The 71,675-nt window shown below is 44.6% G+C and overlaps 5 protein-coding genes across 5 annotated transcripts in view; 3 read left to right on the top strand and 2 right to left on the bottom strand.

Moving 5' to 3' along the window:
• Positions 1 to 1,099, top strand: part of LOC123170747 (cysteine-rich receptor-like protein kinase 25) — a 3,333-nt gene extending 2,234 nt beyond the window's left edge. Inside the window, exons 4-7 of the mRNA XM_044588525.1 lie at positions 1 to 191; positions 274 to 424; positions 508 to 593; positions 1,072 to 1,099. The exon at positions 1 to 191 is cut by the window's left edge and continues 47 nt beyond it. Of these exons, the coding sequence (XP_044444460.1) occupies positions 1 to 191; positions 274 to 424; positions 508 to 593; positions 1,072 to 1,099 (456 nt within the window). The remainder of the gene's footprint in view (positions 192 to 273; positions 425 to 507; positions 594 to 1,071) is intronic.
• A 10,995-nt stretch (positions 1,100 to 12,094) lies between these two features.
• Positions 12,095 to 16,964, bottom strand: LOC123169181 (uncharacterized). Its single transcript, XM_044587029.1, has 6 exons — positions 16,830 to 16,964; positions 14,962 to 16,718; positions 13,170 to 13,331; positions 12,872 to 13,058; positions 12,536 to 12,629; positions 12,095 to 12,454 (listed from the first exon to the last, which is right to left on the bottom strand). Exons 2-5 carry the CDS (start codon positions 16,699 to 16,701, stop codon positions 12,568 to 12,570), a joined length of 2,151 nt encoding a protein of 716 aa, XP_044442964.1. The 5' UTR covers positions 16,702 to 16,718; positions 16,830 to 16,964; the 3' UTR covers positions 12,095 to 12,454; positions 12,536 to 12,567.
• Positions 16,965 to 24,825: 7,861 nt separating this feature from the next.
• LOC123169180 (uncharacterized) lies at positions 24,826 to 27,759 on the top strand. Its single transcript, XM_044587028.1, has one exon. The coding sequence runs from the start codon at positions 24,973 to 24,975 to the stop codon at positions 27,283 to 27,285; it is 2,313 nt and encodes a 770-aa protein (XP_044442963.1). The 5' UTR covers positions 24,826 to 24,972; the 3' UTR covers positions 27,286 to 27,759.
• A 5,531-nt stretch (positions 27,760 to 33,290) lies between these two features.
• Positions 33,291 to 37,041, top strand: LOC123170746 (cysteine-rich receptor-like protein kinase 6). The gene is made up of 4 exons (XM_044588524.1): positions 33,291 to 34,131; positions 36,415 to 36,484; positions 36,573 to 36,723; positions 36,805 to 37,041. The coding sequence occupies exons 1-4, from the start codon at positions 33,291 to 33,293 to the stop codon at positions 37,039 to 37,041; spliced, it is 1,299 nt and encodes a 432-aa protein (XP_044444459.1).
• Positions 37,042 to 52,322: 15,281 nt separating this feature from the next.
• On the bottom strand, positions 52,323 to 62,117 carry LOC123170745 (circumsporozoite protein-like). Its single transcript, XM_044588523.1, has 3 exons — positions 61,985 to 62,117; positions 61,337 to 61,895; positions 52,323 to 52,414 (listed from the first exon to the last, which is right to left on the bottom strand). Exons 1-3 carry the CDS (start codon positions 62,057 to 62,059, stop codon positions 52,323 to 52,325), a joined length of 726 nt encoding a protein of 241 aa, XP_044444458.1. The 5' UTR covers positions 62,060 to 62,117.
• Between the last annotated feature and the right edge of the window lie 9,558 nt (positions 62,118 to 71,675).

Below are 71,675 nucleotides of genomic sequence, written 5' to 3'. Positions count from 1 at the left end.
ATCGAAGGAATAGCGCAAGGACTTCTATATTTGCATAAACACTCCCGGTTACGTGTCATACATAGAGATCTTAAAGCAAGCAACATTCTTTTGGACAGTGAGATGAATCCTAAAATATCAGATTTTGGGCTTGCAAAAATATTCAGTTCAAATGATATTGAAGGGAACACAAAAAGGGTTGCTGGGACATAGTAAGCTCTTCCTTATGTACATCCTACTGCAAGTTAACCAAATACCAGACAGAAGTTTACTTTTTTCTGTATATTTTTACAGTGGGTATATGGCTCCAGAGTATGCATCAGAGGGCCTCTTCTCGATCAAGTCTGATGTATTCAGCTTTGGTGTTCTGATTCTCGAGACCATCCATGGAAAAAGGAACTCGTCTTTCCATAAAAATGGGGACTTCTTCAACCTTCTTGGATATGTAAGTATTTTCTGTATCCTATTTGTAAAACTACTCTGCTTATCTGATGACCTTTATCTAATATGTGTCTAAACTCCTTCAAGGCATGGAAGTTGTGGAAAGAAGAAAGATGGCTTGAGTTCGTTGACGAATCAATAGTTTCAGAGTCACATGCATCAGAGACAATGAGGTGTATCAACATCGCATTGCTGTGTGTGCAAGAGAATGCAGGTGATAGACCCACCACAACAAGCGTGGTTACGATGCTAAGCAGCGAAAGTATAGCCCTGCCTGAACCTAAGCATCCAGCGTATTTCCACGTAAGAGTAATGGACGAAGAGCCGCCTAGCGCTAACGATGTGACAATGTCTGCTCTACAGGGCAGATAATATCATCCTGCATGATGTCGTTGCTTTGCTGAGGGGGACTCCTCCTGTTTTATTAACACTAAAGTTCAGACAGAAACAGAGACGTGCGTTTGGTTAAGAGCGTGTAATGAAAGGGAAGACAATCTACTCATGTTCAGACAGAAAAAAGGATGACTACATAATGTGCATAGTGTAATGTTGAATCATAACCGGGCGCCTCGGTTGCTAATTAGTCGTCGACTTCATGTTCGTGAACGGTGAATTGTGAAGTACAGTGGTTCCTGTTTGCTTTTTGTGTAGAAATGGTAATGCTTGCCTACAGAAGTAGAGATAAAGGGGTGATGCACGGTAGGTTAAGATTATGGAAAACGATGGAAATCAACCGACTGATTTCCACGCCACGCAAACCGCCTGGAACGCACGACACGTGTCCAGCCCCACGCGTGGCTCGCAACCGCCCCAGCCTTATCTTCTTCGTGTCCACACGTTCGCCCCCACTCCTTCCCAGTTCCCACCCCTTTTTGTTGTCACGCATGGGAGAGGAGGCATGGCGCTGCAGCATGAAGGAGGAGGCCGGAGCCTGGCGCCGCTCGTCGCCGGCTATGCAGCGCAACACGGGAAGGCCGGAAGCGGGCGCCGCCCATCGTCGGAGGAAGTCGTGTCCCCATGGATCTCGCCACAGCGGCGGAGCTACAATACAGCACAAGCAGCGCCCCGACCCCGTGGAGCTCGCCGGCGGCGGTACTGCTCGGCTGCAAGGGAGCTCTCGCCGGCGGCTACTAGTGTTGCGTTGCAGTGCTCGCCCCGGTTGTCGAAGCTGCAGTGCATCAACGCAGCATCTGTGGTGCTGCTCGCCGGCGATGAAGCTTCAACGCAGCATCCATGGCGCTGCTCGCCGGCGACAGAGCTGCAACGCAGCAGCGATGGTGCTTCAACGCAGCATCTATAGCGTTACTCGCCGGCGGCAGAGCTGCAACTCAACAGCGATGGTGCTTCAATGCAGCATCCATGGCGCTGCTCGCCGGCGACGAAGCTTCAACGCAGCATCCATGGCGCTCGGCCGGAGTTACAATCGAGCTTCGACGGAGCGTCAGTGTTGCGTTGGAGCTCGGCCAGAGTTGCAATGAAGCTTAGCCGGAGCCGTTGGAGCTTTATCGGGGCTGCAATGGAGCTCGGCTGGAGTTGCAATGGAGTTCGCCGGAGCGTCGTTGCTGCGCTGGAGCTCCGTCGGGTTTCAATGGAGCTCACCGGAGGCCGTCAGTGCTGGCATTGAAGCTTCGCCGGGGTTGCATCGAAGCGCCGCCGAGGCTGCAATGGAGCGCCGCGGGGCGCCGTCGGTGATGCGCGGTGCTGCCGTGGGCTAGCGTTGTGTGTGTGCTGGCATGGGAGCTGCCGGATCCTGCGGCTGGGTGCGACTGAATCGGACGGTTCTAGGGGCGGTTTAAGTTTGCCTAAAATAAATCGGCTGACGCCTAGGCCTAAGATTATTCATCCAACTACAGAAGCTTTTGTAGTACTGAATGAAACCATAAGCATAAGCATCCACAGAGCAGAGCAAACGGCTATCAGTACTGAATCCTTTTTTGAATCGATTCAACGCGGTAGTTCCAGTCCCCCAAGAACAAAAAATTCCCCGGAGCTAACCTCGCTTGATGGATCGATTCGAGTAAGGGGAATCGCGGGCACCTTCGGACGAGTAGGCGGGGAAGACGCGAGATGCCTCGCCGCCGCATCGGCCTCCCACGGCCGTCGCCGACCACCGTCGCCGACCACCGCCGGATCCATAGCGGGGCAGCCGCCGGAGGTTGCGGCGGCGGCGCGACGCTGGTCGCAGCGCTCGCACCCGCTGGGGCGTACTGGAACGAGCGAGGGACAGAGAGAGAGAGCGCCCGCTGGGCTGGGAATGGGATGGACGGCGGACGGGCGGGTGCCGCGCGCCGGCCTGCCTATGAAAAACCAAAGTCTTTTTTTTAAGGGAAAAACGAAAGTCTTAATTGCACTTGGCCCCATATACATCATTAATTATTGGGCGCTTATAGGCGCCGGCGCACCGGCCGAGCATTTCGGCCGGTCTAGCCCAGGCCATCGGATGTGAGCCACGCAGCCGTTGGATCCAGGCAAAAAAAAAAACAGATCGCCCCCAACTTCTTCCTTGGGCAGTCGGCCTGGATCCGCATCTCCCGCTCGGGGAGCACGGCACCGCGCCTCCTGTCCCCTCCGGTGGTCGTCCCCGTCGTCAGTCCCCACCCTCGTCGGTCTTCCTTGTCGCTGGCCGGACCCCGCCCTCACTGGCCGTCCTCGTCGCCGGCCCGCCACCCTCCTGGCTCGTTGTCGCCTCGACCCATGCAACAGCTCCACATGCGGTTGCAGCTCTTGACGACGACGGTTGTAGCTCCGCCGCCCTCGCCATTGATGCTCGCTGCAGGAAAATACGTCGACGCCGGCCGCGAGTCAATCAACGCCATTTGAGTGGATGTAGCAAAAAAATTCACCGGTAGTAGCAAAATCAAACTACGGGTGCAGCAAAAACGCCTTCGCGAGGTCGCAGGTCCGCCTTACATGGATGTATCAAAAAACTCTAACGGTAGTAGCAAAATCCTGCTGCGGTTGCAGCAAAAACATCATTGTCGTCCTCACGAGATCGCAGCTCTGCCTGATGGATGTAGCAAAAAGCTTTGCCGGTGGTAGCAAAAATCGGCTACGGTTGAAGCTTTTTGCGACACCTTGAAGCTTTTTCCCTGTTGGCAGTAGCCAGCCCGTAGCATTGGCATTCAGTGTTTGAAGCTTTTTCCAACACCGGTTGAAGCTTTGTGCGATACCGGATGTAGCATTTTGTCGTGGTAGTGGTTGGTTCCAGCATCTGTCCCCGCTGGTTGAAGCTTTTCACCGCATCGGTTGTAGCTTTCCATAACGCCGGCTGTAGCGAAAATGCGATGCAGTTGTAGCAAAAACCAGCTGTGGTTCCAACTCGCTTGTTGGTTGAAGCAAAAACCAACTGCGGTTCCAGCTTTTGCTTTGGTCGATTGTATAAAAAAAGTGGCTGGTTCCAGCTTCGGCGTCTGCTCCTCGGGGATGCAACCATAGGACTAGGAGGAGGGCAGTTCCAGCATAGGGGGAGGGTGGCGCTCGCCGGAGTAGGGCCGACGGAGCCAGCCTGGGGCATCTTGGGGTGGTTGCTAGCCATGGCGATGACGACGGAAGCAGCCTCGCCAGTCTAGCTTGGTTGCAGCGGCTGCGGAGGTCGCCGTCGTCGGAGTGGAGCCAGATGGGATGGACGGAACGGATGCCACGGCGGTGCTGCGGGGACGCGCGGCCGGCTTGCCGGCGTCGAGCTGAAAATTGGATGAAGGGAGCGGACTCGCCGGCGTGGAAGAGAGAGAACAGATAAGAAAGGAACGAGCGGTTGAGAAGATGAAAGAGAAGATAAGGCAACGATTGGGATGTGGGCCCTATACATACGTGTCGCTCGGAGGTAGGAGGACCGCTTGCTCGCGTGGCCGCGACCGGCTGAGCGTTCGGCCGGTGCGCCGTCCCCAAACAGTTCCCTTAATTATTTCACCCGTATACATGAGAAAAGGGGATATTTGGCAAGCGCTCGAAGTGACCAAACATCACTTTCGTTAGACTAGCCACAATGGGTAGTAACTTAGAGCATCTCTAACAGCCGCCCAACGCGCCGCGCGCGCTTCGCCTGGTTTTGCGCGGCCTGCAGCGCTGGCTCCAACAGCCGCGCAAAAATGCAGCGCACGCGCGACTCGCCGGGCATTGCATATATTGCATTTTGGACATAAATGGATTTCAAACATTCAAAACGCAATGAACATGACATATAAATTTCACACAAACAAGTTGATAAATAAAAGTTCATGCCCACAAGTTCATCCAACCAAGTTCAAAATGCAAATCAAGATCATGACACAAACGAAAGACACATCAAGCCTCGTCCTCGTCTTCGTCCTCATCTTCGGAAGACGATTCTTCCTCCTCCGAAGATGATTCTTCCTCCTCCTCATCGCGCACCGCATCACGTGAAGCTCCGACGGTGTTGGCAAGATCTTCAACGGCATCTTCATGAGAATGTGTGTGAGGAGGCACACCGGAAGACATTCCGCCCATGGCGGCCGGAGGTGGACCCATGCCTCCCATGAGAGAAGCAAAACTCATGCCTCCCATGGCAGCCATTGCGCCGGGGGGTGCTCCAAAAGCACTCATGCCACCCATGCCTTCAATGGTAGCTCCAAAGCCACCCATGGCATCTAAGCCGCCCACGGTACCTCCGAAGCCACCCATGCCTCCCATGGCGCCAAGGCCACCGCCACCCATGCCGCCAAGGCCACCGCCACCCATTGCGCGAATCATGGCTCGTTTTTGGATCAAGACTTCTTCACGGGAAAGATTGACAAACTCCTTTTGCGCCTCATTGAGGTTAGATGTGTCCAAGAAGAACAAGTGCTTCTCCCATTCCAACAATCTTGTTCGCTCCTCATTGCTCACCTTCCTCTCCTCCAAAGCCACCTTCCTCTCCTCGGCCGCCACCCTCCTCTCCTCGGCCGCCAACCTCCTCTCCTCGGCCGCGGCATCTTGGTTCCTTGCCATTTTCCTCACCTCGTTGGCTTCTTTTCTTGCCTTCACAATAGCTTCCATAGCATTTTTAGCTCATCATCTCCTTTCCTCTTCTTCTTTTCTGTTTTGTCTTTCTTGCACCCATCCGGTCGTTTTGGCTTCGAGTATGAAACCGAGTTGTGTGTGGGGCTTCTCTTGCCGTCATCACTTGATGCATCCTCCTCCTCCTCATCATCATCATTCAACTCAATTGTGCGCTTGCGTTTGTTGCTCAAATGCAAATCATCCAAATCTTCACGCTTCTTCCATTTCTCATCATCCTTCAACACGTTATAGCAATGAGGCAAGGTAAAGACCCTTCCTTTCTTGATCTTCCCCTTCTAAGTTTTCCTCTCCTCTTCTTTGAACAAGTTTTGTGCAATTTGGTACTACATGAAAACAAAGCAAGTTAGCACTTCGAACACCAACAACAAGTATGATGAACATGTATGAAATGCCACTTGCTCTATCGTCCAAAACAAGTATGAGACAAAAAACGCAGTCCAACACGCCGACGCAAACGGATGATGTCCGTTTGGACTCATTTTCGGCCCAAATTTTGGTCGGGTTTGTGTCCTTGTGGACACAGAGTGGATGCCCGTGGCGTCCTTCCCTTGTCCCCCTGGCCTGCTCGTCTGTGGCACACAGACCATTCTCCCCCACCCCCAACCAGCACCACACCACCCCCCTACCCCCCCGCCGCCGCCCACTTCTGGCATGTGTGCCACGGCCCCACCCTCGTTGTCACATCCACCAATGGAACCACCTTTTGCCACATCCATCACCACCCACTTTTGTCGTCGTTGTGCACGCCGCATCTACGGCCTGCCTCCTCCTCGGCCACCTCCGGCAGCCCACTGCTACCCCCAAGGTCATCGCCGGAGGAAGCAGGGGTTGACAGTCCTGTTGCCTCCGTCTTTGTGGACAGGCCAAGGAGGGATCCATTCACCGGTCGCTCGCAAGGTGTTCGGCTGTTTGTCCGACTCAACCGAGGTACGGTTTCATCATAGTGGACAGCTCGGATGAGTTTTTTTTACAACAACTTCATATGTTAATCGTCCGACGATGATGATGATTCTGTGATAGCTACTTTGGTCGTTAATGAGCACATTGCTAGGCAGTGGCCAAGGTTTAGTGGATTGATCCCGGGCCATGCCCCGGGGTTGAGTCATAACAGAGAGAGCGACCATTGTCTACTCTATAGCGATTATTTCCAGCTCAATGACCCACTATTCCCTCCCAACCTTTTCCAGCAACTCTTTTGGATGGCGAGGCATGTGTTCAACTGTACTCAGGAGGGAGTGGTGGTGTATGATGATTACTTCCAATGCAAGTATGATTCCCTTGGAAAGGTTGGCTTCTCCTCTTATCAAAAATGTATCGCAGATGTTCGTATGCTTACATATGGAATTCCAGTGATCTTGGGGAGGATGAGTATATCCGCATGAGCAAGTCCACATGCCTTGCGTGATTGTACTAGTTCTGCAAAGCTGCGGTTGCAGTGTTTGGCCCAAAGTACTTAAGAGAACCAAATGTTGCGGTTACAACCCTATTTTTAGCGATCAATGAATCGAGAGACTTTCTGAGAATGCTTGAAAGCACAGATTGTATGCACTGTAAGTAGAAGAACTATTCATTTATTTGGCATGGGCAATACAATGGAGATGTTAAAGCTTGCACGGTCATACTTGAAGCCGGGGTATCACAAAATCTCTGGATTTGGCACTCTTTTTTGGGCATGGCAGGTTCTCATAATGACATCAACGTCCTTCAACGCTCTCCGGTGTTCACGAGGCTTTCAGACGGCAAGTCCCCAGAGGTTAACTTTGAGATCAATGGTCACCAAGACAACAAGGGTTACTACCTAGCTAATGGTATCTATCATTGGTGGTCTACAATTGACAAGACAATCTATAATCCTGTATGAGAGTACTAGGAAGGATGTCAGCGTGCTTTTGGCGTGCTCCAATTTCGATGTGCTATTGTTCAACACCCTGCTAGAACATGGAGCGGGCAGAGGATGTGGGAGGTGATGATTGCTTGTGTGATCATGCACAACATGATTGTAGAGGATGGACGTGATGACGGCCTCTTTGACCAAGGGTGGGATTTCCAGGGTGAAAATGTTGAGCCTAAGTATGGAGCGGCAACATTTTGCACAGTTGACCCAATTTCAACCAGAAATGTGTGATTGGACAACTCACATGCAATTTAAAAAATGATTTGGTGGAGCATATGGGAACTCACATAGGCAACAACCAATAGATGGATTTGCCTTTTTTCAATGTATTTAATACAATTTTAAATTTATTTGGTAGTAAACTATGAGATTTTTAATTGTTGTGATGTAACACTATGCGACTTATTTGTTTAATCATGTGCAATGTTTTTTTCCTAATTAATATGCATAGAATTTTCAAATTAAGAATTTTTTTAAAAAAAGGATCAATACGCCGGTTGGGTGTAGTACCCAAAAATGAGACTGGCTATGTGCCACTGAATTCCTAATTTAGGTCGGTCAATTGTTCTCCGCCTCGATCTCTAATCTAACGGCTGCCAAGTTGTCTTGCACCCAACCGGCCCCACGGACCACCAGCTGAACTGCCGGCCACCACCGCCCACGGACAGCGGCGTTCCTGCGTAGCCTCGCCACCCCCACCCCCACCCACCCTAAGATAAATGATGGGGTAGCCTGCTTGCGGGCTTCTTCCTTCCCTCCGGCGAGCTTCTTCCTTCACTTCGGCTGTTTCTTCATTCAATTCAAAATGACCCAATTTTAGAAGTCAGTCAACTGACATGTACCTATTGCGCCCAAAAATGCACGACCAATTCAGCGTCCATTTACGTCAGCGGAGTTGGCCCTGAGCTATAGGAGGCGACGACCTCGAACGTCCACGGTTGGACCCACGCGGCTGCACGGTTGAATTCAGTCTCACCTACCACTAGTCCTGGCCATCTCAAGCCCGGCCCTGTCGGCCCACCCAGGCCCGGCCCTAAAATCCAGGGCCTAGGCCTGATGGGCTTGCCCATTGGCCGGGCTTGGGCCTGCGTTTTGAGCCCACCAGCTGGGCCTGGACGTGCTTGGGCTTGGCATATTGGCATTTTAAGGAAGAGGCCCGGCCCACGGCCCTAAGCCCTAAGGGCTTTTCAGGGCTTTTTACCAGATGGGCCGGGCTTGGGCTTGAAAAGTAGGCCCGATGGTACGGCTTGGGAGGGCCTGGGCCTCAGTTTTCTACCGTGGGCTTTTTTAGGCCCGGCCCAAGCCCGGCCCGGCCCGGCCCATGGCCAGATATACCTACCACCTCTCGCATCTCTCATCTCCCTTCTATGTTTTCCCATCCCGTGCTGCAATCTATCCCCAATCCTCCCAGTTCCAGTAGCAGCGGTATATCACATTGCAGCCCATGCTGTAGAACAAACAAGAGCTTGCCGCGAGTCCACGTCGAGGTGGGCGGGGCAGCTCCTGGTGGCGCCGCCGCCCACCACCAATACTCTCTCTCGCCCAGTAGGTAGTCAAAGTAATCGATTCGTCGCAGGCAACCACGCGGCTGAGCTCCATTCATCGCTTCCCATTTTCATTTGATTTTGATCCGTGCCTGCTATATGTGGATTTTGTGACCACTTCTCCACTTCAAGTAGCCGGGACTACTACTTACACAGAGGAGGGAGGAATTTTTTGTTCGCTCGTTGCCTGTAACAGAGTGCTCTTGTATGCGATAGTGTAATTCCTGAATCCGTTGGTAGTTTGCTACATTCCAGAAATACACCACAAGCAGATTACAGAGATCACAAAACGCATTTCATAAAACAGTGCCGAGGTCTATGTAAACTTGTTAGGACAAGATTGAAGGAAGAGGTTCAACAATTATGACATCAAATAACTATAAATGTGGAACTATACTTGAGGATGAGTCTGATAATACCAATTTGTGAATTGTGATAGCAAATATTGGTGTTTTATCTATATAAACTTAGTCAAATTTAAGATTGTATGACTTCAGCACAAAGCTAAATGTATACTCATTTTGAATACACGGGGGGAGAGCATAAAAGTTATTTAGTAAACACAAGGACAAAACACTAAATGGAGGCAAGTTGGTTCATTATAGTGAACAGAAGGATAAAACAGTATTCCTTGGCCAATCTGTTTTTTATACAGTAAGTATATGTTACACACCGGGATGTTGATCCCTCACGCGCTGGAGCAAGTGATGATTGGACCAGATCCCCAAGGAAGAAGCCTATCCTCATCTCACCTACTATTTATTCAGAAGTCTATTCTCATCTCTACTCTGTATTCTTTCTCCTTCCTCACCTCAACTCTCCTTGTGTCCATCCAGATTTGTATCTCCAGTTGCGACTCTGAACTTGAGTGAAATATATCCTGTGAGTGTGATATCAGGAATTAGGAGAAGTGATTGGTGCGTGGAATCGGGTTCATAACAATATACGAGCTCGTCTTCATCAAACGGCAGTGCTTGTCAAAATTACTAGTCATTCACCGACCGGCCTTCACGCGGTATGTAATCACTACTTCATCCTAATCTCTGTAGCATGCAGATATATATAACTTAACTGGTTTATCTAGCAGTAGTCGATGATTGCATATACGATCTCTGCGTATTGTAACCTCGAACATTTGTGTGCAGGAGGATTATTTATTGGGTATGGCTGGAATTTGGATGGACAAGGCGACAGAGGACCGAATGAATCTATGGCTGACCCGGGTCTTGGTCCTTGTGAGCTTCGCGGCGCATCTTACCCTGGCCCTATTAGCCGGGATCCGTCGGCGCAGACACTCCGGCGTGCGGAGGTCTCAGCGTACTACGTGACCGAGATAGGCACACCAATCGCCCTTACCAAGGTGTTCATCGACACCGCGTCTGTGGATAGCGAGCAGCAGCTCAAGGCGTTGGTCCAAAAGAACATCATCGCACTGCACGTGGCCACGGACATTTTCCTCTTGTGCAGGACAAAGTCCTAAAGGAGAGAAAGTAGAGCATCAGCCAAAGACGAGAAGAAGATCCGGGCGCTATCAAATTACATGATGTTCCTCCTCGCTCGACGCCAGCACATGGTATTGCCACCGGGTGACGAGGCCAGCGACTACGAAAAGGCCTGCCTCGATCTGAAGGAAATATGGCGTGAAAGAGGAGGAACCAGGGGTTCGCTAACAACTCCAAGAGACACCAAGCTTGCCAACATCCTTCTGAAGATGAATGCAAGTGGGCAGTAGGTACAACACTGAGGGCAGTAAGTGCAACACCTAGGGCGAATCAAGTCTCCTTTCCGAGAGAAACGAGACTCTTGCGCTTGGTGCTGGCTGGGCCTTGAAGCTGTTACATGAGCTGGACCTGGCAGCAGATTATGGACGGCATCGATCAGACGCGGGTCCAAGACATTCACAAACTTGAAGACTTTATTCCGGCATTCACTGATGAGACACAAACTGTTATTGAACGATGGGAACTCCTCGATTATATGTTGCGGCTCATTCTTGTTTCATGGGTACGTCTTCTCAGCTTCACGTCTGGCCAATGCAGCAGGGATTCCCATGCCAAGCAGCTCAGGGCTCAGCCGCGGTGGTGAGCTCTTAACCATCGTCTGGATGATGAGTCGACACAAGAATATATATATATTCCAAGCCAATAACTGCAGCAACTGCTGAACTATTTCTCTGTATGTGTGGCCATGCCATGGTACTAATCTTACAATTTTTACCTGTGTTGGCCTACTTTTGACTGTTACCTGTTGGTACAATTAGAGCCTGCAAGATGCAAGTTCCCATAACCTGTTGGTAAAAGCAGGCATCTGCACCTTGAGTTGGCTCATTCTTGAATAGTTTGAATAGAGAACCTCCTATTTGACGCTTATTGCGTTAAATTGGAGGGCAAACACATAGGCATGCGAGTGGGCTGGCCCATTTAGAGGTGTCCAGCTATTCCTTCTTACTGGGTGGCGGGAGTTCTTTAGCGTTTTTCTTGGTCCGCTCAGTTTTTCTTGGTTCGCTCAGTTTTTTGGTCGCTCATATCTTTTTACAAGTTCATGAAATGAACAGCTGATTTTTTTTTAAAATCTTAATGAAAATTTTTAGTTACATAAACATGTTTTAAATGTAAATATTTTTAAAAACTTGAGAACAAGGTGGATATTTTCTGAATAAAAGTGAGCATCTTAAAAAACAAGTGTGAATATTTTTTTAAAAAAATATGTACATTTTTTAGTGTGAATGCTTTTTAAAGGGAACATTTTTTTTCAAAAGACAGAACCATATTTTTAAAAGGTGAATGTTTCTCAAGAAAAGGTGACCATTTTTGAAAATCTGGAAACATTTGTAAAGAAAATAATTTTTAGAAAGAAATAAGAATGGTGGTTCCAAAGAGTTGAATTTGGTTTGATCCCTAAGCATGAATAGCCCTAAGTGTCTCAGTAGTATTGGAAGAAAATCTTTGGAGGTACAAGACTCAGAGAAAGTCATGAAGATTGGCTAGAGAGTGAATTTTGGATAATTTTGGCTTCGGACCAGTTGTTGGAGTTCAAGTCAAAGTATTTGCTAGCGCCCGCCCTGTTCATAGCATGGTTGTTCTATACTTAGTGTGAATCTTGGTTTCACCAAAAGACAAAGAAAGTACGACCAGAACTTGATAAGGACAAGAACTAGAAAAGTTTTTTTTTGGGTGGGGGTGGGGGGCAATCATCTTCCAGTTGTAGCCAAACATGATACACAAATAAGAGGACATGATGTCCCTGAAACTAGTCCAATGGGAAGCAAAAGAAGTCGTAGCAGTTTCCAAAAGTATAACACCAGATTTGTTAAAACACCACCCAAACTCGTCCTGGATGCCATGTCATTGTCATTCCAGAACAAAACTGGAGAACACCAAAAGTCACCCATGATTGCAAATTCGCAATAGAAGAGCAGAGGAAAAAACTATAGTCATAATTGCTAAGTTCTCAGGATGACATTTGACTGAGGCAAGGCTCTGCGATATGCCTACAGGAACTGTAGGCGTGGTGTGCAAAAATCATACTATCTTGCCTCCCAGCCTCCAGCGGCCCAGCCCAAGTGCCTTGCTTCTACCTATAAAAACAAAGTTGCAATTATCGAATATAGCTGAAATGACTACAAGGTGAAAAGGACACACTTAACAATAACTCATACCGTACAAGTACTTTTGAAATTGTCCAGGTTTTCTACCGACAGGCACGCATTTCGGCAATGTTAATTTCCCTGTTTAGCTTTAGCATACGAAGATCTGGCAGAGAGATTGGAGAAACAGTAAATGTATAAATTTACATGCGCAGAAGAAGGGTTCAAGTCAAAAAACAAATGAACATCTTGCTAAATAAAAAGTTATATGGTTGGAATATAATTAAATAACTACATTTAAACTATAATTCACTTTTCCTATACAAGGTAGAATGTCTCTTATTTCTTAAACAATTGATCAAGATACATAAGAACTAGGTATATGAACTCAAGGGCCAAGGTACTCACTGAAGCTCCCACTCCGATGTACACAAATCTTCTCAAGCGGTATGTCATTAGCCTTAAACAACTGTGCCAGCATATGGACTCTAGGATCATCCTTGGTGCATTTGATCTTCACCATGCTAAGGTGTTTGCAAGAAAATGATCCTCCGTTCGGTTTACATCTTCCCAGTGCATTCTGGATGTCAAAGTTCTTTCAGAAGGACAAAAAGAATATTATTAGCTTGATGAACTGTCAGCTAAAATCATGAAGCAATGTATCAAAAATTCAAAATGCAAACGTTGGGAAAATACATGTACGTACCATTTCAAGTTGAAGAAAGAGATTCTCCAAGTAAGGTGTATGATGAAGTAAGCGAACTAGTATGTCAAAATTAGCACCCCTACTGATGCACCATTCACCAAGGGACAAAGTCTTCAGGTTGTTAAAAGTTGGACAACTTAATGATTCCCTTCTCAGAACCACCTTCATATTTTTGTGAAAATGAGTTATTTCATATATGGAAATAAATGGGCAATGATAGTGATGCAATTGTGTATGTGAACATTGCGATGTACTACCTCTGTTCCTAAATATAAGACATTTTAGATATTCCAATACGGACTACATACGAAGCAAAATAAGTGAATCTAAACTCTAAAATATGTCTATATACATTCGTATTGAAACCTCTAAAAGGGCTTATATTTAGAAACAGAGGGAGTCATAGTGTGTGTGGAAATAGGCATGTACTGACATTATGATGATGCAATGTGCTGAAACAAAATTATATGGTAATATAAGAATCGCCAAAATCGCTTCAAAAGAATTACTGCAATTATCAAATGTGACACAATAGGCGTTTTAAACTTTTAACAATCTGTTGATTCACCTACAATATCAGATACTAGAAAAACGTTCTCTTGATCCGCAATATAAACTAGTTTTCAGTCAAGTCAATCATGGAACACAAACAAGATGTTACGTGTAAGCAACAGTATATAGAAGTAGAAAAGCTCATACCACTAGCACTGCCACTTTGCGACTGATATGATCTCTTAAGTAAAGTTGAATTTATGAAACCTTTAAAGTCATCAAATCATAGCCTAGGAATAAAAATAATTGCATTTTATAGAGAAAAGTCCAATGGACAGAAGTCCAGATTAGACAGAAGTCCAGATTAGACCTACTATAAACAGTTTGTTTAACCCCCTCAACTTTGGTTTTGCTTACATGGCATCCGACATGCCTCGCTGAGAGACCAAGTAAATGGGTCGTGTCCATGAGCCATTTGCCACTTACCAAAGTGAGGCAACAAGTTGGTTAAGAAGTAAAAGAAATTGTTCTCTCAATATTTCTTATCCACCTGTCCTTTTTCTCCTCTCTAATGGGTTCAACTCGTGTCTGCTGACTTAACACTAATCAGGATGACAATAACCCGCCAGCAAGGCAAATTTGCTTTTTAAAACACTGCCAATGGGTGATTAGTAAAAAAAATGAAGGTTAGCAGGATTATATAACTTGTTTTAGCTTGTGTTTCTGTGTAAGTTGACTGTTTTCCATTTTGCTAGAACTGGTAAAGGACTGGCATCCAATGAGGTAAAATGCAATACGACTCCCTATCTATATTAGGTCTAGCCAGTATCATTTACAGCACAGAAAAGATCATTAGTTCAATGAACAGATTAAAGAACATGAATGTATACCAAGTGCTGCATGACTAACATCTATATACTAACAATTATTTTCTAAGACAAGTCATTCTTATCCATAAATACCAAAGCTGGTAGGCCTAGTGAAAGATTTCAAAAACGTTCTAAATACAGCATATCTAATCTGGAAGTAAAAGAAAGAAAAGTGCCTCCGTATGATAGCAAGCACCTACAGGCTACAGCAGCACATTCATTCAACATCAGTAAACTGCATCAATTTTCTGATTCTTAACTGAGCTTAATTAAAAAAAGCGCATGGCAGAAAACTGACAAATTTGTTTTGCATGCAAATATCGTGATATACTGATCTAAGGACCATGTCCACTATTACTTCCTACACAGTAGGGAAAGTATAAGGTATAGACTGAATTGAAATACATCAGTGAACAAGTTAATAACTGTACCTCTCCTGAATGACCTAGCAGCTCTATGCTTCTGGCATTTAAAAGGCTCCAAAGAATATGTTGGCCACCTAAGGTTTTATAGTCGTTAAACCCATAGTTTCCACTGCAGCCAGACATTTTACCACCCTTACTGAATTCAAAGTCATTTCCAAAGTATTTATCTTCAGAGCCATTTGCAATTTCACTATATTCGTATGTATCGTCGTCGCTATTGATATCACTTCCATAATCATAATCATCTTTGATGTCATCGGAATAACCATCATAAAAATCATCAGAATAGCCATCACGGTAATCAGAAAAGCTGCCAAACAAGATACTATCCAGAAAGCCCTCAGCACCACTTTCAGCAGCAGCAGCACTTTTACCATTGTACTGGCCATTTTTATTATTCATGTCGTCATCTTCATCACTAGTCTGAGGGAATTCATCCTCATCCTCATGGTACTTTTGAAACTCACGACTCAATAAAGAGTCATCAAGCATGATACTACCTCTGATAAGAGACACAGAGTTCTTGAATACAGGAACCCACTTCTCCGGTTTGATGCAACGAAAGAACATGAGGTTTGGAGCATCCACCGAGAGGTTCATAGTAAGCTTGCACTTGACCATGGTCAAACTCTTCAGAGTGAAGGACAAAATCTCATGGGCACCTACCACACAGCTCTTGAGCTCTAGTTCTTCCAAAGGGCACTGAGAAGAGAGCTGCTTCACAACTTTATCATCTAGCTCGACATATGACAGTTTCAAGATTTTGAGATGGCAAGAGGCAAAGTCTATGCGGTCCAGTGCTATGTACTTGTGGAGATGCCCGTTAAGCTGAATAGCACAAGCTTTTCGCTTGATAGCAGTACGAATCCAGCTCTTGACATTGCCATCGTTATAAGTCTCATAGAAATCATCCTCACCAACCGAGCGCACACGGAGCGTGTCCAGTGGCGTGAGCGCGTCCCGGCTGCGCAGCAACCGGTTAACAAACCTGGCGAATTCCTCAGGTGGGTTATCATGGAGTCCCACACGGACGTCGATGCAAGGCGCAGAGACCCAGAGGTTGCGCCACCTTCGCGAGAGCCTACACGTGCGGACCATCTCCCATGCCTTCAGGAACGACATGATGTGGTGCAGCAGCGCGTCTGGGAGGTCGCTGAGCCTGTCGGCGGGTTCGCCTGCCCCGCGAGATGTCTCCGCAGTCGGCGGTCGGTTAACCGGTACCCATTGCTTGGATAGCTTCCGGGGGATTTCGTTCGATGGTTTGCCTGCCCTGCGAGACTTCCCCGTCCCAATGGGTCGGTTCACCGGCACTACCTTCGGGGGCATTCCGTCGGACGGGTTACCTGCAACAGGAGACGGCACGGCCGGCCGGTTAACCGGCACCCATCGCTTGGATGCCTTCCAGGGGATTACGTTCGATGGTTTGCCTGCCCCGTGAGACGGCACGGCCGGCCGGTTAACCGGCACCCATCGCTTGGATGCCTTCCAGGGGATTACGTTCGATGGTTTGCCTGCCCCGTGAGACGTCCCCGTTCCCCTCCCCGTGGGTCGGTTCACCAGCACTACCTTCGGCGGCATTCCGTCGGACGGGTTGCCTGCAGCAGGAGACGCCACGGCCGGCCGGTTAACCGGCACCCATCGCTTGGATACCTTCGGGGGCACTCCGTTGGACGGGTTACCCGCAGCAGGAGACTCCACGGCCGGCCGGTTAACCGGCACCCACCGCTTGGATGCCTTCGGGGGCATTTCGTCGAACGGGCAGCCTGCACGGACATGGCCGCAGAGAAAACCAAGTCAGGAGTTGAGATCAACGCATTACGAGGATGCTTCCAAGAAATTTCCGATCTGGTTGGAAGTTGGGAAAGAGAACTTACACGAAGACCGGCGGCAATGGCGATGAGTTCTTATCCGTCAGCGTAGCAGCAGGTAGCGGCGCCGCCGGGGTATGGTAGGGGTTGAGAGGAGGGGAGTTTGCCGCTGTGCAAAGGGTCGATTGGCCAGCTTCTTTCTTCTATTGGAAAAATCTGGCCCGGCACGGCACGGCCTGGCCTGGGTTATACGGGCCACGCACGACACGACCCACCCAGGCATGTTGTTTTCGTTTTTTTAATTTCATTAAATTTCCAAATATTCTAAACATATATATTACAAAAATATACTGTACATAATGTTTTAATGTTTTATTAATCATGCATCTGAAAAGTGTTAAATGTGTACAGAAAAATGTAGACGATCTATTTATAAAATATTAATCTTGTATTTGAAAAATATTAATGAAGCATTTGAAAAATGTTAAATGTGTATAGAAAAATGTTGATCATGTATTCAAAAAATGTTATATGACGATTTCTAGTGCTCTACAGACTTTTAAATGTTGATCTTTTATAAATGTATGTTTTATGACGATTAAAAGTCTGTAGATGTTCGAGAAAAGAAGATACATGCACTCATTGCAAGGGCGGAGAATGGCCATTTGTTCTCAACAAAAATCCGTACAAGTCAACGGCTATCAAATGAAGCTATTTTTCATGGTAAACGTGGATATTTTTTTTCAAACGTGTATTTAATGGATCAAGTAAAAGTCACTTTCACATGTGCACACATACGATAATACAAGTAATTGTAAAAGATGGTACCGACCCACCAACCAACATAACATCATGCATGAGCATGCATATATACTGCGCAATCTTCATCCAAGTAGCAATCAGTCCACCGCTATCAAGTAAGTTGGTTGTGGATGAGAAAGTCAAGGGGGTAGTTGCCTAGAGAGATAATACAGGAAGAGGAGGATGCCAAAATACAAATATTAGGGAATAGGAGCCATCAGAAAAAGGGCATCAATGCTCAGTGGAGAACAATACAATTCAATATTTTTGCGAGTGTTGTGAGATTAAACATCATAGCCTACTTGTGCTTGACATCACAGTCAGTTGCACAATCATAGCCTCCAATTGTAATATTTGCCTAACTATTTCATATTCTTCTAACGGAAATGAAGCTATTGGCAGAGCATTTTTTACATCACAACATTTTTTCTGAGACAGATTTTTCTAGAATTTCCATTTCTTTTTTGGGGGACAGATACTTTTTTTTTTGGTTGAGAATCCGGGGGACAGATACTTTTTTTTAGGTGAAGGGACAGATACTAAATTTTTTTTAGACAACATCGCGAAGCTTTTATTGATTCGTCACAATGTTTACAGGGACGGATGGTAAATTTCCGGGGTGTCCTAACCAAACATGGCGGCCACCACCGAGAGATAAAGCATGCTTCGCTAAGTTGTGAGCTTCAAAATTTGAGCTCCTAAACTCATGACTGAAATTACAAAAATCAAAAGCTAAAGAATGTTCAACTATTTCATGAATAACTGCACCATAGCTCGCCAAATTCTCTTTATTTAAATCCTGCACCACCGTTTTGCAGTCCGATACGACTTGTATGCGCCTCAAATAGAGATCATCCGCCAAAGCGAGCGCTTCTCTGATGGCGAGAGCTTCCAACGTCGGGGGATCCACAATGTATTTGAAAGAGAGAGTCGACGCTCCCATGAACATACCTCTGTCATCTCTGCAAATGACCCCAACTGCTCCACCATACCTGGTCACTTCTGCATCAACATTGAACTTGGCATCCCCTTCAGGCGGGGCTACCCATCACCTCGGCCTGGCGCTGGTTGGAGTGGCCGTCGATGGAGACCTTGAATTAGTCACTTGGACCTCACCTATATATTTAGATATGAAGCTGTCAACAGAATAAGGTGGCTGAAATATATGCTCGTGAATTGCCTTCCTCCGGGCGGCCCATATTGCCCAAAGTGTCACCACTAGTCGGACAAAGAGTTGTTTCGTCAATATTTCATGCATAGAAAACAGCCACTCCTTCGGGCATACTTCCGCATGGTCGACCATATGCCCACACACTCGCCGCCATCGGACATGAAATAAGAGCATGTTTCCAAGTGTCAACAGCCCCACATATCAAGCAAGTATGCTCTGTTGCCATGTGACGATGCTTAAGGAGCGAACCCGTTGGCATGGATTGACGAACCAGTCGCCACACAAACACCTTGAGTTTTGATGGAACTTGCATGTGCCAGATCATGGACCACTTCTTCGTCTCTTGATGCTCGTAGGATGTACCATCCTCCTCATATAACCAAGCCCCCCTGCTATGTTTCGTCCTTAGTATCATTCGGTAAGCTGAGCGAACACTGAACGTTCCTCGAGGCTCCTCATGCCAGCCCCAAAAATCCCCCAGACGACATGTGCATAGGAATCCGTAGGATCTCTTCTGCATCAAAGTGAGTGAACAGTGAGCGTACCAAGTTTTCATTCCATGTTGCCGACATTGCATCTATGAGCTCCACCACCTTCTCCGGCAGGTTATGAACAAGTGAACTGATGGGTCTTTTGATGCCGTCGAGTGGGATCCAGTTATGCCTCCAAATATCCGTTGTCTCTCCATCTCCAATGCGCCTAATGACACCTTGTGCCAGAATGTCACGGCCATCCAATATCGCCCGCCAAATCTGGGATGGATGCGGCCCAAGTTCGGCTTCAAGGAGAGAACAGTGCGGGAAGTATACTGCCATGAGAATACGCGCACTCAGTGAAGTGCTATCTGTAAGGGTACGCCATGCTTGCCTTGCCAGAAGTGCAAGGTTAAAAATCTCCATGTCACGAAATCACAGGCCTCCCAAGTGCTTTGGTAGAGTCATTATATCCCACGCTACCCAGCTCGACTTTCTCTTACCATGCTTGGAGCCCCACCAAAACTGTCGGATAAGTGACATTATGCTCTCACATAAACCTCGTGCCAATCTGAAGCAAGACATAGAGTAGACCGGTATAGCTTGTGCAACAGATTTGATCAAAACTTCTTTGCCAGCAGCTGATAATAATTTCTCCATCCACCCTTTAATTTTCTCCCACACACGGTCCCGGAGATATTTGAACGTACCATTCTTTGAGTGGCCAACCTCTGTCTTTTTTTAGACAACCTCACATGCTTTATTCATTGTCCATAATGTTTACAGGAAGAAAATCAAGATCGCCTGGTTGGCCCAACCACACATGACGGCCAAAACCTAAGGACAAGGCATATTTAGCGAGATTGTGAGCCTCGAAATTCGAGCTCCTAAACTCATGAACTATTTTACATGAAATAGAAGAGTTTCCACGAAGTAATATTTCATGCACAATAGCTCCATATCCAGCCGCCGAGTTCTTCTGAACATCATCCACCACCCTCTTGCAATCCGTTGCAATCAGGATATTATTTTCATATAAATCCTCAGCCAGAGCTTGACCTTTCCGTACAGCTATAGCTTCCAGTGTGCTTGGTTCCATGATGAACTCGAGTTTTAGAGTCGAAGCACCCAAGAAACTTCCATTGTGGTCTCGGCACACCACTCCCACTGCACCACACTCCTCTTCCATAGACACTGTCGCATCGACATTCATCTTTGCTTGACCCTCGGGCGGGGCTACCCACTCATGTTTTCTGATGCTGGCTTGCTTCGGTGCTCCCCTAGCTCCTTTATCTATTAACTCCAAATCCCTCAAGTAACAGGTTATGAAAGAGTTAGTAGCAAAAGGACTGTCGAAAATCTCTTCGTGTATCGCTCTCCTTCTTGCTCGCCAAACTGCCCATAAAGTCACCACCATCCTTGTAAATTCCGCATGCGGCAGCGAATCGTGCATAGTGAAGATCCAGTTTTTAGCATTAAGGGACAAATTATCAAGCATTGCCTCCACTGTTTCCTCTGAGCAAAGTGACCATACACTTCTAGCCATCACGCAGTCTATTAGTGCGTGCTTCCAGTCATCTTGCGCATAACAAAAAGCACACACACTCGTAGTTGACATATTCCGGTGATGTAACACCCCCGCTGTTGGGATTGATTCATGACAAAGCCTCCACAAAAATACCTTGATTTTCGATGGGACTTTAATGTGCCACAAGGAAGTCCATGTTGATTCCTCTACTACCTCATTTGAGTGTCCGCCTACCGGCTGCAGTAATGCTTCCCCTTGTAATTTCATCTTCAGCAAAAATTTATATGCTGACCTTATTGAAAAAACACCTCTTTCATCTTCTCCCCATGCCCAAAAATCCTCAACTCTTCTTGTACACAGCGGTATCTTGACTATGATATTAGCATCCACGGGCAGAAAGACCGCACGTACCTTGTCTTCCCTCCACTTTGCCGAGCTTGGGTCAATCAATTCATCAACGCGTTCTGGCCTGTTTGCCACCAGACACGCCATTGGTCTCATGAGTCCCGAGCGGGGGGAGCCAGTTCTGATCCCAAATTCTGGTATCCTCTCCCGTACCAATCCTTCTAATCAAACCTTGTTCTAGAGCTCCTCTTCCCTCCAAAATAGATCTCCATATCTGCGACGGCCGAACTCCCAGCTCAGCTTCAAGGAAGGACGAAGAAGAGAAATACTTAGCTTGCAATATTCTTGCACTTAACACTAGTAGAAAAGGGGGCTTTTGTCCCGGTTGGTAAGGGCCTTTAGTCCCGGTTTTTGAACCGGGACTAAAGGGTCGTTACTAATGCCTCCCCCCTTTAGTCCCGGTTCTTACACGAACCGGGACTAAAGGCCGTCCACGTGGACGCAGCCTGGAGCTCCACCTTTAGTCCCGGTTCAAAAAATTTATGATATTTTTTTTTTGAAAATTTTTTTTGCGATTTTTTTTAAAATTTTCAAATTTCTGAATTATTTTAACCTCTAATCTCTAATCACCACCCCTCATCACTGCTCAATTTATCCTCTAATCTCTAATCACCCCTCATCATTCCAAATCATCTAACTTCCCGGATGGTCACCCATCCTCTCACTATTCCAGCCTGAGCACGCTTAACTTCCGGGTTCTATTCTCCCTCGTTTCCAAGTCTGCACTTATTGTTTTCCTGACAACAGTAAGATGTCAATTCTATTAACCCTCAGGAATTTAGCTTGAGCATGAAGTGACACATTTCACTGTTTGAGTTTGAAACTATTGTTTTAAAAAACAATAATTATTTAGTAACACTAATATTTTTGGAATAATTAGTTTGACCATTGTTTGACCACTGTTTGACCACAGTTTGACCGGATTTGACCAAAATTCAAAAAAACTGAAATAATTATTTAGTAACACTAATATTCTAGAATAATTAGTTTGACCATTGTTTGACCACAGTTTGACCACAATTAGAAATTTTTTGAATTTTTTTGCCTCTCCCGATCTTAAAAGCCCCGTATCTTTTTTCTGTTAGGTTTTTGAGGATTTTGAAAATGTTTAACGGGGTTCCCCCAGTTAAATTCGGATATAACTTTTCGAGTAGATGATTTTTCATATAAAAAACTTTTTCATCCGAGTTCGTATGCAAAAGTTATGCCCATTTTAAGAAATTCCAGAGAGATTTTGCAAATAAAGTCGAAATTCATATTTGTTAATTTTCCCAACAACTAGACCACATATCACATGGGAAACTTATTTTATTTTATTTTTTTGACATTTCCATCATTTTCTTTTGTTTTTTCTAAAACTGAAAAGGCGGTCCACAGGGGGGTAGAGTTTGATGGGCCCTTTAATAGCAAAAAGAATTTTCATAAAGAATGTTTTTGTTAGACATTTTAATAGCAAAAAGCATTATTATAAAGATTTTTTTGTTAGAAACTAAAATAACAAAATCTGTTTTTGAATAGAATCATAAAACACAGTAATAACAAAATCAAAGAATTCAAATTTGAAAACTAATGGCACTAACAGAAAGTTTATAATTTTTGTGACCTAAAAGCAAAAAGAATTAAAAAATAAAATTTAATAAAATAACTAAAAATAGCAACAGTAAGTATTTTGTTGTAAGTAGAAACAAAATAAAACAAATAAAGCAACAAAGAAAAAAAGTGCCATCTACTGGGGCCACCACGGCCTGAATACGACTAGAAACCCAACCATGGGCCAGGATTCAGGCCCGCAGGTGGCCCAGTAGGCCCACAGGCACACAGTGTACGGTTAGGCCCAAAAGCCTGCAATTGAGAGGAGCTCGAGAGGGTGGGCACAGCAGCGCTTATAAACCACTCTCGAGCTCTCTCAACTAGCGAGGTGGGACTAAACTTTGGCCGCGACGCGGGCAGCACATGTCCTTTGGTCCCGGTTGGTGGCACCAACCGGTACTAATGGGCATCGCACCCTTTAGTCCCGGTTCGTGGCACCAACCGGGACTAAAGGGTCCAGGTGAACCGGGACTAATGCCTTAGCCGCACGAACCGGGACCAATGCTCACATTAGTCCCGGTTCGTGACTGAACCGGGACTAATGTGAATATTGCCCTGTGACGAAAGCCCTGTTTTGTACTAGTGTAAGGTGAGCGGAGACTGAATTATGCGCCATGCTTGTCTTGCCAATAAAGAGAGATTAAAGAGATCAATATCTCGAAATCCAAGTCCTCCCATGTACTTTGGTTTTGTGCAAATATCCCATGATACCCAACATGGTTTCCTCTTCCCTCTCTTGCTTCCCCACCAGAATTGTCTAATCAGAGATGTAATGCTTCCACAAATTCCTCTAGGGAGCCTGAAACAAGACATGGAATATACAGGTATGGCCTGGGCCACTGCCTTTATTAAAACCTCCTTGCCAGCATATGACAACAATTTCTCCATCCACCCTTTAATCTTCTCCCACACCCTGTCCCATAGGTACTTGAAAGTATCATTCTTTGCATGCCCCACATCCGTTGGCATCCCAAGATATCGATCACTCAGCTGCTCATCATGAACCTGCAAAGTATTTTTAATCCCATCCCTTGTCACCTGTGGACATCCTTTACTAAAGAAAATAGATGACTTCTCAGTATTCACTCGTTGTCCCGATGCATTGCAGTATGTCTCCAACAAGTTTGATACCACCTCTGCCCCTTCTGTACTCGCCTTGAACAGCAACAGGCTATCATCAGCGAAGAGCAAGTCGTTGACAACCGGAGCTGTCGGTGCCACCTGGGCTCCAGAGAATGCTGTTGACTGAGGAATTGATTTCAGTAGGCACGAAAGGCCCTCTGCTGCTATCAAGAAGAGGTAAGGGGAAATAGGATCTCCCTGCCGAATACCTCTGCTAGGTTTGAACTCCTCCAACTTTTCTCCATTAAACAGAACCGAGAAGGATACTGACTTGATCATGTTCATTACCACCTTTATCCACTGCTGAGCAAAACCGAGCCTCTCCATCATTGCTTGGAGATAATCCCATTCAAGCCTATCATAAGCTTTCATCATATCCAGCTTGAGAGCACAGTGGCTGTTTTTCTTTGACTTACTCCCTCTCATAAAATGCAAACATTCGTAAGTCGTAATTATGTTATCAGATATGAGCCTACCAGGAACAAAAGTGGACTGTTCCTCTGAGATGATGTCTGGCAAAACCTGCTTCAACCTGTTTGCGATCACCTTCGAAGCAATCTTATACAGTACATTGCACAAGTTGATAGGTCTAAACTGAGCAAGCAAGGTTAGACTCATTACCTTTGGTACGAGGACCAAAAGGGTGTCATTGATACACTCTGCGTCTTCCTCCCCTCTTACTATCCTGAGAACAGCCTTTGTCACTTCAGCCCCATACACATCCCAATGGCGTTGATAAAAATGAGCTGAAAATCCATCCGGCCCCATACACATCCCAATGGCGTTGATAAAAATAAGCTGAAAATCCATCCGGTCCCGGAGACTTTGTGTAGGAAACATCTGAAACAGGGCGGATTTGACTTCCTCTTCCGTATAATCTGCACAGAGAACCTCTGTCGGCATGCCCGTTCTGCCTCAGCGTGTTACATGTCTCAGGCCTTGATTCTGACCAGCCCAACAATTTGACGTAAGTCCGCATAAGCCCAGCAAGTGGGCCGACGCACCTCCTATCCTTCACCCACGGAGCAGAGTAGATCACGCCGCCGCCGCCGCCATTCTCTCCGTCACTCCACCGAGGTAGGGTCCCCGACCCCCGCCTTCCCCAACGGCGCCGCGCCCATGGCTCCTCCGTGCAAGAAGGCGGCGGAATCGGGCTCCCGCGTTCCGGACGAGCTGCTGGAGGACATCTTCGCGCGGATGCCGGCCAAGTCGGTGCAGCGCTGCCGCTGCCTCTCCCGCGCCTGGGCTGCCGCGCTCTCCTCCAGCGGCTTCATCGACCGCCACCTCCGCCTCGCCAACCGCCGGGACGGCTCCCGCAGCCTCGTCTTCCTCCCAGACCCCGACTCGGGCGACGACACCACCGTGCACGCGTGGTCGCCCCGCCGCCCCCTCGTCGCCGTCCGCCGCGTTGCCGCCGTCACCCGCCAGTGCCGCGGCCTCGTCGTGCTGGAGGCCAAAGGGGAGAACCTGCTCTTGGCCTGCAGCCCGGCCCGCGGGCACTACGTCTACAACCCGTCCACCGGCCAGGTGACGGCGCTCCCGGAGGGCAAGGAGGCGTCCGGCGCCTGGCCGCAGAACCATGCCATCCTCGGGCTCGGCTACGACCCAAGCATCCGGAAGCACAAGGTGGTGCGCCTCTATTGCCGCGGTGAGCTCCCTCCGGCGTGCGAGGTCTACGTGCTTGACTCCACAGGGTACTGGAGGGCGCCGTCCGGTGCCGCCAGGACGATGCCGCTAGCCTGGGCAACCAATTACTGCACCGACCAGAGCGTCTTTGCCCAGGGCCAGGTGTACTGGGCCGCCCAGCCGCACAAGAATTACACCGGCGAAAGGGTCGTCATGTCATTCTCGATGGCCGATGAGGTGTTCGGGATTTTGCCGCCACCAGACATGGACACGACGAACTGGCGGATAACAGAGCTCGGCGGGCGCCTTTGCCTCTTCAAAGACATCTCCGCTGTGTGCTCATATGACATCTGGATTCTGCGAGACCCCCTGACGGGCGCTTGGGACCTACATTGCCGCGTCAACCTGGACGCGGCGTCTCCAGCAGCAACACAACTGAGATGCTCCACGAGCGTCATCCCGCTCGACATCGTTGATGATGGCAACCGCGTGCTGCTCAGGCCAGAGCCTTGCAATATCCGGAGGGAAAATTTGGGTGCCCATCAACTTGTTGTGTACGACCCTGCAAACGGAGATGTCGAGGACCTTCTCGCTGATGGCAGCATGATTACTCATCACTCCATGACGCGGAGACCTGCGGCACCGTATGAGGAAAGCCTCGAGTCTACCGGGCGGCCTCATGAGGACATCATCTTCTCGTCCAAGTCCTTGCAGGTTCTGGCGCAGGTGCTGCGTCGGCTACCAGCCCGCATCCTTGGGCGGCTCAAGTGCGTATGTCGGACCTGGCGCGCCATCATCGAGTCTGGCCGCTTCATCAGGCTGCACTACGAGCACACAGGCAGGAGCTCCTTTGCCCGTGTTGTCCTCTCCTCCATGCCTTATGACTGGCAGTTCGCCTCACTGGATTCTTGCCTGAACGACCTGAAACTGGCATGCCAAATGCAGCAGCTACATCGCAGGGTGGTGAGCTCGAAGCCCTGCCATGGCCTCCTCCTCATAGCCCACAACAACTATGGTGTTCACGTGTGCAACCCTGTCACTGGAGCACAGGTTTTCCATTGCAGTTTGCCTTTTAAGCAGCCATCAGACGCTGCTGCTGCTCACCCCGGTTGCGTTGGCTTGGGGTACGACCTATTGAGGGAGGAGCATATCATCGTGGTTCTTGCCTATAAATCACGCAACTTTGACACTGGGAGCTACACTATGGGGTGCAGCATCCGGAGGCTAACGGATTGCGTGACGAAGATGGTGGCTCCTTCGCCACCGATCCCGGTGACCGTCGATGTGCCACCGGTCTATGCAGGGGGCAAGATGTACTGGATGGGGGAGTCACGATTCAGTGCGGGCTGCTCATCAATTCTTGTGTTTGACATCTGCAACGAGTCTTTCGATGTCCTACCAGCACCACTCACCATGGGCGACAGTGGTAGGATGCTCGTGGCGGAGCTCACCGGGCAGGTTCGTGTCGTGCACATTTGCCCAAATACAGAGACGATGACCATATGGCGCAAGCAGGAGCCAGGTACACTTAATGATGGCCGAGGATGGACAAGAGAGCACTGGATACAGCTTGGACAGTGGCCAGACTTCTCACTGAGAACAGAAGCGAGGCTCGTGATTCCGTTGGCTATTGACGATGTCGGACGTATCTTACTTGACACTGGAAGAGCACTGGGGTACTATGACCCAAGAAACCAGACATTGGAGACCGTATACCCGACTACCAGCAGCAGTCTGCAGCTTAACTGCCGCCCAGGCTTCTTCAGCTTAGTTCGTCCAAATTATCGGCAACGTCAGTACTTTTGAACTTCAACAAAGGAAGAAGAAAGATGGTGATGTATGATTGACGTGCTCCGGCAGAATGTCACACTAGTCCATCAATATTTATTTTGCAGTGTCTTCCATCAGTCAAATCAAGATTTTGAAGGCCTATCCAGTCCAGTCCAAGTGCGATTCCCTGGGAATTTTTTTCGGAAGCGTCCCCCAAATAGTTTTACCTCGTGATTTGGAGAACCACACTGCCTACTGCATCTAAAATCTGAAAGTATGTTATGTGGCCGTAGTTTGCATCATCTTTTGTCGCACTTCACTCTAGTTATTGATTCCGATCCGTGTCGTACAGGACTAGTAGACCTGTCATATTCGATTCAGTTTCTTTAGCGTTGTGCAACTTACAACTCGCATTTATTTAACTAGATCAAACTGGAATGTTACCGTGTTGTTATCACTGCCTATGAAGGCTTTTTCTGGGGTCTAAAGTTCAGATTCATGGGCTATTTTGGTGTCTCTGCTCATCACTAAATCTACAATTTGGTAGCTTTGCTCATGAGAGCCTCAGTTTTCGTATTACAGATTAATAGCATTGCTTTGCTGCAGAAATAGACAGCACTCCATAATTGCCAAAATTTCTTATGTTCATCAAATGGTAGGCATCTATCAGGGAGACAGAGTTATTCGTAAGTTCTTTGAGTGCGCTTTGAGCTGATATCAGTGGGTTTGCATGACTAGGAAGGATGATGCTGTGTTTTTTTCCTGCAATTGAGTCAGCTACGCAGGTAAGATATCCATTAACTGTTAAAGCCAGTATTTCTCCCTTGAGCAGTATATCAATTTTTCTTCTGCCATTCTCCCCTTTTCAAGGGAAAAAACCCCACAGCATTTCCCCCCTGCAATTTTTCTTTGCCTCTGCAATTTGGGTTTCTCTTTGGACGTTAGAGAAACATATTTGTTAATTAATTTGGGTATTTTTTCCTAGAAAAGCTGAAGTTTGATTATGGTATGCTTGTTAGAAATAACAAGATCGGACTTTGTGAATTTTTTGGTTTATCAATCGACAGCGAATAAATGTGTTTTCACTTTGTTTCGTGTGGGTTTCTTTCTGGGTACATTTCCACCATTTCCGATCTAGTACTACTTTTCGTGGACATCGATTTCTTTTTGAGACCATAATTTTATGAACATATGCCATCGATTCCTCTTTTTTCTGCAAGGGGGTACCATAAAGTAAAATAGATAAGCACACATTGTCTGTTAGAAGACCAAGATTTTCCATTTTTGTCAACATAAGAGTTCATGAAAGGAGCCATAATGAACATGTGGGTGAAACTGAATTGTGAACTTCCAACTGTCTGTGATGAATTTCTGAATGGTCAAAATGAAAAATGAGTTCTTATGCAAATTTTGTTCATCGGTGATAGTCTTGTTTACTTTATTTTAACTGAAAGGAAGACGGTCTCCTCATGTTCAAACTGCAAAAGCATATAAGTTGAATATAAATTGACCTCAGTTGCTATTGACCTATTCAAAAAAAGAAAAAAAGAAAAAAAGAGTTGCTATTGACAAGCTTGTGTTCGTGGATGGTGAATTGTGAAGTGAAAGTAGTACTCCCACTTTAAACGAATACTACCTCTGTCTTGAATTACTTATTTTAGATTTATCTAGATACAAATAAATCTAGACGTTTTCGTGTCAGATACATCCATAGCTAAAAAAATATCTAAAACAACTAATTTGGCACTGGGTAATACAAAGTAGTGAGCTAAAATGTCTTATATTTGTTTACAGTACTCCCTCCGTTTTTATTTACTCCGCATATTAGAGTTGACTAAAGTCAAACTTCCTATAGTTTGACCAAGTTTATAGAAAAGAATATAAATAGTTACCATAACAAATCTATATGATGTGAAAGTACATTTGATAGCAATAAGCAGTAGAAGAATAACCAGAAGAAGTTTAATCGCTTCCAGAGATCGGAGCCAGACAAAGATAAGACTTCACGGCGGCGCAACACCCTCTCCTCCGGCGAACCTGCGATCGCCGCCTCTAACTGAATGCTCAACTGAGGTCGTGTACAACAACCTTAACCGCACAAGCCTGGGCTGGGCCTACCCCCATCCCTAGAGGAGCCGGGGACTACTACAACAGATAGGCATTTGAAGGACCAAACCACCTACTGAGGACTTTGACACCCAGCCCTTAAGAAGCAGAATCTACAAACCATCTTTCTATTAAAACGAATGTAGCTAACGTGAACTAAAAGCAAGCTCTTGTTCAAGGAAGTAGAAATTGTTAGTTGTTGCTAGCTTGAACTGAGTTGTTCCTGTTGGTGCTAGGGTTGCCAAGGGAGTTGTAGCGAGATGCTGCTAATGCAGCACGGACGTCGAAAGCTCCTCCATAGTCGACGGGGGCACTTCACTTGTCCTGGGGCGGCAGCAGCAAGTTGGGATTCGTTGTTTCTTCGTAGTTGTCGCAATCACTTCAAGCAGTGGAAAGCTGGATGGAGAGCAGCTAGGAGAATAAAGTTCATCTTTACCCCATCTTTCATTCCAACTCTATTTTCTTGTGTGGAAGTGGGTCCTTCTTCTTTTTCCTGACTGATGAAGGTCGAAACTGAAGATCGAATCAAGCGGCGACTATCTTGGCTCATACTACCACCTCCAATAATCCCTTTGGTTGAGGCATCGAATGGCGAACCCCGACCAAAGGGAGTGCATTCCTTTTCATTCGATTTCAAGTAGATACCAAACTTGAACTACGTCTTGCCTTTTGTAGATGAGAAAGCCAACAATTTTGCAAGGAGTTGATAATTGCACTTGAAGTAGTAAGTTTAAAGACAGTTGAAACTTAATGGCACCGTTTAACCAAGCACTCTTGTAGCTTCGGAAACTCCGTGTTCAGATCGGTGAGGCAAGAGACGAATTCATCGTCAGTTACCTCCACGATATCCAAGTGACCTCCGGCTCAGCCCACGACTTCCTTCCCTTCGCATAGCTCAGGTGACTCCCTTCCCCCTTTTTTCCCAGAATGAATTAGCCCGACACGACGAATCCTGCCCTCCTGTCTTTCTTTCTCATTGAATGAACCACTGCCTGGGACGCCCCTATGCCTATGAATTCAATGATTTAAGGGCCCCGGGAGGAAACTTCGTGACCTGCACCGAAAAGGTGGCTGACTGGGCTTTCTCCTAGATCAAAGCGGATCAGCTCGCCAAATTCGTCGATCGAATCGGGCGCCCCGGAACGTCGAATGAAAGTGGTCTTTCTACAACCCTATTTATATGATTTTTAGGGCCCCTTTCCCCCTATCCCTCAAATAGGTCTCATGTTGGCACTCAATCGCTAAGAGCAGCCAACAACTTAACTTGCAGGCTTTAAAACCTGCTCATACGGTAATGGCGAGGGGCGGGATCTAATCTCATTCTATGGGAACAACTTTCATTTCTATCTTTTGGCTTGAATCTAATGATGCTGATTTGTTATTGTATATGTTAATATTTTTGTCTCTAAACTTGTCAAAGTTTACAAAGTTTGACTTTGACCAAAGCTAATACGCGGAGTAAATAAAAACAGAGGGAGTACATTGCAATAATCAAAGAGAAGAGTATGCTTTTGGTCCCTCAAGTTCCCCAAAAGTATAGACTTGGTCCCTCAAGATTTTTTGGTATACATTTGGTGCTTTAAGTCTCAAAACCGGATAAGATCGGTCCAAAACAAAATTTTAAGCATGTTGACCGGGTTCGACCATGTTTGACCGATGAATGATAAATTCAAAAAATAGCGAAAAGATTGTGAAATAAAAAAATTGGCTAGAGCTCCTCGGATGTTATTTGACCACAAAAATTTACATGCACCTAGCACACCCAAGCGTGTTGGTTGTCACGAAATTTCAGATTTTTTTTAATTTACTATTTACCAGTCAAACATGGTCAACATGGTCAAACCCGGCCAAATCCCGGTCAACATACTCAAAATCTGGTTTTGGACCAAACTTATCAGGTTTTGAGACTTGAAGGATCAAATGTATAAAAGAAAATCGAGGGACCAAGTCTAAATTTTTAGGGAACTTAAGGGACCAATAACATATTTTTCTCATAATCAAACGATAGCTAGCTAGCTGCTTAGACATGAATTATGAAGTGAAAGTCCAGTACATTTCAATATGCAAATATTGTACTTGTCGGCTATAAGCTTAGCAATAGATGATGTGGCAAGATCATATAGCCAGCAACTTGGCTATACTATTAACCATGCTCTTAGACAGGCGGATATGTCCGATTTGTTTGTACGGGCCAACTAGGTAACTGTGTGGTGCACATTTTCATGTTAAATACTCATAAGCTAATAAATATCCATACGAGCCAGCTAGGGAACTGGGTGATGCACATTCTCAAGCAAATAGTATACGTCATATCAATATATTGGTACGAGTCAGTTAGAGCCGTATGGTACACATTCTCAATTCTAAGCCAAAGGGTACAAGCTAAACCAATATATTTGTAAGACCCAGGGAACCACTTAATGCACATTCTCAAGCCAAATATCACACACCAAACCAATATATTGAGCGAGCTAGAGAACCGCCAAAGAGTTCATGCAAAATCAATATATTCGTACAAGCCAGATAGGAAACCGCATGGTCTACATTCTTAAGCCAAATAGTACTCGCCAAACCAATATATTCGTAAGAGACAGCTAGGAAACCGCGTGGTGCACATTCTCAAGCCAAATAGTAGTACACGTCAGACAATGTTGTATTGTATGGGTCAGCTAGGGAACCACATGGTTCACATGGTCTAGCCAAATATAGTACTACAAGCCAAACCAATATATTCATATGAGCCAGCTAGGAACCATGTTATGCACATCCTCAAGCCAATTATTACACGCCAAACGGATCTGGCACAGTCTTGGAGAACTTATAGCTTTGTGTTGCGTTCTGCAGCCATATCCAAAATGTGTGACTCCTCAACCAAAAAGCATTAAGTCTTTTTTAGAAGAAAAAAAACGCCCTTAACGTAGGTTTTTTCTGAGATTGTTTTGCAAACTTGTTGGGAATTAGTATCAGATATTTATGTAGAGTTGTTGTTGTTTTCTTTCTTCCGAATTAGTACTTTTGCATGAGCATTTTGCTCAGTTCGCTGTATTTGTATCAGATATTTATGCATCCAACTATTTGGTTACCTGCTTCTGTACATGTATTGTGCAGAAAAAAAGAACAGGCCATACTGGCCATGTGGAATGGCATCAGGCCCATTCAAAAATAGCATTAGGATTTTGATGTTATGAAAGCCGACAACAAGCCACATTGCACTTCTACTTTCAGCTTTCAGCTTTCAGCTTCGACCAACACCTCATTTTGTGTCACTTTTGCCGATGGCCTCAGCCTCTCTAAAAAAACCCACCCACATCATTATTGTTTTAGGGCTATCCACAGAGTTCAGTAGAAACAAACAACAAACGATGCCGGTCAAAACTTAGTTAACAAACTGCCGAGATATCGAACTTGGTTTACAAACAACATTACATAATATAAAAAATTCCAATCAAGTTTACATACTTGAGATCTTCAATGTCATGACAAATGCCAGCATGAAAGGAGCTTACATAATTTTCAAAACGTTTCGGTATAGGAAACAATCTTTCTGGATCCAGCTTCTAACAGATAGCCCACAGCTTACCAAGCAGTCGCAAGAGAATCACCTTCGATTTTGCTGTTCGTTCAAGGTCGCAATAAGACCTCTTCTCCTTTGACTGAAACACTGAAACTGGATTTGTTCTTTTTCTAATTTTTGTTCTCCACTTGTCGTGTATCACTTGTACTACCAACTAATTTGGATTACACAGGCTGATGATGCCTGGACGGCAGCAGCATTGTATTCTAAGCAACTTCATTGCACGGCCTGCAGGCAGATGTTATCATTAATCATTAATAATCAAGTAAGCAGTTAAACCATAAGCTGGGAAAGTTTCCCAAATGATGCCGATAATAAGGAGACGCTACAGAGGTTGGGCTGAATAACCTTTTGGATAGCCATGTTCATCGTCTTACTGCTCATTCTCGGCTTCGAGCCATTTGCTGCCGCCGGCGATCCACTGGAGCAGATCTGCAACACCAGCATCCCCTATAATAGCACCTACCAAGCTAACCTTGAGCTCCTATCTACTGTGCTATCCAGGAATGCCTCATCCACAGGAACCAACCAGCCCAAGGGCTTCGTCCGAACTGACCAAGACCCCATTTATGGCGTCGCACAGTGCCCCGGCGACACCATCGCATCTGCATGCTCCAGCTGCATCACCACCGCGTTCCATGATGCTTGGCGGCTCTGCGGATCGCAAATGGACATGCATTTCTTGTATGGGGACTGCATCGTCCACGTCTCCACTGAGGACCTTGTCTACAACTCCAGTTTTGTGCTACACAGGTTGCTGATCTTTAGGGACACCACGGATCCCAGCATTCAATTCATTGAGATCACCAACTTCACCGACGCCAGCATTGATGGCAACATCAAGGTGCTGCTCCAAGAGACAGCCAAACAGGCAGCCTACAACTCTACAATGATGTACGCCACCGGCCGCCTGGATTTATCCGAGGGACTGCCGCTGCTGTACTCTATGGCGCAGTGCAACCTGGACCTACGACCAAATGACTGCTGGGATTGCCTCGACAATATCAGGAGCGCAGCAAGGGGTTCCTTCCACGAGCAACATGGTGAATGGATTGCTGGTGTTTGGTGTAATTTCAGGTACAGCACGTATCAGTTCTACAATGACCAGCCCACGAAGAAGACCGGCTGGTCAGATGTTGTAGATCCAACAACAAACATGCCGGCGCCAGGGCCGGTTGGTGTTCCAAGGCAGAAAGATAAGAGTAAGACAATATGTTATTTCTTTCCCCAAAACTAGTCTGTCTTCCATTTTTCCTTCTTCTAAAGAGCATTTTTCCCATATCTTATACCTGTTTGTATTCATATTATTCCTATCACATCTTTATTACACAGAAATTGACTATACTGCAGCATCCTTATGAATACAAACTTGGTGCCCATCAGACTCAAGCATCATTAGGCTTGATGAAATTGACTACTCCAAAACTTCATTTAACTCGATGCTTGAGTCTGATGGGAACCCAGTTGACGAGTAGATTTGTGCTGGAACAGTGAGCGGGGTTATGGGTACAGAGCACCTTTCAATATAGATCTAAGTCTCTAGATCTAATGACCGCAAATCAATTTCGATGATTCTGAAAGACATAACACCCATATAGATCTAATGACCGCAAACCAATTTCGATGATTCTGAAAGACATAATTAATTCACCCATATAGATCTAATGACCGCAAATCAATTTTGATGGTTCTGGAAGACATAATTAATTTACCTGGGTGGGGTGACAGCTACCCTTTGATCAACGCTTTAATTCAACAACCATGCTTGCGATGCAGCCTTAGACTATATTATATGTTGAAATATTCTTTATAACATGCAGAAAATGTCCATTTTTCAACACTAAACTATTACAAAAGTTTGTATTTCCCTTAACATCCAAAACCGGTTGTGCTCCACCTTGAACTGTTGAATCCGTTCAATTTACCCCATTGGCCCTGTTCCAAGTTGTTTTAGCTGACTCAGAAGACACATGCTGTACCTCTATACGTCAGCAAAATCCAATCTCGGTAGCTTGAGTACAAAAAAACAGAGAAACTAATTCTCACAATACTATTTTCTGATTTCCCTGGTTTTTTGCATTTTTTTATAAATGTTTCGTATTTTTTTAATCTTCACTTGAGCTGCAAACATGGCAAGGGGCTGCCGTGCAGAAGTGATGCTACGTGTCTACCACATGTCATCCAAATCAGCTCAAAACCGCTTGGGATAGGGCCAAAGGGCTATAGTGAACAGATTCAATCTTTCAAGGTTAAAAACAACTGGTTTCAGATCTTAAGGTTGAAAAGTGAACTTCTGCAACAAGAGGTTATAATATGTTAGAATATTCCTCAAAACATAAATACCAAAGTTTATAGTGTAGTTACATTGGTTGATTTGTCTAATCAACTAACCACCTATGTTTGTCTGAAATCTTTCGTTTTAGGGCATATAATAAAGGTATGGATCATTACCACTGCTATGCTTCTACTAGCATCATTTTTGTGCTTCTTCGTATGGTTTAAACTATTCAAAAGGAACATTAAAGGTTAGTTATGGAAATGTTGCTGTACTCACAAATCTCTTAGGCTGTTTAGATTCATATATATTCGCTTACCTGAAAGGATTACATAAACTCTGATTTTTGGAATTTGGTAAAGTGAGCTCTCAGGAAGATGAAGAGCTAGTCTGGGGGATAGGGAGGAGTTCGGAGCTCAAGCTTTTTAACTTTTCACAACTATCAGATGCTACGAGTAACTTCTCAGATGAAAATAAATTGGGGCAAGGTGGCTTTGGCCCAGTATACAAGGTAAAAGAACACATTTATCCATGTACACAAAGAGAACAAAAATTGAACCTAGTTTGCATCGATCACTAATTTGTACGACCTAGTGGATTTTATACATGTAGCTTTAATTTTACTCACAAGCATGGGGGGTTACCGATCAGAAGATGAGTAAACCGCTTCTATTTCGCAAGATGATATCACTGATCAAGCTCTTTTAAACCTCCACAGGGCCAGCTTCCTGAAGGTTTGGAAATAGCAATTAAGAGACTAGCTTCGCAGTCTGGGCAGGGTTTCACAGAGTTTAAAAATGAAGTCCAACTCATAGCCAAGCTCCAGCACACAAATTTGGTTAGGCTATTGGGATGTTGCTCTCAAGGAGAAGAGAAAATATTAATCTATGAATATTTGGCAAATAAAAGCTTGGATTTCTTTATCTTTGGTATTACTCCTTGTAGTTTCCTGTTACAGATTATGGGTTAACTCTATCTACTAAAATTATCCCCACAACCTTCCTCCCCATCTAATATACATATATCATTAACTTGTGTGCAGATGAAACTAAAAAGGCTTTATTGGAATGGAACAAAAGAAAAGCGATTATCGAAGGGATCGCACAAGGACTTCTATATTTGCATAAACACTCTCGATTACGTGTCATACATAGAGATCTTAAAGCAAGCAACATCCTTTTGGACATTGAAATGAATCCCAAAATATCAGATTTTGGGCTTGCAAAAATATTCAGTTCAAATGATACTGAAGGGAACACAAAAAGGATTGCTGGGACATAGTAAGCTCTTCTTACAAATTAGTCCATCCTGCATAAGTCAGCCAAATAAAAAACTGAGATAGAAGTTTTGTTTTCCCTGCCTTTTCAGTGGGTATATGGCTCCCGAGTATGCTTCAGAGGGTCTCTTCTCAATCAAATCTGATGTATTCAGCTTTGGTGTGCTGATTCTCGAGATCATCAATGGAAAAAGAAACTCGTGTTTCCATCAAAATGGGGACTTCTTCAACCTTCTTGGATATGTAAGTATTTTTTGTATCCAATTTTCAAAATTATTTGATTATCTAAAAACCTTATTTAATATGTCTCTATGCTCTTGCTAGGCATGGAAGTTGTGGAAAGAGGAAAGATGGCTGGAGTTCGTCGATGAATCAATAGTTTCAGAGTCTGACATGTTAGAGACAATGAGGTGTATCAACATCGCACTGCTCTGTGTGCAAGAGAATGCGGTTGACAGACCCAGCACAACAAGTGTGGTTGCGATGCTAAGCAGCGAAACTATGGCCCTGCCTGAACCTAAGCATCCAGCGTATTTCGGTTACGGAGGAAGAGCCACCTAGTGCTAATGATGTGACAATGTCTTCTCTACAGGGCAGATAGTATCATCCTGCATGATGTGTTTTTCTGTGCTGCTGCTTTGCTGAGGGAGCTCACTCTGTTTTTTTAACACTAAAGTTCTGACAGAAACACACACAAACCTTTGGACTTTGGTTAAAGATGGCATGAACGGAAGACAATCTACTCATGTCAGTAAAAGATGACTAATTAGTGTTTATATTGTAATGTTGAATCATAAGCATACACCTCAGTTGTTGATGACGAACTGTGAGGTAGAGTACATTTCAGGTTGGCGTTTGCCTTTGCGTAGAGAAATAAAAGGGTGGTAGGCTAAGATTATGATTATTCATCCAACCACATAATCAAGCCTTTGTACAGAAATCATAATCATAAACACACATGGCCTATATATTTGGCATATGCACTGAATCGATTCAACGCAGTGGTAAAATCCCCGAAGCTGACCTCGTTTGAAGGATCGATTCGTTTGACAGAAACACACCTATGGCATATCCTGCTCGATGTGTCTTTGTGCCGCTGATTCACTTAGTGTCTTAGGGGGCGCGTTTTGTTCGACACACACATACACACATACCTTTGGTCAAACATGGCAAGAAAGGAAGACAATCTATCTACTCATCTTCAAACAGCAAAAGCAGATGGCTAATTAATTTGCATATCGTGACGCCGAATCGTACGCGCTCACCTCGGTTGCTAATTTCTAGTGACGACTTCCTGCTCATGCCAATGAATTGTGAAGTGCAGTACATTTCAGGTTGGAGTGTCTCTTTGTGCAGCAATGGCAATGCCTACCTACAAACAAACCTAAGGGTGATGCATATTATTAGCCCAGGCATAGAAGCTTTTGCACTGAAATCCGAAGCACGAACATCACCGGTGCTGCAGAATGGCTATCTTTACTGAATCGACTCAACTCAGCGGTTCCATTCCCCCAACAAAAATCCCCAAAGGATGGATCGAAATCCCGGGTTACCTGTCATCTTCGGGCGAGGAGGCAGGAAAGACGCCGCCTCGATCCACCCCTGCCGTCGCCGCCGACGCCGACCACCTCCGGATCCATCGGGGGAGAGCCGCCGGAGGTTGCTGCGAAAGTCGGCGCGGCCCTGGCTAGAACAAACGAAGGTGTAGCGAGCCCTACGAGGAAGGGGAAGGAGATGTGTCGGGTGTCAAATGGCGAGCCGCCGATGACGCGCACGCGCAATCCTATTCCACGCGCAGGTCGCTAACCGCGTACCCTCCGCACCCGCTACGTACTGATTTTGGGCCCGCCCAAACCAGCTCCACTCCCAGACCGGGTTTTTTTGTGTCTGTTTTACCATTTCACCTTACGGTTTTTTCGTTTTTTATTTTAGTTATTATATCTCCTTTCTTTTTTATTTATCGATTTTTCTTATTAGTCTTTTATTTTCATTTCCTCTCTCATTTTCTTTTCTTTTTCATTTTAACTTCTCTTTTTTCAACATAAGCATCTTTTCACATTCGTGTGCATTTTTTCAAATATTGTACGTTTACTGATTCCGCGCTTTTATGATTGTGACATTTTTAAATTCACGAATGTTTTATGAAATTGTAAAAAATTCCAAACTCACAACGATTACAACAAATTAGCGGATAATTTTAGAATTTACGCAAATAACAAATTTTTTGAAGATTTTCTATAAATTGTGAACATTATTTCAAATTCGGGAACAATTTTTGAAATGCATGAATATTTTAAAGAAATAATGAACATTTTCTTGAACCAGCAAACGTTTTTTGCATCGATGAACTTTTTGTTATTCACAATCATTTGCTAGTTTTTGTGAACAAATTTCTAACAATATATGACCATTTTCCTACATCGATGAACTTTTTCTGATTTGATGAACATTTCTTGAATCGCTGGACATTTTTTGAATTGGCGAAGATTTTTTGAATCGGCGGATATTTCTTAAATTCATGAACAATTTTTTGTTTGGTGAACATTTTTTCGAATTCATGAACATTTCCCGAATCAGCTAATTTGTTATGAATCATGGAACTCCTTTTATAATTGACGATCAATTTTTTATTTATGTGAAGATTTTTAGAAAAATTATGATTATTTTCTGAATTCATGAACATTTTTTGAATATACGAACATTTTTTTCAAAATCTCACACATATTAAGATTTCTGGGAAAAAAATTCTAAATTCACATTTTAAAAAATAGAACTTTTTTGAAATCCCGAATTATTCTAAATATGAAAAAAAGAACATAATAGAAAAAGCAAAAAGAAAATAGCAAATAGCAAATAAGAAACAGGGGTCATGCAGCCTTGCTCATGGGCCAACGCATCACACGCCTAATAGGAGGTCTCTGACGGCACCACATAGGCTGGTAGTAGTTTTTTCCGCTGGCCTTTTATGTCGCGAAATGTTAACTCGCGAACTTCCCTATGGGGTCCAGCGAACGCCCCACAGGCATTGGATCCAGGTCACATGGATGCTAATTTTTGTAAATCGCTGGCATTTTTTATGTTATGTGTCAACTTTTTCTTCCGATCAATGGGCTGACCAAATCGCTCGCTAGCCTCTATGTGGCAGGGCGACAGTCTGGTGCATAGAGCGGCAATGTTTTTTTCAAGGGGACACAGAGCGGCAAATAGGGTTTGTGTCGAGAAACACTTCTATGGTGGGTGGAGATGGACCCCCGAGCCAGCTTTATGAATTTGGATTTGGGCCAAGCTTTTAGTCCCCATAGGGCCCAAGCAAAACACAAGCTTCTGGACCAAATCTTCTGCATTTGCTAAAAAAAAATCTTCTGCATCCGGCGGAAAAGTCGGCCTGCGAGCCTAGTGCAGCCAACTGACCGGTGATTCCACTAAGGGCTCCTTTGATTCAAAGCAATTCTATTGGATTTTTGAATGATTGAAATCCTTAGAAAATTTTCCTATGTTGGTCCCTTGATTCATAGGATTGGATCCACTAGGAATTTTTTTCTATGGAATCTCTTGTACTCCCTCCGTAAACTAATATAAGAGCATTTAGATCACTAAAGTAGTTATGTAAACGCTCTTATATTAGTTTACGGAGGGAGTACTATTTTGCATAGTAATCTAACATCACTCCAATCTCTTTTTACAATTCCTTTATTTTTTTTGTATGGCATCAAACACTTCATAGTAATCCTATAAGATTCAAGTGGACGTGTCACCCTAATCCTACAAATTTTTTTTATTCCTACGTATTCAAAATCGTGTGAATCAAAGAGGCCCTAAATACAAATATTTTTCCCCGCAAAAAAAAGAGGCCCTAAATAATAAAACTGACTGAGGATGGCAGTTTGCCGACTACGCGCGCATGCGACCGACCGCGCGCACCTGGCATGTCGGGCGACCGAGCCAAAGCCATCACATGCTCCGAGCCAATGAGGCGTACGTGCGGGTGCGGCACGGTCACCGCCGGATTAAACTACACGAACCCCCACACATAGGCAGGCATATGATTGCCCCGCCGTGGAACCACCTGAGACCACCACCACCTTGGCTCGCTGTCCGCCGGAGGATCTTTATCGCGTCGCTGACTCGAGGTACGTGTAGGGGCGGCTGGCTAGCTTTCTCCCAACTGTGGATCTGAGAAATTATATTGACACCATGACATGTTTGGTTGATCATGTCATAGAAAACAATACCAGAGTCGAATACAATGATACACATTCCTTCCAACCAATGCAAAGATGCCTTGACGCTGCGATAATGTGGCAGAAATTAATCAGTGGTCAAATGGAAGTCGTACGTGGTATCATTGGAGATCCGCACTGTGCAACATATTCTTGCAACTTGCACGTACGGAGGAATGCAGTATTATGTAGTACATGCTGCATGATCGGCGGTACTTTGGAGTTCGATCCTGCGTTCGCAATCATCACCACCCAAAGGCCATGTGCGGCCGCAAATGATTCAGTAGTTAGCCAGATACTAGCTCGCTTGCTAATCAAGCTCCCACAGATAGATCGATGGGAGGGAGAGCCCCTGCCCTTATGATCGAGTTAGTTACAAAGTACAGACGGGCAGCCGTTGTATTAGTACAGTAGCACACCATGCATGATTCGAATAACATGCCCTTGTCGGGCTAATAATACTACTAGCTAGTAAGATTTCGTTGCACATTATTTGTCGCGTCGGCTAGCTATGTATCGCTAGCTAGCTAGTTAATGGCGATCCAATATGTGCTAACCAACGCTTGCAATTATCCTGTAGTACTAGAGATCATGGTGCATGATTAACGATTAGTTATGGCATTTGTTCCTGCAACTGTATAGGCTTTAGTTTCAGTTATGCATGTTTAACGACCAAAAATATATTCTCTCGAGATACTAGATTAGATTAGATGCGCTAACCGGCCAACGGGCAGGTAGCTAAGCGAGCTGGACTGGATCAGGCCGTACTACCATGGAATCAACGACCAATTTACTTCTCTACGTCCGAGTCACCACGGCCATGATCATCCATTCCTCCATCACACCATGTTGCTGTTAACAAACCCTGCTCTGTATATGGATCATGCATGCATGACCTGCCTTGCATGCTGTACTTAGTTTAGACTAAATCTGCATAGCTAAATCAAACAAAAAAATGGATGGTTTCTGCACAGAAAAATGTATTATTAAGCAATAAAAACATTGATATCAAATGAAAAACATGTTTGCCCCAAACTTGACTAGTTAGAGCGGACATTCGGGAAAAATAGTTGAAGAAGTTGAGTAGGTGACACACCCGAAATAAAAAGGGAGCGAATGTTTCGAACTCTGTCAAGTTGTCCCCCTCTCCAGAAACCCTAGTCGTCGCCGCTCCACCCACTCCCCGAGGGCGAGGCCATGGATCCCCTCCTCCTCCGCCTACCGCTTTCAGGGCAGGAGGGGTGGGGAACCCCCGATATCCATTGTAGCGTTGTGGTTAGGTCTCTTAGGACTAGAGTTTTGATCTATGCGACAACACTATGGTGGCTATAGCTGCATTATGCGGATCAGGAAAAAGCTTTCCCCCATTCATGGTCCACCTCGTTGTCCACGGTCATGTCGGTGGCGGTAGAGGAGGTTGGGGGATCATCCTGTTGCTAGTCTTCTGCAGTGGTCGATCTGATTGTGTCTTCGTATTATACCGATGGTCTTCAAAGGCCTCTTTCAGCAGAGCGGACAATGCAACATTGTGTTTTGGTCTTCTCTACGTCGAAGACACGGCCATGATCGTCCATTCGTCCATGCGGATGTTTAAGAACCCTCTGTATATCGATCATGCATGTACGACCTTCCTTGTTGTACTTAGTTTAGACTAAATGCCCCCTAAACTTTTTGAAATCTGCATAGCTAAATATATTTGTAATGGAGGATGGTATTTGCATCGATATATGACCAAACATTGTGCTATTATATTATTTTTTAAAACATTGATATCAAATGAAAAATCTGTTTTCCCCATATTTGATTAGTGAAAAATGGATATTCAGGGAAACTAGTGTAGGAAGTTTTTTTTTACGAGATAATTCTTGTATTACTCAAAAATCAAGTGTTACAATCACGACGAACAATATCAGTGACTTCCTCTGGACCTGATCCAAGCCACACCGCGGTTCGTGCTTGAGATCTCCCAAAGTTCGCCATTACATGACTAGCTAAATTTTGACAACGTTATATGTGAGTAATACAAGAATCACGTTCACTCAGGTTCTTTTTGATCTCCTCCACAAGAAAAGCATACTTTGATCTGTTACTTCCTTCACTCTGCACCATCTTAACTGCTTCAAGACAATCAGATTCAATGTCTATGGGGAGGCTGCTCCATTGCGAGGCCAACATGAGACCTTCTTTGATAGCAAGGATCTCGGTTTCCAGTACGTCATCGCAAGAGGACAAATGGCGACATGAACAGAATATGATACTCCCCACATGGTCTCTCAGAACCATTCCAGCTCCACCTTGTCCGTTGAGTACAGACTCGTCAGTATTCAGCTTCACACGACCAATCACCGGCGGGAACCATGGGATATTAGGAATGGCCCTTTTGTTGCAAGTGTTCACCAACAGCGGGTAGCAGGATGTAGCTGGGGCCTTTCCTTTAGATGCTTTAGCTTCTGGATCCATAGCAATGGAATCAAGTGATGCAAGGTACGTAGGTCGCCAAAAAAGAAGTAGGTGAGTAGGTGACGCACCAGAAAAGAAAAGGGAGTGAATGTTTGGGTCTCCGTCAAGTTGTCTCCCTCTACAGAAACCTTAGCCGCCATCGCTCCACAGGTCTCCTCCTCCTCCGTCTGCCGCTTCGGCAACAGGAGGGGTAGGGACCATAGATTTGTGTTGCAACATGTAGTTAGGTCTCTTGGATTAGAGTTTAGATCTATGGCGACAACCCTAGCTATGGCGGTGATAGTTGCGTCATGTAAATCAGGAACAATATTTTCCTGACTCAGTTGTATTTGGATGGTCTACATGGGGCATCGAGTATCGCTCATGGTGCGCCAATGCCGACTACAGGAGGAAGACAACATCAATTTTCCCTAATGACTTATGTGTAATATTTAATTTTATTAGATGGTTGGGTGCATCTAATATATGTCATTTGTTGTTTCAAAACAAAAGAAAAACATTTTACTGCCTTATCTAACGTGTGTTTCTCTCGGTGGAGTACCATTTTGTTTTTCTGGTTTCGAGGGTGATATGCTTGCCGGTGGTGGTCTAGTTGTTGCTTGTTGCCTACACCCGACCCCATCCCTCTGCCCAAATAAATGTACCAAGGGCCCGATGGCGAAAGGCGGTGGGCGGGGATATTATGTTTATGGGATACTATGTGTTATGTTCCTCGCTTAGTGACACATATGTCATATCACTCTTCCAAAGACTGCAGGGAAGTGGCAGTGTGAGCCCGGAAAGCACTCTTTCAAAGATACCTGATTCTTCGTGAGTGGAGTGTGTGAAATGAAGAAGAGAAAAGGAGGTGATAATTCTTTGAATTGACAGGCCCGGGTAGGAGCCCACTATGCATTTGAATGTTCCTTCCTTTTCCACGTAGAGTATGTGCCGACTAGACCTGACATGAGCAACCCCGCTAGATAGGCTGGTGTTCAGGCATGGCTCAGGTCTCGATTTTCCACTGAACCTCAACTTGAAAACTGAAAAAAGCACGAGCACATGTTTCCTTTAAGAAAAAAAATGTGTGATGCTTGATTTTCTTATCTTTAAATAATCGTTTCATATTGTTGGTCTGAAAGTAGCGTTTACTAGGCCTTGAGCCGGGCTTGACATTCATATTTGGTTTTGAAAAGCCCAGTACAACCTAGGGGATGCCCAACCAGTTGGCTAGTGTCGGGAGCAGCTATGTATCACCTGTTGCGGGACCAAAGGTGGTCTTGCCTCAAGGGCGCCCTCAGTCGCTACTATTGGGCCTGCCCAACTAGCTTCTTGCATGTTAGTTTGTTCTTCTTTTTGTGTATTCATATTTTTGAAAATATTCTAATAGATATATTCCAAAATTGAAAATTACTTAAATTTTGAAAATTCGAATTTAAAAAATATTAATGATTTTTAGAAAATTTTAGCATCATTTAAAAAATGTTGCTAGCATTCAAAAGACATTTTATGACACTTGCAATGTTCACGCATTCAAAAAATTAAATTTTTAGAAAATGTACTTTAAAAATATATATATTCTACCAAAAAATAATTGTAAGTAATTAAAAATATTTCATAAGTTTCTGATTTAAAATTTCTTATAATAATGTACAAAATGTCTCGTCGTTTAAAAAATGTTTATGACATTTAAAAGTTCCCTCATTTCAAAAAATGTGTTTGACATTTTTTTAAATTGTAAATATGGTTTGTATACTTCAAAAAATATGCCGTATCATTCATAAATTCTACGTTATTTAAAGAAATATTAATTTCTAAAATATTATATATAATATAGAAAATGTTCTTGTAGTTTGAAAAGATGTTTGAACACGAATTCAAAAATCTTTAACATGTATTCAAAATAATGTTCTAACACATATACTCCAAAATTTAAAATTATTTAAAATTTTGAAAATGCGAATTATATATTTTTTTTAGAAAAATGTTAGCATGGTTTTTAAAATGTTGCTAGAATCCTAAAGAAATTTGTATAACAATTAAAAATGGCCACCCGTTCAAACAAATGTGACGTTTAGAAATTATACATAAAAATATTTTATAAAACTAAAAGAATTGTACGTAATTTAAAAAATATTAACGTGTTTCATAAAATATTCATATTAATAATGTTATATATAAGGTACCAAATTTTCTCATACTTTGCAAAACGTTTACTTGAAAAAAATATTTAACACGTATTAAAAATAATGTCAAAACATGTACTTAGAATAATGTTAATCATTTATTTGAAACGTATTCAGTGTGTAGAAAAATGTTTCATTTGTACACGAAAAATGCACAGCCTGGGTTAGAAAATCAACATGTATTAAGAAAATAAGTGGAGAAAAATCAAAGAAAATCCAATAGAGAAGCACATTAGAAACAAAAGAAGAAGAAATAAACCACACGGAAGGTTCTGAAACCTGTCCGTCCTAATCCATAGAACCTTCCTAAAACGGCTAAAGTGTTGGGTCGGCCTGTTTAGTGGAGCGCCCGGGGCGAGACCGAAGGATCTATCGCTCTAAGAGAGAAATAGGGTGCTGCTAGTGCTGATTGCGGAAGGCCCGCGGAAACCATTGGCTGACGGGGCACACGCAGGTCCGCGTTGGTCTGCCTCGTGAGAGCATCTACAACCGGACGCCTCAAACTATTCCTCATACGCCCGCGGATGCGCCCGGTTAGTCACCGGACAGGAGAGAGAAGAAAAAACGTGACCCAACCGGACCCCTCATATCATTCCTATACGCCTGGGCTGTCCGTGAACCCTCATATTCATCACAAATATGGGGAGGATATGAGGGCTCGCGGACACGCCCGGGCATTCCGTCGCATAGGACGTGGCCCCACCTCGGACCACCTTTTCTCTTTTTTATTCATTTTTTTATTTCTCTCTCTTTATCCCCACCAATCACGTGCAAGTGACCGGATATATGAGAAGAAAAATGAGAAGTGTGGCTGCACGGATGGATAAATAGGGCCTCAAAACAGACACGCTCAGTCACTGGCCCAACGCGTCCGCTAACGTGTAAGGGGTCATATTTGTTATGTCCGGCTGTAGATGCTCTGCCAGCTCCCCCACATGCGCGCGTGACAACTGCACGTGCTCCTTGGCCTCTTCGTCCCCGAGAAGAGAATTATTCAGCAGCAGCGGCCAGAGCAGTGGAGGAGCACCAATGATTAGGGAAATGGCATGTCCTGGGCTGGCTTGAGTTAAAACTCCTGTACCACTGGTCCTCCCTGTCGTTCATTTGCCTGCTTCCCACTATATTCCTCCACCCATCCATGTTAAATTGATTAATTAGTTGGTTTCTGCTAGATCTGGACTAGTACTGTTCAAGCCAAGTCCAACCCCTTTTTTTATCTACTCTATGCAAATGCACAAGTGGGAGAAATCTGTGGCTTTAAGTCCAACCCCCTTTTTATGCCATTCATGTAGCATGTATGTATGTATGTATGCCTTAAAAACATACATATAGAGGCCCAAGTAGGATCTATACATGTGGTGTATTTATACTCCATACTAGTATTTTTTTCGTAATTAGTAATATACTGGATTTTTTGCTCATTATTTTTATCGATTTTTCCTGTTTGATTAATTTTGACAGCATAGCAATTCTTTTATTAGTATGTATGCTAACAAAGTAAGAAAAATGCAGCCAATATTTTTGTGTTAGATACTGATCATGGGGTGAAGCATATGTCGTGTTTTTTTTCTTTTTGTATGGATGTGTTTCTAAGGACTTGTGATACTTAATATATGGCCTTTAGGCCTTTTCACTAAAAATAATTATGTCATGCAGAAATATCGCCAGCTGTTTTGTGTTAGATAATTACCCCCGCAAAAAAAAGATACTGATAATTGGATGTGGGTGCAGAAATGTTAGGAGAGAATCATTTTGTTGCACATAAGTTTCATTGGTCCAATCGTCTTGTGTTAGATACTGATGAAACACAAAAAATAGAATTATTGGTAGATCCAGCGAATATTTGGATGCGATTCCTGGAGAAAATGTGGGAAGAGAATCATCTGGTACTTCATTACCCTATGTACGCGTCATTATTAGCATGCAATATATATTGAACATGTATCAGTAAACATAATATATTGTCACCTGCACGTACTACATCCGCAACGACTAGTTAGCAACTAACGATCGAACTAGGCAGCAGAATCATTTAGTCGCCAGCAACGACGGCATTTAGCTAGATAGGGACACGCCTGACAGTCTGATCAGACAGGAACCATGATGATGAGCTCGCTTGCGAGTTATGAGCCGGATAGATACACGGATCTCGGATCGGATGGGTCGATGAATGATCACACGCACGCGTACTCTCCTGCCCCCTGCCTTTTGTCGTCGTTTGTTGCATGCATGATTTCCACCACATGCCATTGTCGGCTGCAACGGGTAATTATATGTGGCGGACTACGGATCAGTAGTGATCCAACCATGCATGTATATACTCGGTAGATATACGGTAGATGAAAAATATAAATTAAATTTGATTTAGTTTGAATCTAACCAAAAAGTTTCTACGCACAAAATACCGACATTTCACAAATTTTGGAAAAATAGATGTAAAGATATTTTTATCGAAAATCAATGGGATTTAAACAAACAGTAATTTGTTAATTTGGTTGAAACCATCCCAAGTTTATGGTACGCAATATTTTGGTACCAGTCTATATTTCTGTATTCCACAAAATTTCGGTGAAAATATTAACCTTGTTTGCTAATTGTACGATATCTATAAAATATTTGTGAGTGGGATAGGTTAGACTTGGTGAAATTCAGGGAGGATATTTTATATGGCACTAAAAAGTGATTATGAAGCTTTGGTCACCTTTTTTGTTGGGAAATGTTACCTGGCGTAAGTCACCCAGGAGACAAGAACCAGAACGCCCTTTCTACGGTCCGACCTGGCAGCACGAAACTTGGCGTGAATCGGGTGCCAGGTCAGCTCTCTCAGTCGTTCGCTATTTCAACTATGCCGGAGAATGTATCTTTTTTACTTCCTCCATTACAAATTACTCGTCGTAGGTATGGATGTATCTAGATGTATTTTAGTTCTAGATACATCCATTTCTGTGACGAGTAATTTGGAACGGAGAGAGTATTTCTTAAAAAAAGGGTGCCCGCGAGGAGTCAAACTCGCGCCCTCGTAGGGGAGCACCATGCACACTGACCACTTGGGCGACGTGCGATTCGTGAACAGTTGCGCACAAACATATTTGTGTACGTATATTTGAGTGTTTTGTTTTAAATTGTTTTTTTTCATTTGAACAAAAATCCATTTCAAGTGTTCAAATTTGTGTACGTATATTGCGCACAAATCCGTTTTGCACCATTGGTTTTTTCCATTTGAACATAGTACTTTTTATTATTGAGAGGATGACATTTTTACTATTGAGAGTATACGTTCGATTCCCAGGCGCTCCTTTTCTAGCTTTTGTTTACCATGATGGTATCTCCTTTTACATGGCAATTTTTTCTACCAAAAATTAACATGGCAGTTTGTAATTTTTTTATTTAAGAGCCGACATTTTTTATTATTAAGAGATGTCATTTTTTAATTTTTAAGAGATGACATATTTCTATTAAGAGATGACATTTTTAAATTTTATGAGATGACATATTTTTATTAAGAGATGCCATTTTTATATTTTAAATATGATATTTTTATTATTAAAATGGTATATTTAATATTAAGAGATGGGATTTTTTATGATTAACACATTTCATTTTGTTATTAAAATTTGTCATTTTTAATTATTAAGAGATGGAATTTTTATATTTTAAGAGATGTTTTTTTACAGGATGGCATTTTTAAAGTTTAGCATGGCATTTTTGTAGGATGGCGTTTTTTAGAGTTTAACATGGCATCTTTACAGGATGGCAGTTTTTAAAGTTTAGCATGGAAATATTAACTTTTATCTAGTCACATGCTTTCTTTTATTATACTCATTTTAAATTTACAAATTACAGTAATGTCCGTTTTTATAATTCAGATCAGGGGCAATTTTGTTTTTGTACAAGATGGCATTTTTTGGATCGGATACTGCTTTTATTTGTTTTTTTAGATACGTCGTGGCAAATCTTATTTTTACATTTTTTGTGCGTATAAAATAATGGTAATTGGGCCTAAAGGCCTGGGGAAGCTAAATGCGGCCTCTCTGGGAAGCTAAGCGTTCGCTTTCAATCGACCAGCCAGCGAGATAATAGGATCCTTTGCTCTAAAAAAATAGATAATAAAATCCTTTTTGTTTATTGGTGTCTCAGCCGATATATTCATTCTAGTCACCTTTTGTTATTATTTTATTTTTATATTCACTGCGATTGCAACTTTTTTTTGGCAAAAGTACACTTTGTCTATGTGTTTTTTCCCCTGTAAATGATCATCTGTTCAATTGGACAAAAGGTCACATGCGCCGTAGGTAGTGGCGGAGCTCGCATTTGACAACACGGTGGTCCGCCTAAAAAAATTGATAAGCAATATGACAAGTGAACGTTCTAACTACTTACCAATATGACAAAAAAATTACTTCCTATCAGTAATGCTAATTGAGGCAGAAACAATGTGCAACATTATATATGTGTTCATGTCCTGAATAGCATAGTGCAAAAAAGCAAACCCTAAATCAGTAATTGGGGTATTTCGGTTGCTCACTTCCTGCGTGAGCAGTAGCGGTGGCCACCGCCTTTGCAGAGGGGCGGAGGGCCGGACCGCCAGAGGCAGGGGCACCAGGCGGCCGGGGCCAAGCCGTCAGGGGCGCAGTCGCATAGGCCGCAGGGCAGGGGACGCCGGTGCGCGATTGGAGCCGAGGGTCGGGCGGGCGAGAAGGAAAGGCGGGTTGGGCTTCGGTCGACGACTGGCGAGGCCGCTAGGTCGAGGAATGGTGGCAAGGCGTCGAGCATTGGGGCACGCCTGTGCGTGGGCGTCGGGAGGATGCGACCGAAAATGATACACTTACGGACGCATCTCACGGAAAGACATCTACGGGAGTACGTGTTAGCCCCTAATTCATCCCCTCCCCCCTGATTTTCAGGGTGGGGCCTTCCTCTTCCCAACCAATTGATGACAACTATGTCCGTAGCATCCAATCCGTAGGAAAATGCCCGTAGCTGTAGCATTGTTGGGATGCGACTATTCTACTCAATGTGGATTGTGGACGAGGGCGTGGCTGCGTTTGTCCTGGGTCAACCAGTTATTGGGCCATATTTTTTTCTCTAGCCCAGAGAACCATAGGTATATAGTAGGATGATCCAAAATCCAAGGGTGGGCCGCGGCCCACCCTGGCCACCTTGTAGCTCCGCCCCGTAGACACTCCATTTCTCGACATATAAGAAAAATCAGACATGACTAGTTTCAACGCGTATAGGAGGAACCAAGCCGTGCAATTAAGTTCAAAAAAACCTACCCAGCCGTCTCTCCCCTACCATGTTACCTCTGCCAATTTTCCTGACGGAACCTCTGGAACTGGAAGCAGGCATATTCACAGCCCTGATCTCCTCCAGAAGACCAGAAGCACCATGGTAATGCTGTAATCATGCGATGCAACAGCTTGCGTAGAGATTATGTTACTATTAATCCCCACTTGATAGTACACTGATTGTACTATCATGTGCCTAATTATTCTACTCGACCCGCGCGATTTCTCTTGCGTGTATGGTGCCAACTTATTCAGATCTCATCTGGGAGAGCTAATATCACTAGCAGTCACAAAACTTGCGTCGGATGTGCATTTTAATGCTAAAACTTGCAAAATACATCGTTGTGGTCGCATAACTTGCGTTTACGTGCACATACGGTCACAAATCCAGTCTGCCTTCATACGACGTGCTGGCGTGGCATACCTGGCCCGCTGGCAGCCTCTGATTCCGCCCGGCGCGGCGCGCGCGCGCGTCTTCTTTGCAGAAAACCCATTGGCCTGTTTACTATTTACGCAAAATACACCCTGCTGACAGTGGCCCTCTGTACAGCTGACCGCACCCCCTGTTCCCAAATCGCTGCCCCCTATTCCCAAATCCCTAACCCGCGGTTCGCGACGGCGGTGGCTCGCAGCAACGTGTGCACAAGGTGGCCGGCGGCGGGATCTGTTCGAGATGGGCGGCGCTGGCTTAGAGAAGCGCGAGGCAGAGGAATGGAACGGGGAAGAATGGAAGCCCACGGCGGTGTATCACTGGGGATCGAAGAAGCACTATGAGGTAACAGATCTGTCTAGTTCATGTACGATTTGTTACCCTGCTTTTTCTCAAAAATAATTGATCTTTAGGAGGAGGAGCTGGCGGAATGTTCACCGGATCCGGCTCATGTTGTTGCAAACCGAGGCAGCAACAAAGGCAGTAGGTTGTTGGGATGGAAGAATGAGGTAAAGTAGCAGTAAACACAACTAAAACTGAATCTGGCAGTGCATAAGTGTATTGATGTGTGCATGACTTGTGCAGGATTTGAGGAGTGTTATTTTTGAGCTGGATAGGAAGAACAAGGTGCTGCAGAAAAAAAGGTTGAAGGATAAGATGCAGAAAAGCAGGCTGAGATGGAGAAGCATAAGATGGAAAAGAAGATGATTGCAAGGATCAACAAGGAGAAATTGATCTGTAGAGATAGGATGCTAGTGTTTGCAATAGCCATATGTGTAGGCTTGTGCGCCATTGTCTTTGCATAAGCTGTGAAGTAGAGGTTGGATGATGTTGAATGTAATCTGAATTATGTGTTGTCACTCTATTTTTCAGTAAAGTGATGATTTCAGTTGCATTGGCAGTGTGTAGATTTGATGGGAAATTCAGTCAATTGATTATTTTGACCAAATTTCTGTTGTTTTATAAATCATTTTTGACAAAAATCCCAGAAACTATTTTGACCAAATTGGACAGGATTTCTGCTGTTTTATAAATCCGTTTTGGCAAAAAATCCCAGCAACTCTTTTGACCAAATTGGACAGCATTTCTGTTGTTTTATTAAGCTTTTGGCCAAGATTTGTAATATAGCAGACATGCAACAAGGATCTAGCACGGACAAATTGACCTTAAGTGAACAGGAACATACCATAATTGAAATGACATATTTGGCACTAACATAAGTAGTTTCTTAGTCGTACGAACCAAACCAAAAGTGACATAACTGTTATCACATTGTCTTCTAAATAAGTACTGAACTAGAGACCACAAGTTCATTCATGAACTCCATCACCAAACCAACAAGTTCATTCATGAACTCCATCAGACATTTACCTAAAGATGCATGTAATGTAAACTACAAAGACAAAAAGTCATGCAGATCATCAGGCCAACCTTCATCATAGAGATAAGGATCCTGGCTAGCTCCTGGTGCATTTTGGCTAAAAATGACCTCCTCCTCACCCTGTTGGGAATTGTAGCATAATTTTAAAATTTTCCTATGCTCACCAAGATGCATCTATGGAGTATACTAGAAACGAAGGGAAAGGAGTGCATCTACGTACCCTTGTAGATCGCGAGCGGAAGCGTTCCAATGAACGTGGATGACGGAGTCGTACTCGCCGTGATTCAAATCACCGATGACCGAGTGCCGAACGGACGGCACCTCCGCGTTCAACACACGTACGGTGCAGCGACGTCTCCTCCTTCTTGATCCAGCAAGGGGGGAAGGAGAGGTTGATGGAGATCCAGCAGCACGACGGCGTGGTGGTGGATGTAGCGGGTCTCGGCAGGGCTTCGCCGAGCTTCTGCGAGAGGGAGAGGTGTTGCAGGGGAGGAGGGAGGCGCTCAAGGCTGTCCAGTTGCTGCCCTCCCTCCCCCCTTTATATAGGCCCCCTGGGGGGGGCGCCGGCCCTGGAGATGGGATCTCAAGGGGGGGGGGGGCGGCCAAAGGGGGGAAGGGGGTGGCTTCCCCCACAAGCCAAAGGGGGGCGCCCCCACCCCTAGGGTTTCCAACCCTAGGCGCAGGGGAAGGCCCAAGGGGGGCGCCCCAGCCCACTAAGGGCTGGTTCCCTTCCACTTTCAGCCCACGGGGCCCTCCGGGATAGGTGGCCCCACCCGGTGGACCCCCGGGACCCTTCCGGTGGTCCCGGTACAATACCGGTAACCCCCGAAACTTTCCCGATGGCCGAAACTGGACTTCCTATATATAATTCTTCACCTCCGGACCATTCCGGAACTCCTCATGACGTCCGGGATCTCATCCGGGACTCCGAACAACTTTCGGGTTTCCGCATACACATATCTCTACAACCCTAGCGTCACCGAACCTTAAGTGTGTAGACCCTACGGGTTCGGGAGACATGCAGACATGACCGAGACGCCTCTCCGGTCAATAACCAACAGCGGGATCTGGATACCCATGTTGGCTCCCACATTTTCCACGATGATCTCATCGGATGAACCACGATGTCGAGGATTCAGTCAATCCCGTATGCAATTCCCTTTGTCAATCGGTATGTTACTTGCCCGAGATTCGATCGTCGGTATCCCAATACCTTGTTCAATATCGTTACTGGCAAGTCTCTTTACTCGTACTGCAATGCATGATCCCGTGACTAACGCCTTAGTCACATTGAGCTCATTATGATGATGCATTACCGAGTGGGCCCAGAGATACCTCTCCGTCATACGGAGTGACAAATCCCAGTCTCGATCCGTGCCAACCCAACAGACACTTTCGGAGATACCCGTAGTGCACCTTTATAATCACCCAGTTATGTTGTGACGTTTGGCACACCCAAAGCACTCCTACGGTATCCGGGAGTTACACGATCTCATGGTCTAAGGAAAAGATACTTGACATTGGAAAAGCTTTAGCAAACGAAACTACATGATCTTTTATGCTATGCTTAGTATTGGGTCTTGTCCATCACATCATTCTCCTAATGATGTGATCCCGTTATCAATGACATCCAATGTCCATAGTCAGGAAACCATGACTATCTGTTGATCAACGAGCTAGTCAACTAGAGGCTTACTAGGGACACGTTGTGGTCTATGTATTCACACATGTATTATGATTTTCGGATAACACAATTAAAGCATGAATAATAGACAATTACCATGAACAAAGAAATATGATAATAACCATTTATTATTGCCTCTAGGGCGTATTTCCAACAGTCTCCCACTTGCACTAGAGTCAATAATCTAGTTACATTGTGATGAATCGAACACCCATTGCGTCCTGGTGTTGATCATGTTTTGCTCTGGGAGAGGTTTAGTCAACGGATCTGCTATATTCAGGTCCGTATGTACTTTACAAATATCTATGTCTCCATTTTGAACACTTTCACGAATGGAGTTGAAGCGACGCTTGATATGCCTGGTCTTCCTGTGAAACCTGGGCTCCTTCGCAAGTGCAATAGCTCCAGTGTTGTCACAGAAGAGAGTCATCGGGCCCGACGCATTGGGAATCACCCCCAGGTCGGTAATGAACTCCTTCATCCAGACTGCTTCCTGTGCTGCCTCCGAGGCTGCCATGTACTCCGCTTCACATGTAGATCCCGCCACGACGCTTTGCTTGCAACTGCACCAGCTTACTGCTCCTCCATTCAAAATATACACGTATCCGGTTTGTGACTTTGAGTCATCCGGATCTGTGTCGAAGCTAGCGTCGACGTAACCCTTTACGACGAGCTCTTCGTCACCTCCATAAACGAGAAACATATCCTTAGTCCTTTTCAGGTACTTCAGGATATTCTTGACCGCTGTCCAGTGTTCCATGCCGGGATTACTTTGGTACCTTCCTACCAAACTTACGGCAAGGTTTACATCAGGTCTGGTACACAGCATGGCATACATAATAGACCCTATGGCTGAGGCATAGGGGATGACACTCATCTTTTCTCTATCTTCTGTTGTGGTCGGGCATTGAGCCGTGCTCAATTGCACACCTTGCAATACAGGCAAGAACCCCTTCTTGGACTGATCCATATTGAACTTCTTCAATATCTTGTCAAGGTATGTACTCTGTGAAAGACCAATGAGGCGTCTTGATCTATCTCTATAGATCTTGATGCCTAATATATAAGCAGCTTCTCCAAGGTCCTTCATTGAAAAACACTTATTCAAATAGGCCTTTATACTTTCCAAGAATTCTACATCATTTCCCATCAACAATATGTCATCCACATATAATAAGAGAAATGCTACAGAGCTCCCACTCACTTTCTTGTAAACACAGGCTTCTCCATAAATCTGTGTAAACCCAAACGCTTTGATCATCTCATCAAAGCGAATGTTCCAACTCCGAGATGCTTGCACCAGCCCATAGATTGAGCGCTGGAGCTTGCATACTTTGTTAGCATTCTTAGGATCGACAAAACCTTCTGGCTGCATCATATACAACTCTTCCTTAAGGAAGCCGTTAAGGAATGCCGTTTTGACGTCCATCTGCCATATCTCATAATCATAGTATGCGGCAATTGCTAACATGATTCGGACAGACTTCAGCTTCGCTACGGGTGAGAAAGTCTCATCGTAGTCAACCCCTTGAACTTGTCGATAACCCTTAGCGACAAGTCGAGCCTTATAGATGGTCACATTACCATCCGCGTCCGTCTTCTTCTTAAAGATCCATTTGTTTTCTATGGCTCGCCGATCATCGGGCAAGTCAGTCAAAGTCCATACTTCGTTTTCATACATGGATCCTATCTCGGATTTCATGGCTTCTAGCCATTTGTCGAAATCCGGGCCCGCCATCGCTTCTTCATAGTTCGAAGGTTCACCGTTGTCTAACAACATGATTTCTAGGACAGGGTTGCCGTACCACTCTGGTGCGGAACGTGTCCTTGTGGACCTACGAGGTTCAGTAGTAACTTGGTCCGAAGCTTCATGATCATCATCATTAACTTCCTCTCCAGTCGGTGTAGGCACCACAGGAACATCTTCCCGCGCTGCGCTACTTTCCGGTTCGGAAAGGGTGACTATCACCTCATCAAGTTCCACTTTCCTCCCACTCAATTCTTTCGAGAGAAACTCTTTCTCCAGAAAGGACCCGTTCTTGGCAACGAAGATCTTGCCTTCGGATCTGAGGTAGAAGGTATACCCAATAGTTTCCTTAGGGTATCCTATGAAGACGCATTTCTCCGACTTGGGTTCGAGCTTTTCAGGTTGAAGTTTCTTGACATAAGCATCGCATCCCCAAACTTTTAGAAACGACAGCTTAGGTTTCTTCCCAAACCATAATTCATACGGTGTTGTCTCAGCGGATTTCGACGGAGCCCTATTTAAAGTGAATGCGGCAGTCTCTAAAGCATAGCCCCAAAATGAGAGCGGTAAATCGGTAAGAGACATCATAGATCGCACCATATCCAATAGAGTGCAATTACGACGTTCGGACACACCATTTCTCTGAGGTGTTCCAGGCGGCGTGAGTTGTGAAACTATTCCACATTTCCTTAAGTGTGTACCAAATTCGTGACTTAAATATTCTCCACCACGATCTGATCGTAAGAACTTTATTTTCCTGTCACGTTGATTCTCAACCTCACTCTGAAATTCCTTGAACTTTTCAAAGGTTTCAGACTTGTGTTTCATTAGGCAGACATACCCATATCTACTTAAGTCATCAGTGAGAGTGAGAACATAACGATATCCTCCGCGAGCCTCAACACTCATTGGACCGCACACATCGGTATGTATGATTTCCAATAAGCTCCATTGTTCCGGAGAACGGAGTCTTGGTCATCTTACCCATGAGGCATGGTTCGCACGTGTCAAATGATTCGTAATTAAGAGACTCCAAAAGTCCATCTGCATGGAGCTTCTTCATGCGCTTGACACCAATGTGACCAACTATCGTTATCAACTTTACATCTTTTGGTATTCACGCTATGAATATGTGTAACATCACGTTCGAGATTCATCAAGAATAAACCATTAACCAGCGGGGCATGACCATAAAACATATCTCTCATATAAATAGAACAACCATTATTCTCGGATTTAAATGAGTAGCCATCTCGAATTAAACGAGATCCAGATACAATGTTCATGCTCAAAGCTGGCACTAAATAACAATTATTGAGGTTTAAAACTAATCCCGTAGGTAGATGCAGAGGTAACGTGCCGACGGCGATCACATCGACCTTGGAACCATTCCCGACGCGCATCGTCACCTCGTCCTTCGCCAGTCTCCGTTTATTCCGTAGTTCCTGTTTTGAGTTACAAATATGAGCAACCGCACTGGTATCAAATACCCAGGAGCTACTACGAGTACTGGTAAGGTACACATCAATTACATGTATATCACATATACGTTTGGTGTTGCCGGCCTTCTTATCCGCTAAGTATTTGGGGCAGTTCCGCTTCCAGTGACCACTTCCCTTACAATAAAAGCACTCAGTTTCAGGCTTGGGTCCATTCTTCGACTTCTTCCCAGTAACTGGCTTACCGGGCGCGGCAACTCCCTTGACGTCCTTCTTGAAGTTCTTCTTACCCTTGCCCTTCTTGAACTTAGTGGTTTTATTCACCATCAACACTTGATGTTCCTTTTTGATCTCCACCTCCGCTGATTTCAGCATTGAATATACCTAGGAATGGTCTTTTCCATCCCCTGCATATTGAAGTTCATCACAAAGCTCTTGTAGCTTGGTGGAAGCGACTGGAGGATTCTGTCAATGACCGCGTCATTCAGGAGATTAACTCCCAGCTGAGTCAAGCGGTTGTGCAACCCAGACATTCTGAGTATGTGCTCACTAACAGAACTGTTCTCCTCCATTTTACAGCTGAAGAACTTGTCGGAGACATCATATCTCTCGACCCGGGCATGACCTTGGAAAACCATTTTCAGCTCCTCGAACATCTCATATGCTCCATGTTTCTCAAAACGCTTTTGGAGACCCGGTTCTAAGCTGTAAAGCATGCCGCACTGAGCGAGGGAGTAATCATCAGCACGTGTTTGCCAAGCGTTCATAACGTCTTGGTTCTCTGGGATTGGTGCTTCACCTAGCGGTGCTTCTAAGACATAATCTTTCTTGGCTACTATGAGGATGAGCCTCAGGTTCCGGACCCAGTCCGTATAGTTGCTGCCATCATCTTTCAGCTTGGTTTTCTCTAGGAACGCGTTGAAATTGAGGACAACGTTGGCCATTTGATCTACAAGACATAGTGTAAAGATTTTAGACTAAGTTCATGATAATTAAGTTCATCTAATCAAATTATTTAATGAACTCCCACTCAGATAGACATCCCTCTAGTCATCTAAGTGAAAACATGATCCGAGTTTAACTAGGCCGTGTCCGATCATCACGTGAGACGGACTAGTCAAGATCGGTGAACATCTCCATGTTGATCGTATCTTCTATACGACTCATGCTCGACCTTTCGGTCCTCCGTGTTCCGAGGCCATGTCTGTACATGCTAGGCTCGTCAAGTCAACCTAAGTGTATTGCGTGTGTTCCGAGGCCATGTCTGTACATGCTAGGCTCGTCAACACCCGTTGTATTCGAACGTTAGAATCTATCACACCCGATCATCACGTGGTGCTTCGAAACAACGAACCTTCGCAACGGTGCACAGTTAGGGTGAACACTTTCTTGAAATTATTATAAGGGATCATCTTACTTACTACCGTCGTGCTAAGCAAATAAGATGCAAAAACATGATAAATATCACATGCAATCAAATAGTGACATGATATGGCCAATATCATTATGCTCCTTTGATCTCCATCTTCGGGGCACCATGATCATCTTCGTCACCGGCATGACACCATGATCTCCATCATCATGATCTCCATCATTGTGTCTTCATGAAGTCGTCACGCCAACGATTACTTCTACTTCTATGGCTAACGCGTTTAGCAACAAAGTAAAGTAATTTACATGGCGTTATTCAATGACACGCAGGTCATACAAAATAATAAAGACAACTCCTATGGCTCCTGCCGGTTGTCATACTCATCGACATGCAAGTCGTGATTCCTATTACAAGAATATGATCAATCTCATACATCACATATATCATTCATCACATCTTCTGGCCATATCACATCACATAACACATGCTGCAAAAACAAGTTAGATGTCCTCTAATTGTTGTTGCAAGTTTTTACGTGGTTTGTAGGTTTCTAGCAAGAACGTTTCTTACCTACGTATGACCACAACGTGATTTGCCAATTTCTATTTACCCTTCATAAGGACCCATTTCATCGAATCCGTTCTGACTAAAGTAGGAGAGACAGACGCCCGCTAGCCACCTTATGCAACTAGTGCATGTCAGTCGGTGGAACCAGTCTCACGTAAGCGTACGTGTAAGGTCGGTCCGGGCCGCTTCATCCCACAATGCGCCGAAACAAGATAAGACTAGTAGTGGCAAGAAGAATTGGCAAACTCAACGCCCACAACTGCTTTGTGTTCTACTCGTGGATAGTAACTACGCATAAACCTGGCTCATGATGCCACTGTTGGGAATCGTAGCATAATTTTAAAATTTTCCTACGCTCACCAAGATGCATCTATGGAGTATACTAGCAACGAGAGGAAAGGAGTGCATCTACGTACCCTTGTAGATCGCGAGCGGAAGCGTTCCAATGAACATGGATGACGGAGTCGTACTCGCCATGATTCAAATCACCGATGACCGAGTGCCGAACGGACGGCACCTCCGCGTTCAACACACGTACGGTGCAGCGACGTCTCCTCCTTCTTGATCCAGCAAGGGGGAAGGAGAGGTTGATGGAGATCCAGCAGCACGACGGTGTGGTGGTGGATGTAGCGGGTCTCGGCAGGGCTTCGCCGAGCTTCTGCGAGAGGGAGAGGTGTTGCAGGGGAGGAGGGAGGCGCCCAAGGCTGTCCAGTTGCTGCCCTCCCTCCCCCCCTTTATATAGGCCCCCTGGGGGGGCGCCGGCCCTGGAGATGGGATCTCAAGGGGGGGCGGCGGCCAAAGGGGGGAAGGGGGTGGCTTCCCCCACAAGCCAAAGGGGGGCGCCCCCCACCCCTAGGGTTTCCAACCCTAGGCGCAGGGGAAGGCCCAAGGGGGGCGCCCCAGCCCACTAAGGGCTGGTTCCCTTCCACTTTCAGCCCACGGGGCCCTCCGGGATAGGTGGCCCCACCCGGTGGACCCCCGGGACCCTTCCGGTGGTCCCGGTACAATACCGGTAACCCCCGAAACTTTCCCGGTGGCCGAAACTGGACTTCCTATATATAATTCTTCACCTCCGGACCATTCCGGAACTCCTCGTGACGTCCGGGATCTCATACGGGACTCAGAACAACTTTCGGGTTTCCGCATACACATATCTCTACAACCCTAGCGTCACCGAACCTTAAGTGTGTAGACCCTACGGGTTCGGGAGACATGCAGACATGACCGAGACGCCTCTCCGGTCAATAACCAACAGCGGGATCTGGATACCCATGTTGGCTCCCACATGTTCCACGATGATCTCATCGGATGAACCACGATGTCGAGGATTCAGTCAATCCCGTATGCAATTCCCTTTGTCAATCGGTATGTTACTTGCCCGAGATTCGATCGTCGGTATCCCAATACCTTGTTCAATCTCGTTACCGGCAAGTCTCTTTACTCGTACTGCAATGCATGATCCCGTGACTAACGCCTTAGTCACATTGAGCTCATTATGATGATGCATTACCGAGTGGGCCCAGAGATACCTCTCCGTCATACGGAGTGACAAATCCCAGTCTCGATCCGTGCCAACCCAACAGACACTTTCGGAGATACCCGTAGTGCACCTTTATAATCACCCAGTTATGTTGTGACGTTTGGCACACCAAAAGCACTCCTACGGTATCCGGGAGTTACACGATCTCATGGTCTAAGGAAAAGATACTTGACATTGGAAAAGCTCTAGCAAACGAAACTACATGATCTTTTATGCTATGCTTAGTATTGGGTCTTGTCCATCACATCATTCTCCTAATGATGTGATCCCGTTATCAATGACATCCAATGTCCATAGTCAGGAAACCATGACTATCTGTTGATCAACGAGCTAGTCAACTAGAGGCTTACTAGGGACACGTTGTGGTCTATGTATTCACACATGTATTACGATTTCCGGATAACACAATTAAAGCATGAATAATAGACAATTACCATGAACAAAGAAATATGATAATAACCATTTATTATTGCCTCTAGGGCATATTTCCAACACACCCTGCATGACAAGTGGCGGTTCATGTATTGTGGATCCATCGGGTCCAAATAGCAAGTTGTAGAAACCTGGAGCAGCAGCTCTTGCTCCTCTTGCATTGCCACCTCCTCTTGCATTGGCCCCTCCTCTTGCATTGCCACCTCCTCTTGCATTGGCCTCTCCTCTTTCATTGGCCCCTCCTCTTTCATTGGCCCCTCCTCTTGCATTGGCACCTCCTCTTGCATTGCCACCTCCTCTTGCATTGGCCCCTCCTCTTGCATTGCCACCTCCTCTTGCATTGGCCCCTCCTCTTGCATTGCCACCTCCTCTTGCATTGGCCCCTCCTCTTGCATTGCCACCTCCTCTTGCATTGGCCCCTCCTCTTGCATTGCCACCTCCTCTTGCATTGGACCCACTTGTTGGAGCATTGCTTCCAGTTGTTGCAACATTGCTTCCCATTGCAATATTGCCTTCCCTTGCCTGCTTTTTTCTTGGCCTTGCAACTTTCTCATTGGCAGTCTTTCTCACCCTGCCTCTTGACATGGCTGTTGTAACTCTAACCATAGGAATTGAGTCTCTGGCATTGGCAATGAAGCTAGACTCAGGTAGGGGGGCAAATTCCCTAGGTGCTGGATATGTAAACTTCTCCTGCTCACAGAAGTACAATATAAAAAGGTGGGTATGTAAGCACTTAAATGGTAATTACATCTGCATAATTTTGTCACTGAATATATTACCATTTCTTGCATCTTGTAAACCATTGAGTCAGGGGTTTGTGTTGGATCGAGCTGAGGGTAGACTCTGTGTGGCATGATGTTCTGCAACAGGTGAAGCCAATGTATCAATGTTTAAGTATAGTTTGAAGATTAGAGGGGGAAATATATAAGCAAAGGATGGTACATCAATTATGCTTGGATCGTCATATTCTTCTTCAATTGTTGTTTCCTCAGTTGTTGTTTGATTAACATGATTGTGGTGGCCCTTCTTGTTATGGTTAGCAGCTCCACAAACAGAACAATGCATGGTCACACCATGTTTGCTCAATTTTTTCACCCCAGTCTTGTCCTTCTTCTCTTCTGGATCTTTTTTCCTGTTCTTCTTAGGCCTGCCTATTACTTTTGTGTACAGGGGTGGGTGAACAGCAATGCCATGCATTTTTTCCCATTGCTGTGGGTCCCTCATTGGCATCATATTAAATCCATAACACTTCTTATATTCCTCAACAGTGTAGCATGAATGGACCATGCTCTCTGGCTCAATTCTCTCATGCCTAAAACATGCAATTGCATGATGGCAAGGTATGCCAGATAGTTCCCACCTTTTGCATTCACAAGAAAGCATGTTCAGGTCAACAATGTATGTGTTGTTCAAAGAGAAAACCTTGAAAACACCTTGCCCATACTCTTGCACCCTGCAGTTCTTTGCCCACTCCACATACTTGTCCAATTTCTTTTGTATCTTGGGACATAATCTGCATGTCCATTTCTCTGCCTCTCTCTGCTTACCAACAATCCTGTTTGTTAGCTTCCACATTATTTGGTCCAACATTGACTTAATTGGCATTTCTCTCGCATCCAAAATGTAACTGCAAAATAGTACCAAATATGTAAGCACACAGTTGGCATTTGATTTGTTGTTGACAAGAAAATAACAAGAGAGGAAAAAGTAACAAGAGAGTAACCTATTGAACACTTCTGACATATTATTTAGTAATATGTCACACTTGCAAAATGGGTCAAAGAATGCTTTGATCCATGTTCTTGGCTCCAATTTCTCAACCCAGGTGTAGGCACCCAAGCTGTGTTCTTTCATTAGATCCATGTTCCTGGTGTATGCAGCTTCATTAGTGGACCTTGCTATAGACCATAGATCATTCTTGAGCTGCTCTCCCTTGTGTACTTTATGGAAATTTTGATAAATGTGCCTAACACAGTTTCTATGTTCTGAATGAGGGAAAACCTTTTTCACTGCATTTATTAATCCCTGCAAAACAGAACACATTAATCTGTGCAAAACAGCACACACTTATGTTGTTGCAATGAAGAAATCGAATGATCTAGTACTAACCTTCTGCTTGTCACTCATAATGGTGTATGGTGAGGTGTTCATTATGTTCAGGTCATCCTTTAAGGATGCTAAGAACCATTCCCAGCTATGGGTTGACTCCACTTCACATAGGCCAAATGCTACTGGAAAGATACAATCATTGGGATCGATTCCAACGGCTGTTAGTAATGTTCCCTTGTATCTCGTTTTAATGTGACAACCATCCAGGAAAATGATTGCTCTACATCCCTTAAGGACAATCTCTTTCGAAGTATCAGGATTTCATACGGAAACTCGTCTGTTACAAAGGGATTTCATTTTTTAAAACTTATTTGAACTCCTAACTTTTTGTGTGTTCAAAATGCACCATTTAAAGCCACATCATCAATTTTCAACCCTTTCTAACTTCATTTATTATTTTTTATGCATTTACTGATTATTTTGAGCTATAAGACCCTAAAATTGAAAAGCATTTCACATGAACTCTGAAAAGGTTGAAAGTTGGCATGGTATCATCATTTCATCCACATAGCATGTGCAAGAAAATTCAGACGGTTATGGCAAAAACTGGACGCACTTCGTGTATAAAACGGACAATCTCTTTCGAAGTATCAGGATTTCATACGGAAACTCGTCTGTTACAACAGGCATTTCAAATGAACTACGAAAAGGTTGAAAGTTGGCATGGTATCATCATAATTGTTGTGGAGAGAAAAGTCTTCTATTTTTCTTCGCTTGTGTCCTTTCGTTATTGCGCCGTAACCATGGATAATTTTCATCATTTATCAGGATGCTTGGGTCAGCCTTGACTTTGAAGGGAGGAATTTCATGAAACGTTTCATAATCTTCGGACATGTCTGACTTGCCCTCCACTCCCACGATGTCCCTTTTTCCTGAAAGAACTATGTGGCGCTTTGGCTCATCGTATGATGTATTCGCTTCCTTATCTTTTCTTTTTCTCGGTTTGGTAGACATGTTCTTCACATAGATAATCGGTGCCACATCATTGGCTAGGACGAACAGTTTGTCAGTGTACCCAAGATTGTTCAGATCCACTGTTGTCATTCCGTACTGTGGGTCTACCTGTACCCCGCCTCCTGACTGATTGACCCATTTGCACTTAAACAAAGGGAGCTTAAAACCATGTCCGTAGTCAAGTTCCCATATGTCCACTATGTAACCATAATATGTGTCCTTTCCCCTCTCGGTTGCTGCATCAAAGCGGACACCGCTGTTTTGGTTGGTGCTCTTTTGATCTTGGGCGATCGTGTAAAATGTATTCCCATTTATCTCGTATCCTTTGTAAGTCAATACAGTCGAAGATGGTCCCCTGGACAACGAGTACAGCTCATCACAAACAGTGTTGTCACCTCTGAGACGTGTTTCCAACCAACTGCTGAAAGTCCTGATGTGTTCACATGTAATCCAGTCGTCGCACTGCTCCGGTGTTTGGAGCGCAGACTGTTCTTGTGTTCATCGACATACGGGGTCACCAAGGTAGAGTTCTGCAGAACTGTGTAGTGTGCTTGAGACCAAGAATATCCGTCCCTGCATATTATTGAGTCACCTTCGCAGGAACCCTCTTCCCGCGGGGCTCGCCGTCAACATCACCAGGGTCATCTCGTCTGATCTTATACCGCAATGCACCGCATACCGGGCATGCGTTCAAATTCTCGTATGCACCACGGTAGAGGATGTAGTCATTAGGGCATGCATGTATCTTCTGCACCTCCAATCCTAGAGGGCATACGACCTTCTTTGCTGCGTACGTACTGTCGGGCAATTCGTTATCCTTTGGAAGCTTCTTCTTCAATATTTTCAGTAGCTTCTCAAATCCTTTATCAGGCACAGCATTCTCTGCCTTCCACTGCAGCAATTCCAGTACAGTACCGAGCTTTGTGTTGCCATCTTTGCAATTGGGGTACAACCCTTTTTTGTGATCCTCTAACATGCGATCGAACTTCAGCTTCTCCTTTTGACTTTCGCATTGCGTCCTTGCATCGACAATGACCCGGCGGAGATCATCATCATCGGGTACATCGTCTGGTTCCTCTTGATCTTCAGCAGCATCATCGGGCACATCGTCTTGTTCCTCTTGATCTTCACCAGCTCCCCCCGTTGCAGCATCACCGTATTCAGGGTGCACATAGTTGTCATCGTTCTCTTCTTCTTCGCCGTCTTCCAGCATAACTCCTATTTCTCCGTGCCTCGTCCAAACATTATAGTGTGGCATGAAACCCTTGTAAAGCAGGTGGGTGTGAAGGATTTTCCGGTCAGAGTAAGACTTCGTATTCCCACATTTAGGGCATGGACAACACATAAAACCATTCTGCTTGTTTGCCTCAGCCACATCGAGAAAATTATGCACGCCCTTAATGTACTCGGAGGTGTGTCTGTCACCGTACATCCATTGCCGGTTCATCTGCGTGCATTATATATAATTATGTGTGTCAAAAGTAAGAAAATCAGACAAGTATCTATCTAAAGTAAGAAAATCAGACAAGTATCTATCTAAAGTAAGAAAATCAGACAAGTATCTATCTAAAGTAAGAAAATCAGAAAGATGATAAGAACAAGAGGCTCACCACGGTGGTGCCGGCGACGAGATCGGCGCGGGCGATCGACGGCGGTGAAAATGGGGACGGGGTGTGATAGACCGCTAAACCTAAACAAATCTCGGGAAAAATGGAGCTCCGAGGTCGAGCTTCGAGAGGAGAAAGCTTAACTAGTGTGGCTCAGGCATTTCATCGAACACCTCGTGTGCATAGGAGGTGAGCTTGAGCACCTAATGCCCTCCCCCTCGCCGGCCAGCAAAAAACAGAGCACTGTGGAGTGCTCTACTGCGGCGATGGGAAATATATAGACAACTTATTTGTCCTGGTTCATGGCAGGAACCGGAACTAAACCCCCCCTTTCTGTACCGGTTCTAGGCACGAATCGGTACCAATGTCTGTGGACCAGGTGCGCGGCCCATTGGTCCCGGTTCGTGCCTAGAACCGGAACAAATAGATCCAGACAAACCGGGACCAATACCCACGAGGCCCCCGCCGGCCCCCTGGGCTCACGAACCGGGTCTAATGCCCCATGGGTCTCGGTTCGTGAAGAACCGGGACTAATGGACTGGCCAGGCCCGAACCAAAGCCCTGTTTTCTACTAATGAACCGACTGCAAACTAATCAGCGGTCAAATCAAAGTCGCACGTATCATTGCAGATGCCTCACTGTGTGACATGTTCCGGCAACTTGCACGTACGGAGCAATGCATGCAGTGTTGTGTACATGATCAGCAGTTCTTTGGAGTTTAATCCTGCCTGCCTGCCTACACAATCATCACCACCAAAAGGCCATGTGCGGCCGCAAATGATTCAGTGGTTCGCCAGATAGCTGGCTCAAGCTGATTAATTATACTCAGTTAGGAGGGAGAGCCCCTGGCCTGATCGATGATCCAGTTAGTTACAAAGTACAATTAGGCAGCCGTTGCATTAGTAGCACACCATGCATTAATATGATTCCAACAACATGCCCTTGTCGATCGGGCTAATAATAATAATAATACCAACCAAGCCAGTATTAGCCATAACTAGCAAGATCTAGTTGCACATTATTTGTCGCGTCAGCGTCAGCTAGCTAGCTAGTTAATGACGGCCCAGTATGTGCTAACCAACGCTTGCAATTATTCTGTAGCTAGAGATCATCATGCATGATTAACGATTGGTTATGGAGTTTGTTCCTGCAACTGTATAGGATTTTCAGTTATACATGTTTGAACGACCACAAATATATTCTCCCGGTCCCCGCAAAAAAAAAAAAATATATATTCTCCCGGGATGGATTAGATGCTCTAACCGGCCAACGGGTAGGTAGCTGAGCTAGCTAGCTGGACTGGACAGTCGCGAGAATCAGACCGTACTACCATGGGAACTAACGACCAATTAACTTCTCTATGTCCGAGCCACGGCCATGATCATCCATTCATCCCTGTGGATGTTTAACAAACCTCTGTAGTACTTAGTCTAGACTATGCCCCCCTGAACTTCTTAAAATCTGCAGAGCTAAATCAAATGAAAAATATATTTCTAGTGGAAGATGGTGTTTGCTTCGATTTTGCACAGAACAATGTATTACAAAGTACTCCCTCCGTTCCGTAATATAGTGCATATAGATTTTTTTGAAATGACAAACCTTAGAAATTTTGATCAAGTTTGTGGAGAAAAATATTTACATCTAGAATGCCAAACATATATCATTAGATTCTATAAGATGTAGTTTCATATTTTATATATTTGGTATTGCAACTATAAATAGTTTTCTCCATAAACTTGGTCAAAGTTTGCAAAGACTTTTAAAAAAATCTATTCGCATTACATTGTGGAACAAAGGGAGTATTATACAATGAAACCATTGATATCAAATGAAAAACAAGTTTGCCCCAAATTTTATAGCGAAAAGCAGATATCCAAGGAAATTAGTTGAACAAGTTGAGCAGGTGACGAACCCGAAAAGAAAGTGGGAGTTTCTAATATTTATTTTTCATAAGGATGACCTTGTGGGGGTTGCTTGATTCTAATATATGGCCTTTGGCGTTTAAAACAATAAAAAACATGTTATTTATTGTAATTCTCTCGATGGAGTACCATATTATGGTTGCTTACCCCCCCCCCCCCCCCCCCCCCGCGCCCAAATTAATCTACCAAGGCCCGGTGGCTTAATGCGATGGATGAGGAGATAATGTTTGTGGGGGGCTATGTGATATGTTCCTCGCGTAGTGACTCATATGTCATATCACTCTTCTAAAGACGACGGGGAAGTGGCATGCAAGCCCTAAAACCACTCTTTCAAAGATACCATAATCTTCGAGAGTGGAGTGTGTGAAATAAAGAAGAGGAAATGGTAGTTCTTCACCTTAATTTATTGGGCTAGGTAGGAGCCCGCTGTGCATTCATGTCTTCCTTACTTCTCCATATAGAGTATGTGACTACTAAACCTGACTTGATCGAGCAACTCTAGCATCTAGACCGGCGTCCACACCAGGGTTGGGCCTTGATTTCCCCCTCAAAGCTCAACCGAAACGCCAAAAAAACTTGAGAGGGTGTTTCTTTCAAGAACATTACGTGTAATGCTTCATTACCTTATGTCTAAATAATTTTCTAATATTTTTAGTACAAGCTCATCGTTTTCTAGGCCTTGGGATGGGTTTGACATTCATAGCTGGTTTTGCAAACCTCGGTGCAACCCGCGGGATCCCAACCTAGTTCTCAAGTGCTGATTGTGGGAGCTATGTCTCGCTTATTGCGAGACGTAGCTCCGGCTCGCCTCTTGCGTGACGCTACTGGGCCATCCCAGTGTTGTAGCTGCCTCTGCGTGCAATTTTTTCTTGTTATGTGTTTTTCCTTTTCGGTCTTCACTGGTTGCATCAAATCTCTTCTGCTTTTCTCGTGTTTTCTCTGGTTTTTTCTTTTTCTTTTCTGTTTTTATGTTCTTTTTTGTGGGTTTCTTAGTTATTTCCAGCTTTCACCGGGATTCCTTTGATTTCTTCTCCATTTCCATTTTATCTTTTATTTTTAAAACACATGCCTACATTTCCATCCACATTTTTTTGTGGACGAGGAACATTTTTATACATTTTTAACATTTTTAAATACATTATTAACATTTATTTCAAACATATGTCCTGATATCTAGTTTTTCATACACATTGTACATTTTTTATGCATGTGAAAACTTTTATAAAAGTTTACCATTTTCCAAATACATCTCTTTGAAAAAAATTCTAGTATATATAAAATAGTTTTGAAATACGCATTGGATTTTTTTTGAATGATACAAAACATTTTTGGAAAAGCTACGCAAATATATTTTTTATGTTGTATAATTTTTTTTATAATGTGGCAAAATATTTTTGAGGCTCGTGAATATTTTTAAAATCTAAATTGTTTTTGAATGGTATAAAACATTCATATGATTACACAAACAATTTTTTTAGATTAGATACCATTTTTCAAATACATCAGGTGCATATTTTTTAAAAGCTCGTTAACATTTGTTCGATGGGTCATTTTGTTTGTGCTCTCAACATTTTAATTAAATTATAATAACATCAATGTTACACTACTTTATCATTTTTTTGAAAATTTGAATTGTATTAATTATTTTAGAATATATATATTGATAATATTTTCCAAAATATCTATACAAAAAGAAAAGCAAATGTACATGTACCTGCGTAATTATGGGCCGGCCCATTTACGGCGTCGATGCGCCGGCCGACGTCCGCGCTGGCGCGCTTCGGGATTCTCCGGATCCGCCACATGCGCCTGCTGCATACGGCTACGTGTTCCAAAAACACTGGGATATCTGCAAAGAAGAGGTTACAAAAGTGGTTATAAAAATTGTTGAAGGTCAGGAGTCAGCCGAAAGTATAAATGAGACGGTGCTTGTTTTGATTCCGAAGGTAAGAAACCCCACGCTCCTTACTCAGTTCCGCCCTATAAGTTTATGCAACGTCCTTTACAAGATAGCATCCAAGGTGATTTCTAATCGGCTAAAGTTAGTTTTGCCGGATATAATATGAGAGGAGCAATCAGCCTTTGTTCCTGGGAGGTTAATCACTGATAACATCATAACTGCATATGAGTGCACTTTATGAAGCGGAACAAAGCGAAAAAGCATCAGTCATGTGCGTTGAAGCTTGATATGATGAAGGCATATGGTAGACTGGAGTGGTCTTACCTACGAGCAATCATGCTCAAACTTGGCTTCACGAACAGATGGGTGGACATCGAAATGAGCCTGGTAACCACGGTAAAATTCTCGGTCATGTTTAATGGTAAGAGATTGGAAGAATTTATACCATCAAGAGGACTAAGACAAGGGGACCCAATATCTCCCTACTTGTTCTTGTTAGCAGCAGAGGGCCTGTCGTGCCTACTCAAATCTAGAAGAGAGTCATCCAACTTGCAAGGTATACAGGTGGCACCGTCGGCGCCACCGGTCAACCATTTGCTATTCGCTGATGACAGCCTGCTGTCTTTCAAGGCAAACGGTGAGGGAGCTAGCGAGGTGAACCTGGTTTTGGATCAATACTGTCAGGCCTCAGGCCAGAGAATCAATCAGGCTAAATCTTCTATTTTCTTTAGCAAGGGGGTGCCAGAAAGTACAAGACAGGAAGTAAAAACCGGACTTAATGTCCAGAACGAAACTTTGAACGAAAAGTACCTTGGGATGCCATCGGACATTGGAGGTAGCAAGAATGGTGCTTTTAAATACCTAAAAGATCGACTATGGAGTAAGATTCAGGGATGGATTGCACAGGCCCTGTCATCTGCTGGAAAAGAAGTCCTTGTCAAACCTGTCGCCCAGGCAGTGCCGGTCTTCTCCATGTCTTATTTCAAACTACCTAGAGGTTTATGCGAGCACTTGAACATGCTGATCAGAAAGTTCTGGTGGGGGGCGAAAGATGGCAAACGAAAACCTCATTGGGTATCATGGAAAACAATGTCACAACCAAAAGGTATGGGAGGTTTGGGGTTTAAAGATTTTGAGCTCTTTAATCTAGCGATGCTAGCTCACCAGGCATGGCGTCTATTGCAGAATCCAGGATCACTAAGTGGTCGAATTTTGAAAGCTGTGTACTTTCCGAACACCACAATTCTAGAAGCTGTTTTGGGAAATCACCCGAGCCAAATTTGGAGGGCCATTATAGAAGGAAGGGACACTATGAAGCTAGGTTTAATCAGGCGTATTGGCAATGGAAATACAACGGATATATGGAAAGATAATTGGCTAGCACGGAATGAGATGCTACGCCCATATGGATGTATATCTCAGAACCGGCCCTCTTTAGTGTCCGAGCTGATTGATCCAACGTCGGCAACGTGGATCAGACAACGAGTTGAGGAGGTCTTTATGCCAATGGATGTTTCGGTCATTCTCGGAATCCCCCTATGTACACGAAATATCCCAGATTTTTGGAGTTGGAACTTTGAAAAGAATGGCAATTTTACAGTGAAGTCAGCCTATAGAATGCTTGTTTCGACCAGGCAAAGGAGGGAGGCATGGCTCGAGGGCACCGCTGGTTCATCCCGAGTGAACTTGGAGGAAAAATCATGGAAAACCCTTTGGAATACTCAGGTTCCAGGGAAGGTTAGGATGTTCTTATGGCGTCTCTCTAAACATTCGATCCCAACCAATGATGTTAGGGCCCATAGACATATGACAGACTCAGCGGCTTGTGGCATTTGTGGAGCACCGGATTCATGGAAGCATTCTCTTGTCAACTGCACCATGTCACGTTGTATTTGGGCACTCGTTGATGAAGAGCTGGCACAAAAGTTAGCAGAGACAACAGAGATCAATGCTAAGCAATGGATCTTCACTCTGATGG

This window comes from Triticum aestivum, chromosome 7D (assembly GCF_018294505.1).
Source record: "Triticum aestivum cultivar Chinese Spring chromosome 7D, IWGSC CS RefSeq v2.1, whole genome shotgun sequence".
In the NCBI taxonomy this organism is placed as follows: Eukaryota; Viridiplantae; Streptophyta; class Magnoliopsida; order Poales; family Poaceae; genus Triticum; species Triticum aestivum.
Note: the sequence above shows the minus strand (reverse complement) of the source record. Positions and strands in the feature narration are given on the sequence as shown.

Bases quoted from the DNA above. Each gene is read 5' to 3' on its own strand.
- LOC123169181 (XM_044587029.1), bottom strand. From the start codon at position 16,701: ATGCCCCCGAAGGCATCCAAGCGGTGGGTGCCGGTTAACCGGCCGGCC. The intron at 13,332-14,961 runs GTACAGTTATTA...AAAAATATGAAG, and splicing joins TGCTAGGTCATTCAGGAGAG to GTGGTTCTGAGAAGGGAATC. The intron at 13,059-13,169 runs GTACGTACATGT...TCCTTCTGAAAG, and splicing joins TCTTTCTTCAACTTGAAATG to AACTTTGACATCCAGAATGC.
- LOC123169180 (XM_044587028.1), top strand. From the start codon at position 24,973: ATGGCTCCTCCGTGCAAGAAGGCGGCGGAATCGGGCTCCCGCGTTCCG.
- LOC123170746 (XM_044588524.1), top strand. From the start codon at position 33,291: ATGTTCATCGTCTTACTGCTCATTCTCGGCTTCGAGCCATTTGCTGCC. The intron at 34,132-36,414 runs GTAAGACAATAT...CCAAAATATCAG, and splicing joins TCCAAGGCAGAAAGATAAGA to ATTTTGGGCTTGCAAAAATA. The intron at 36,485-36,572 runs GTAAGCTCTTCT...CTGCCTTTTCAG, and splicing joins AAAAGGATTGCTGGGACATA to TGGGTATATGGCTCCCGAGT.
- LOC123170745 (XM_044588523.1), bottom strand. From the start codon at position 62,059: ATGCCACACAGAGTCTACCCTCAGCTCGATCCAACACAAACCCCTGAC. The intron at 61,896-61,984 runs GTAATATATTCA...TTCTGTGAGCAG, and splicing joins TTTACAAGATGCAAGAAATG to GAGAAGTTTACATATCCAGC. The intron at 52,415-61,336 runs GTTTCTACAACT...ATGCATCTTTAG, and splicing joins AGCAAGAGCTGCTGCTCCAG to GTAAATGTCTGATGGAGTTC.